We start from the raw sequence: 70,949 nt of genomic DNA, 5'->3' as shown, positions 1-70,949 counted from the left end.
ACTGCTCTCAAATGGTGAACTACAAACGTCCAGTACATACAAGAACATCTGTTCAACGTCCCATCAGAGAGATGTTAGGCAAAACTACACTGAGATCCATCTCCCCCCACCCCCCCGCCCCCGCCCCGCCCCGCCAAACCAGCAGCCATCAAGAAGACAAATGAAAACAAATGCTTGGGCCAATGAGATGGCTCACTGTGTGAAGGCCTTTGCCACGGTTAATCCGTGAAGCCCCCACAAAAGCCAACAAGGAGACCGAGTCCCGTATGTAAAAGCAAAGAGCCTTTATTTTATGCAAGTTTGCAAACTCGGTCTCTCCACATGTCCAACGTATTGGAATAAACGGAGAGCCCCAAGCTCAGTTAGAATTGGTTTTTTTATAGTAGTAAATGTGGGAGTGAGGGGTTTCTGAAGTTCAGGACCTCTAAATGGCTGACATTTGTCTAGGGGTGTCCTGGTGAGTGTGTGCTGGCAGGTGACCCTATCTACAGCAGTTGGAATGTTAGGCATTTCCTTTGGTCGGTCTGTTTTGGGGTGGGGCTCGGGTAATCTCAGTTTGTGGTTCTTCCTGCAGCCAGGTAGCCTTTCCGCCTCAGGCCTCTATTTAAATTTATTGGTGGCTGAGTCCTACTCTGGCAGGTGATAATGGTTGGAAGTAAAGAACTTCCCCTGGGTGACCTGCCCATACTTAGTTTATCATGGCTGGCTCCCACAGCCACCAAGTCTGATCACCTGAGCTCAGTCCCCAGAGTCCTCATGGTACAAGGAGAGAATCTACTCTCAGTTATCCTCTGACCACCACAGACATGTCATGGCACACACACACACACACACACACACACACACACACACACACACACACACACCCCACGCAAAATAAAATTTAAACACGTTTAAAAAGTAAACAAAAAAGCAAGCCCTGGCTTCCATTTGTCTGACTTCACCACCATATTTAGAAATTACATTTATTTCGTCGTTTATTGCTGTTCACTTATTTACTTACTTATTTGTGTGGGACAGCAGTGCCAAGGTCAGAGGCCAGCTTTTCTGGGGGACTGAACTAAAGTTATCAGACTCGGGGACTGGAGGGATGGCTTAATGGTTACTGCACATGGCTGTTCTCCCAGAAGAACCGGGTTCAATTCCCAGCACCCACACACAGCTCACAGCTGCCTGTAACTCCCGTTCCAGGGATCTGACACCCGCATACAGACATACAGGCAGGCAAAACACCAGTGCACATAAAATTAAATTATAAAGCCATCAGGCTTGGAGCCATCTCTCCAGCCCCAAGCAAGGCTTTTCTTAAATGGAAAGATCAGCCTCCCACCCGAGTCCCCTGATCTCAGGCATGGCTACTTGAAGTTCTTCTACTAGAAGAACGGACTCGTGGTGAACTGAGACCCTGGTTGCACTCCACGCCACGAGTATTGAGTTCCGTGAGAAGCCGTGGCAAAAAAGGTGGGTTCCAGATTTGTATGGTAGGGGGAGGCGGACACAGTCTTTCTAGAGAAGGTAGATGTGGGCTTTTGAACTGGGTGTTCATGGCAGCATGGGAAACTGAGGAAGATGGCTTCCCCAGGGAAACACCTGTGGAAGTGAAATGCCTGATCATTTAGGGGAAAACAATTTGCCTTGTAAATAAGGCTGCCATATTGTGATCCATCTGGCAGGAAATGAAGCCAAATGCCTCCTCCCACCATCTGACACCACCTACAAATCCAAGGGGACTGGAAGACCTAAGCAAAAAACTAAACGTATTAGAAGAAACTAAAAACATTAGAAGAAAAGCTAGGAGTAAGTTTTATAAAGATTTATTTGTTTATTTATCTCTTTATTTAATTTTTGTTTTGGTTTTTCGAGAAGTAGCTTTAGAGCCTGTCCTATAACTCATGCTGTAGCCCAGGCTGGCCTTGAACTCACAGAGTTTCGCCTGCCTCTGCCTTCCCAGTACTGGGATTAAAGGCATGCACCACCACTGCCTGGCAAGATTTATTTATTTATATTGTATGTATGTGTTTTGCCTGTGTGTATGTAAGGGAGGCCAGAAGTGGGAGCCAGGTTCCCTCTAACTGGAGTTATGGAGGGTTATAAACTGCCATGTGGGTGCTGGTACCCAAACCTTGGTCCTCTGGAAGAGTAGCCAGTGCTCTTAACCACTGAGCCATCCCTCCAGCACCTAGAACACTAATTCTTTAACTTGGAGGATGAAATAACTCTTTTTAAAAATTGTGTGTGTATGGGGGCTGGAGAGATGGCTCAGAGGTTAAGAGCATTGCCTGCTCTTCCAAAGGTCCAGAGTTCAATTCCCATGGTGGCTCACAACCATCTGTAATGGGGTCTGGTGCCCTCTTCTGGCCTGCAGGCATACACACAGACAGAATATTGTATACATAATAAATATTAAAAAATTGTGTGTATGAGTTGGGGTGTGGGTTCAGTGGTGAGGGGCATGTTGTGGTATAGGTTCAGAGGTGTGTATGTTGGAGTTTGGGTTCAGGAAGGAAAGGCATGTTGAGTTGTGGGTTCAGGGTATGTGTGTGTATGTTGTGGTGTGGGCTCAGAAGTGGGGAAGTCATGCTGTGGTTCAGGAGTGGGGGGGTCATGTTGGGGTGTGGGTTCAGGTGTGTGTGTTCAAAAGTGTGGGGGGGGTTCATGAGTATGTGTGTATGTGTTGGGGTGTGGGTTCAGTAGTGGGGGCATGTTGAGGTGTGGACTCAGGGATGTGTGTATGTTGGGGTGTGGGTTCAGAAGTGGGGGGTCATGCTGGGGTATAGGTTTAGGGGTGTGTATGTTTGGGTGTGGGTTCTGAAGTGGGGGGTCATTTGGGGTGCGGGTTTAGGGGTGTGTGTGAGGGGCCAGAGGTCAACCTGGTGTCATTCCTCAGAGGCCTTGTTTTTTGAGACCAGGTCTCTCACTGGGACCTAGGCTTGCTGGCTGCACCCAACTGCCTGGCCAGTGAGTCCCAGCGACCCTCCTGTCTGTGCCTCCCCAGCTCTGGAATTACAAATGCAGGCCACCATGCCCAGCTTTTCACCTGGGTGCCTCGTGATTCTGAGGCAAGCTCTATACCAACTGAGTCATCCATTGCCCCAGGCCTTCCCTTGTTTCTGGGGACAGGCTCTTATGTAGCCCAGGCTGGCCTGGGAATTCATGATATACTTGGGAGTGGCCTTGAACACATAACTATCCTCTTCCACCTCTAGGTGCTGGATTGCAGCTGAGCTCCATCATGCAAGGTTCCAGAAGATCTTAATTTTTTTTTTTATGTGTATGGGGTTTTGGCCTGTAGTCTGTGTACTACGTGTGGGCTTAGTGCTGTAGAGGTCAGAGGGGCATCAGATCCCCTGGAAGTGGAGTTGTAGATGGTTGTGAGCCACCATGTATGTAGATGCTGGGATTGAACCTAGGTCCTCTGGAAGAAAGCCAGTATCTGAATGGCTGAGCCAATTCTCCAGCCCTTGAGACTCTCTTCTTAAGTAAGACAGGTAATTGAGAAGCTGAGATATACAGAGAGAGGGAAGGAGGGAGGGAAGGGGAGGAGAGGAAAAGAGATAGAGAGAGAGAATTTGTTTATGAAAGAATATTTGACATAAGGTTTCATGGATAAAATACAATGCATAAAAACAATAGATTAAAATATATGTTAGGAATTAATATCATGGGCTGGAGAGATGGCTCAGAGGTTAAGAGCTATTGCCTGCTCTTCCAAAGGTCCTGAGTTCAATTCCCAGCAATTACATGGTGGGTCACAACCATCTGCAATGGGGTCTGGTGCCCTCTTCTGGCCTGCAGGCATACACACAGACAGAGTTATTATATACATAATAAATAAATAAATATTTTTTAAAAGAATTAATATCATTTCTATAAAATAAACTATATACCAATAAGAGGCAAAAATAAAAAATCAGGCAGAAGGGAAAGTGGATACAGATCTACAAGAAGAGGTTCCACCCCTCAGGAGTCAGAAACAAGCATCTCAAAAAGGGACGGGCAGCCACGTGTGGCAGCAGGCACCTGTAATTCTAGTACTCAGGATGCAGACACAGGAGGTTTGCAAGTTCCAGGATAGCCTGGGCTACATAACAAGTCTCTTTCTTGGAAGACCAAAAATGAATTAATTTTAAAAATTAATGGACTTAATTAAAAAGGTCGCTCCACCCTTCATAAGAAAAAAGTAAACAAACAAACGAACAGCAAACTAAAGAATAACAAAACCCCTGATTTACTAGTGCAGCGTGTTCCCAGGTGCGTCCTGTCTCCCCAGGAACCATTTACATCAGCATGGTTCATTTGCTATGAGCAGTGAGCCAGTGTTGGTCTAGGACAATTTAAGTCCACGGTTTACTCAAATTTTCTTAGTGTGCCTAGAGTCCTTTTTCTGTCCCAGGACCCATTGTGACATGTGGTACTCTTCCTAGCACTCCTCTTGGTGGCCTGGGCTTGTTTTTCAGATCTTCCTTGGTTTTGATGGCCTAATAGTTTGAGGAGTGTTGCTCAGGCTGTGTGTGTGTTGGAATTTGTCTGATATTGGCCCTTCCTCTCCCTCCCCTTTCCTCCTTCTTGATCTAATAAGTATTCATGTTACTGTAGATCTGATATTTTTGCTTTCTATTTTGATATAAGGTCTTACTAAGTTGCTCAGGCTAGCCTTGAACTCACTCTGTAGCCCAGGGTCAAGACATAATCAGGAATAGGCTCTGTCCCATATACATAACACACATCTGATCCCATACAGGTCTACCAGGTTCTCTAGCACAAGGTAATGCAGAAATTGATTGATTATTGATTGGAGATGTGTTGAAGGCCTCAGAATTTTATAAGAAACATCATGTCAATAGCAAAGGTTTAAAGAAAGAGTTTTCCCTTACATGGTAGTAAGCTAAGGAGATTATAAAAGAGATGTCCTACTTGTTCTTTCTATAACCAAATACTGCTACCTGCAGGGAGTAACCCAAAAGGTACTCAAAGGAATGAAATCTGGCAGATGGATGTGTTCCACTTTGCAAAATTTGGAAGATAAAATGTGTACCCCACACCATTGACACTTACGCAGGTTTTCAATGGGCAACTGCTTTGAGCTCAGAAAAGGCTGATTCAGTAATCACACATTTATTAGAAGTTATGGTCATCATGGGTATACCTGCACAAATAAAGACAGACAATGATCCAGCATATGTCTCTAAGAAAATAAAACAGTTTTTTGCTTATTATAATATAAAGCATATTACAGGCATACCAAATAATCCTACAGGTCAGGCAGTTATAGAAAGATCAAATCAAACTATAAAGGATATGTTAAACAAACAGAAAGGGATGGAAAATACCCCTAGAAATAGATTACATAATGCTTTATTGACCTTGAATTTTCTTAATGCTAATGAGAAAGGGACAACAGCAGCAGAGAGACATTGGAGAATAGAAAAGTCTTCTGAATTAAATCAGCTGGTGTATTTCAAGGATGAGTTGACCTCACAATGGAAGCCAGGAGATGCACTACATTGGGGAAAGGGTTTTGCTCGTTTCCACAGTAGAAGAAAAGTTATGGATACAATCAAAATTAATAAAGATTCTGTTTGAAAAAGAGAAATCTCTTGAGAAAGAGAAAAGACAAACAAATTATATTGAATATGTTCCTATTTTTATCTATAATACTTGTATATCTAGGCAAAGTTATTTTGTCATATTGTATGCATGAAAGCTTAAGACATTTTGTATATTGATACAATTTTAAGATTGCAATATACATTTCTACCTCTGATCAAGATACTTATACATTGTTTACATTTTGAGGTCATTGTCCTCATTTGGTGCACAGTTGTTTAAAGATAGTTTAATATGCTAATATGAAGTCTTAGTCTTTAAGTTATATAGGTATTAAAATTATATGTCAATAATCATTTATGATTGTCATACTTATAGTTAGACTAATCAGATTCTTTAGATACATAGAGATTGTATTCTGCATAGACAGGTAATCTTCAACCACTTCAAAGAGCTGTAGAATATGACATTTAAATAACTTAGGGTTCTGGGGCTGGAGAGATGGCTCAGCGGTTAAGAGCACTGCCTGCTCTTCCAAAGGTCCTGAGTTCAATTCCCAGCAACCACATTGTGGCTCGCAACCATCTGTAATGAGATCTGGTGCCCTCTTCTGGCCTGCAGGCATACATGCAGACAGAATACTGAGAATACTGTACACATAATAAAAAATTAAAAAAATAATAACTTAGGGTTAGGATTCTGTTGACGTGAGACATGATTGCTCCTGGCAGCACCTATCTATTCCTGAGAGAATGTTGAGCACCAAAGACACTCCACTTGGAGTTTGTTTTCTTCTTGGCAAAACTGGCCTTTGGGCAAAGAACTGCCCACGTATCGATCACCGACAAAGTGCACGATGTCTGGACAGGACAAGCAGGATATAAGAGAAAAGACTGTCAAATCTGCCAAGACAGGGTAAGACAGTTTTGAAAAATTTCCTGCCTCTGAAAATGGTCTGTCAGTTACCCTAGGCCTTAGCCAAAGTTGGTTGCTCCAATGTTGCAAAAGCGACTTTAGGTGATTGCCCAGGTAGCCAGTTGTCTCTGTCATTTGTTGCATATTTTGAAAGTTGCTTGATTGTACTTCCTGCTTACTCAAGTAATATTATTCCCCTTCCCGTTCTTTGATGGGGTTGAAGACTAGATAGTTGTAGTTACTTTCCTCTCATGACTTGGCCAAGTAATTTATAACACAAGACTTAAACTCCTTAGGACAGGATAGTTATTGAGACTTGATATTTGTTCTTAGTGTATATAATTTTGTATTAGGCTTAAAACTCTCTTATTTAAACAAAAGGAGGTGCTGTAGGAATTCCTACAGCCAGTAGCCTTTAAGTTACCCGCCCACTTGGGCGTGGCCTCTCATACTATATATGCCAATGTAGAACGTGGGTCCTCCGGTCTCCGCAGCCCAGGCCTACTTGAACTTGCCATCCTTCTGCCTCAGCTGCCATCACAGGTCTGCACCACTAGGCCTGGCTTGAGATGGGTGTTTTTATCACTGTATCCAGGGACCACACTCTCCTCACAGTTCAACATGCTGATGTGGCCATGGTCACCTGGCTGAGGTAGTTTGCTGAGTTTCTTCACCATGAAGTCCGTCTTCCCTCCAAATGATTCTCAGCCTTCCTTATGTTGCAACCCTTTAACACAGTTCGCATGTTTTGATAACCCCCAGCCATAAAATTATTTAGTTGCTACTTCATAACTGTAATTTTGCTACTGTTATGAATCATAATGTAAATAGCTAGTATGCAGACCCACGGGGGTTGCGGCCCATGGGTTGAGAACCTCTGGTTTAGAAAAAAGGTGGATTTGTGGTTCACAGCTAAGGGGTGGGTGGGCATAGCAAACCCCTCCCCCCATAAGACACCTGTGTAATTTGTTTCGCATTCTGCTCACTTAGGGATGTAGCCAGGCACTTCTGGTATCAGAATGAACGTGTGGATATTTATGGTTACTTTGGGTTCTGATCCAGTCTTCCCCTGCTTGAATTTCACTGCTCACTGTAAAGTGCTGTTTGCGTTCAGGTGGGGAGACTCGAGACCAATCAATAGGCAGGGATGGAGGTCCAGAGAGGGAGTAGCTGCCACTCCAGGGATTGTCTTGTTTCTTTTCCTGATGCTATGCACCCTAATGGGGCGGGAGAGGTGGCACAGCGGTCAAGAGCTCTGCCCCTCCAGTTTCAGGGACTCCATCTCCCTCTCCCTGCTCCTCAGGCATCAGACACGCTGTGCAGACACACACATGCATGCAGGCAGAACACGCATATACAGAAAGTAAGGAAATCTTAATTAAAAAAACATACCACCCTGACCAAAGCAACTTAATAGAGAAAGGGGTCATTGTAGCTCACAGTTCAAGCTACAGTCCCTCTCTGTAGAAGTCAGGGGCTTGAGGGACCCTGTCACGTGGTCCACAGCCAGGAGGGGGAATGAATGGTCGCTGCGGCAGGCTCCTTTCTCTCTTTCTGCAGTCTGAATTCCAGGAAATGGTCACACTCGCAGTGGGCATGCCTCCTCACCTCAGTTCCCTAAATCAAGATGATCACCTCCCTCCCTCAGGAACCCCCAGAGCCCCCGCCCCCGGGTGATTTTAGATCCTGTCAGGTTAGCAGTTAACACTAAGTATTTCAGAGAGGTGGAACTAGAGACAGGAGCCTGGGAGTTCTGGAAAATCAAAGGCCAAAAGGAGAGCAGCTTAAGTCCCAGCTCGTGCCTTTTGGCAAGGAAGGGACCTAGAGCATTCATCTCATTTACCAACAGGCAACCATACAACCCCGACCTCTAGCTAGTCTCTGCCCAGTGGACCCTAGTGTCCAAGGCCACAGGTCCAGAGAAGTCCCTGCCCTGCCTTCAGTGGCTTTCCTGTGCCCGTAAAAGGACATTCAAACTCAGTGTGGTGACCCTCCATGCCTTCTCTGGGAGCCTCCAGTCAAATGCTCTTTCTCAGAGAACCCCCACTGAAGGCAGTAGTTCCTGTTCCAGATTATTCCCCTCCCGCCCCCCATCTGCCCACAGAGTCCTCAGAGAATTTGCTGTGGACCCGGAAAGTGGTGGGTGACTCTGTTTGGGGGGCTGGCCGTGGAGCCCCGTCAGGTGGAACAGCCCCCAGAGGTCCCTGTTCTTCGCAGCTTCGAACTGGAAAGAGGCGAGCTAGCAGCTCTGTCCTTAGACTCCTCCGGTTTGTTTAACTCATTACAAAGGACATGTAGTACGTTGACTTATAATTAAAAAGAAAATCCAATAAAGTTAATAAAAAAAAGAAATTAAAGTTTTCATTTCCTGGGGAACTAAACAAGAAGGCAGCAGAAGGGAGCACAGGTGTCTCCCGAGGCGGCGATGGGGGCGGGAGTGGGTGGGGATTGGAGGAGTGAAGAGCGCTGGAGGGAATGAGGGAGTGGAGGGGTGAGCGAGATAGTGGGGTGTTGGGATCGAGACTGTGGAACTGAAGTATAATAGGAGAGCTAGAGGCGAAGCTGCGTTCGCACAGTAGACTTCATGTGTTTTTTTGTGGGGTGAGACTGGTGGGCAGTGTGGCTTATGGAGGTGGCAAGGGCCCGCCATCCCGGGACACCACTACTGAAACGTAGACGGCCCGTGGTGCCCATACATACATGTCCGTGTCCCCAGAGCCTTTTAAAGTTAGTCATATCTCATTTCCCTAATAAAACAAATAATAGTTTAAGGGTCTTCCAAGGGTCTTCCTCTGTTGTCAAGATTCCCCGGGAGGAGGCTCCGCCTCCGGCCAGCAGAGGGCGCTGCGATACCGCGGCATCGCTCTCTGCTCGGGGCTGGGCCGGGGAGCTCCACAACCTCCTGCTCCGCGGGATCTTTGCACGAAGCTCAGGTCGAACCGGAGTGCCCAGGCGCACGCCAGTGTCTGCTTCTTTGGGTCAAAGAGATGAAGCTGAGTCGGGAGCCTGTTCAGAAGTCATACCTTCCATGCCCCAGCCTCCTCTCGGAGTTTCACAACCAGGTCTCTCCGCTCTCCCTGCTCTGCTTATGGCGCGGTTTCTAGGTGTTCATCCAATAATCTTTCTTGAAGCAGCTCAAAAGTCTCGTGAGCTGTTTTCTGAAATGTTGAAGCACCCAGAGAACAGCCACAGTCCCTTCTGTCCTAGAGACTCCCCTACACATGACATAGTATTTTAAATTGTTTGTGACCTCCTCTCCTGTGGCAGGACCCCTGGTGTGAGGGACCTTCCCCCACAGTAGGCAGAGGGACAGGGCCTGGTGGACACTCAAAACTAGCCCTTCCTGGGTGACTGCAGCCCCTTAAATATTCCCCAGGAGCTCCCCCTCCTGGCTTCCCTAATCCCAAAACTTCTGATGCCCAGAATTGGTCTGGGAGAGGTAACCGGCTGGATCATTTGGAAACTGCGGGCTCCAGTGTCATGTTTGACTCCGGTCCTTACTGCAGACCTCCTGAGTTCTGTTGTCCCAGGCCTGGCAGAATCACCGGGCTCTGTCTCTGTCTCAATCTCTATCTGCCCCAGGTCTCTCCTCTCAGATAGTGCCTCAGGTACCCCAGGCCTTGGACTCTTGTGACTGAGGATGACTTTCACACTTCTGATACTCCTGCTGCCATATTCTGTCCCAAGTGCTGGAATGACACACCTGCACTACAGTATCCGATTTTAAGCTGTGGGGGTGGGGGGTGGGGATGAGATGGGGGCGGACTCCTGCGTGCTAGACAAGCACTCTGCCAATGGTGCTGCACCCCTGCCCGTTGGTGTCTCTATGGTCCCACTGTCAATGGAAGTTCTGCCACCTCTCAGTTGCCCAGTTTGTACCTCCTGGTATTCTGACTATCTGGGTGACCTTTCCTGGAGTCCACTGGGCACACTGGTGGGACCAGGACAACAGCAGTGCTTCCTGGGACTCCACTCCCTCATGGCTAAGATCGCAGCCTTGCTGTGTGGCTGGAAGGAGAGACTTCCGGCTGATGCCCAGACATGAAGGGAACACACATGACCCCGACTGCCCGGCCTTCTTCTGCCTCACACCTCTTTCTACCAAGGTTTGAGGGCTCCATTAGACTGTTGCCCAAAGTCAGAGTGTAGGGGAAATCCATAAGAGTAAGGCCAGACGGAGCACTAGGGAAGCTGGGAAGGGTGTTCCAGGGCCAGCTTCCCAGGAAGAGTGCCCAGCATCCGCAGCTGTGGGGCATGTATCTGTAGCCAAGTGGATGTGAGGTGGGCCTGGAGGGATGGCTCAGTGGTTAAGAGCAGGCACTGCTCTTCTAGAGGACCTGGGTTCACTTCCCAGAACTCACAATGTCTGTAACTCCAGCTAGAGGAAATCTGACGTCTTCTGCTCTTCATGGGCACCAGGCACACATACATACATGCAAGCAAAACTCATCCACATAACAAGTTGAAGGGGCTAAGCCATCAGCACCCTGGATCAGCACCCTGGACTAGTACAAAGACCTCCCCTTGCCTGTGCCTCTCCATGTGCATTCTCTTTCAGCTGTGGGGATCAGGCCAATGGGCAACGTCTCAGGATGCCCCATGTTGTCACCAGCTGCTGAAACTTGAGATGTAGGGAGTGGCACGGGCTTGTGCAGACGGATCCTACCAGGAAGGCCGGGGTTAGGCCTCTGATTGTGCCCACGGTCATCCTGACCCAGACCTGGGTGACAGGAGGGTATGGTGGTTATGACCCTGACAAAAACTTGCTTACTGTGCGGCTGTGGCAAGGAAGTCCCTATATCTTCCAAGCTTTACTCTCCCTACCTGCAGAATGGGCCAGCAACTATGGGATTAAATGATGGGGCAGCTGTGAAGCTAAGTCTGTGTGGTGTCAGGTAAGCTCTGATTGTGTCCCATGGTTGATTCACATCCTGGCTACAAGCTCGGGGTCTGCTGTCTCCAGTTTCATTGTGTAGATTTAGATTGCCCCTCGGCTGGCCAGGCAAAGCACAAAGCAATCATCCTCAGAAGCAGACCAGTCTTTATTACTCAGTGACACTAGAATTCAGGTCGCAAATTCAAACGCTCTTTGAATCCTCTTAATCTGCTTGGTGAGCCCATGGGCAGGGAACCAAGGCCTAGAGAGGCTGTGACACCCAAAGGCTCTCAGCAGAGAGGGGTGGAAGCAGCATTGTCTGGCTCAGGTGCCCATGCCCTTCTCCAGAAATAAACACAGTGTAATGCAAACCAAGTGCTTGCCAGGTAAGTACAGGCTCCAGGAATGTGTGCTCATCTTTATTAATGGAGGACTACAGCCCGTAAACCCTGGGAGAGGGCGGGGCTCCCACCGTGCTCTTCGGACTCTCAGAGGGCGGGGCTCCCGCTGCGCTCCTCTGACTCTGACTCTGATGGGGCGGGGATCCCACCGTGCTCTTCTGACGCTGATGCACCGATGCACCGAGTGAGCAACAGTGAGTTTTGTGGGTAAGCTGGGAGAGGGTCGACATACTAAAGCAGGACTTGAAGTTTTTCAGGGATCCATAAAAGGAAACCCATCTAGGAAGAGGGAAGTCCATGAGGTTCAAGGGTGCGAGAGTTGGCGGTGGATGAAGCGGGGAGCTCTCAGCAGATTCCTGCTGTAGTTTGGATGCGGGTTGCTCCCCAGTTTGATGTGTTGGTTCTGTTCTCCACATGGCGATGGGAGAGGCTGGGGAATCCTTGATAGGTGGAATCTGGTGGGAGGTCTTTAGGTAACTCTCTACATGTTTGCATATAAAGAAAATAAAAATAAATTACTAAACGAATAAGAATTCCAAGGGGCCAGCAAGATGATTCAGTGGGCTAAAGTTCTTGTTGCAAAGGCTTGATGATCTGAGTTCAGGTCCCAGAACCCACAAAAAGGTGGAAGGAGAGGACCAACTCCAAAAGTTGTCCTCTGACCCTCACAGCTCTTCCCATCGTGAGCACACACACACACACACACACACACACACACACGCTCACACACGCACATACGCTCACACACACATGCTCACACACACATACGCTCACACACACACATACGCTCACACACACACACACATACGCTCACACACACACATATGCTCACACACACATACGCTCACACACACATACGCTCACACACACACATATGCTCACACACACACATACGCTCACACACACACAATTTTTTTAATTAACAGAAAAAATTCATTTAATTCCTACACTGGGGGGGGGGGGGGCGGGGACAGGCAAATCTCTGTGAGTTCAAGGACAGCCTGATCTTCATTGCAAGTTCCAGGCTATCCAGGGCTAAAGAGGGAGACCCGGCCCCTCCTCCAAAAAGAAAAAAATGTCTCGAGTCTCATCCTGGCTTCCAGCTCTGTTTCTTCCTCTCTGGCAAGATTATCTTTTCTGCCATTGTCATTTTCCATGTGACCCAGCCAAGAGGACCCTTCACAAAACAAACTTCTCTTCTTTATAAGTTTGCCTATCTCTTGCATTTTGTTATAATATAAGAAAAGGCGAACAGGCCACCTGGGGAAATTGTGCTAGGGTGTTTAAAAGAAAGGATGACAATGGAGTTACAACCGGAAGTGCGGGCTGGAGGCAAGCAAACCTCCGTCTGACTTAAGGACAAGGACGGCCACTCTGACTGGAGTTCCAGGGATCGCTGGACGGTTGTCACACAGGATGGCCACTTCCTGGATGACTCAGTTGGAGTGGGAAGGGGCTTGCAGCTTAGGCCACCTCAATAAGCCTGTGGGGTCCTGAGATGTGTGAGCTCATGCACTGCTCACTGCGTGTGTAAAATGCACTAGAACTCTGGGTTCATATTTAGGTTTGGGCGTAGACAAAAGCGTATGTGAAGACATATGACCGCAGGTGTTGGCATAAGTGAGAAATTCACGGGGCATAATGAGTACAAGGGTGCGTGCCAGGGATTCTGTTTTCACATGTGCACAAATCTGGGCACACTCTGCACGTGTGCATGCATACTGTGTAATGGTGCAAATGGAGGTGTGAGACTCTATGAGTGTGTGTGTGTGTGTGTGCGTGTGTGTGTGCGTGCGTGCGTGTGTGTGTGTGTGTGTGTGTGTGTGTGTGAGGCCAGTATCTTAGGAGTATCTTAGGAGGCATTCTGGTCAAGGTGGGTTGTAGAGAAGCAAGCCCTAAGAAAAGGTCCCACATCCTGTGAATTTGCAATTTCTAAGGTTGCCTAGAAATGGCCAACTATGAAACACATGCAAATCAGATGTAAGGGATATGTAAATAAGTAGGGCCCTTCGGGACCCTCCTGGAGCCCTGGGGGCAAGAGCGGTGGAAAGTCTGTGGGCTCAGGCTCAAAACCTCACAAGACCCAGAGTCTTCCATGAGATCCCACGGGAGGGTTCCAGCTGCTGCTAAGCCTGGTTCCCAGCTGTGAGGTGGCCTTGGGGGAGGGTAGAAAGAGGGGGAAAGGAGCTCCCAGACTCTACCGGGGAGAATGGATGTCACAGTGACAGCTGGCCAAGCTTGCTTTCACTAGTCTCCCAGTTGTTGGGGCGCCAGGGTGAGGGATCAAGGGTAGACGGGGCCCCGAGATGGGCTTGCAGGGCTCCTCGGGGCTTTCCTTGGCTTTCAGAGCTCAGACCACGGAGGTGGAGGAACCTTCTGGCCCTCCCTGACTCCCTGTTTACAGAGGACCTGAGATGGTTCAGCACAGAGCCATCAGGCCAAGGCTGTGCCCTGGAGTGTTTGTGCCTGTGCCAAGGAGGGCGCTGCCTGACTCCAACACACGCGCTGCTCAGCCAGCGCACGCGCCAGCCCTCACCTGCCGTCTACACCATCCTTAAAGCGCATTCAATAGCTCCGGATCCCTGGCCTCGATGCCCAGCCTCCAGGCCCCGGGTGCAGCTTCTGAAGGGCTGCCCCATATTGGGCTCCAGTTCCAGCAGGGCCCTCCCTCCACGTTCCCACATTGGTACCTCGCCGGGGGTGCATGGTTTCCAGGCCCCACATGGTCTGCTCCCCATTGTCGATCCACATACAACCGGGGAGTCCAGCTGCCTCTGAAGTTGGAGATCCAGTCTTCATGTGGCATTTCTCTTCCCTGAGGCAGAGGCTTCGATTTTCTTCACTTGAGGCCCCTGGAAGCAGGCAGGAGCTGTGTACGCCCTCAGCCTCGAGTTCCCAAGAGCAATGACTGTCTCCGCGGTCACACGGGAACCTCTTAAAGGCAGGGTTCGGTACTGTTCCTAGGTCTGGGACAGTGGACAGACATCCTGATTTGCCTCAGGCTTAATCAAAGGCCCTGTTGAAATTCAAGAAGAATGTAAAAGGCAGAAGAGGTTGTAATGACTGCCCCGTGGCCATCACAGCGTGGGGGAACCGAATCTGACAGAATGGACCTGGCTTGTCAGCGGCCCGCAGGAGCTGAGAGCACCTTAGACCCACCCCCACCCCAGCCATCCCCGTCTGGGGCTCTTTCCTATGTTTTCCGGTCCCTAGACTGTTCTGCTCACAGGTCCCCTCTCCCTGAGCGTGAACTTCTAGCTTCAGCGCAGTGCCCTTGCTGGTCCCACGCAGCAGTCACTGTGGCGTTTGCCGAGGGACCTGGGCCAATAGACAGTTACAGCTGGAATTTTGAGAAGATAGCAGAAGCTTCAAGGACCCTCAGTTGGGTAGTCCCTTCCGGAGAGACACTTCTGAGGTGAAGCCCCTGGCCACTCCCTAGAGCCACAGGCTCGTGGTGGGATACACAAGAGGCTTGTGTTTGGGAACCACAGGGCTGCTTGCTTCTGTCCTGGCCCCTTGGGAGCTAGTGAGAAGGAGGGCCTAGGGAAGACTTCAGCCCCAACAGCGGCAGAGAATTGTCCCTTCTTCTCTGGGCTCAGCTTCACAGGGGTATGCCCAGCTCTGGCCTCAGGCAACACCAATGCACAAGGGAAGTGTGGCCCCTGCTCTCAGGGACTCCAAGGGGGACAGTCCCACCCACTCTTCCATAATCATCACTTCGATTGCCTTTGGTCAGTGTTGGTATGTCTCCAGTAGGCAAAATCCCTGAGACTCGTCTGGCAAGGTCTAGGCTGCCTCTTGCCCTCAGAATGTGTGGAACCTGGTCTGCCACAGATGTTCATGAAACATGTGGAATTGAATAGCGTGGTTTGAGAATCACAGTCCAGCCCCAGCGAGAAAACAGATCCACTGTCTTCAGCAGCACTGACTGTCACCAGGAGCTCCTTGCCCTTCCAGGGCTCCTGACCTCTTCTCCAGCCAGCCCTTCAATTCCTTCTCTCCAGGCTCACATCTAAACATGTCCTCCTGGGCCTCACACCTTCCATAGCTCCCTATTCTCTCGAGGGCACCCCAGTTCTGCACTTGGCAGAACTCTTTCCTCTCATTCCTAGGCACAGTCTTACCTCCCTGCCCCTCCCCCAGTCTCAGACTCCTACCTTTCCAGTAACCCTGTGCTTCTTCTCCCTTGCCTGCCTGGGATGTGCAAGGCCCCTGCTCTGTGCTCCTGTAACCCCGTGAATCTCTCAGTATTTGTCAAGACGGCGTTGTCTTGGAACAGGGCCTTGCATTCAGCACTGGGACAGACCCCACAGCCCAACCCTCCCTGCCCTGACTCCTCCTCAGCCCAGTCCCTTTTTGATGTCTTCCTGTCACTTGTCACATCAGAACAGACTTGTCTGTGATTTGCTTGTGTGTTCAGTATGAGCTCCAGATGGCTGAGCCGGTTACAAAGCAGAGTGGGCCTGTTGTCACACCCACAGCTGGCCGTGCTCAAGAGCACTTCGTGTGTCTGCAGGTGTCAGTCACCTCCCTTGATGCTCCCAGGACCCCTTGTTGGTCGCTGTATGCTCATTGTCATTTACAAGAAAGCAGACACCTCACACCTTATCCAGGGACAGAGACATTGATTGGGGAGCTGTGACCAGAGCTGGGCTGCCCCTGGAATGTCCTCCACACCCTGCCATGGCTATTCATCCTGTTCTGGTTCCAGCCATATTCATTTCCTGTTTCTCTGGTTCAGAGTTGAAGGATATTGGAAATCAGAGGGGGAACCATTGACTGGACAGCAACCTCCAAATGCTGGCTCTCTGGGGGTGAATTCTGTCTCTCAGGATTCTGTAGGAATGAATGAATGAACCTGGGGTGAAGTCTGTGTCTTAGGATTCTGCAGGAATGAATGAATGACCTGCAGCAAAGATGGCAGTCCCCGATTAGACAGTCTGCTGGGGCGGTTCACAACGGAGGGAAGGGAATGACAGTTATTACAAGGGACTCCTTGGGTCCATCCTGGGCGAGCGAGGGTTAAGCCACCCCCTACCAAGTCTGCTTGTTTCTCTGAGATGTCCCCTTCTTGCCCTCCTCGCTCAGCTATCCATAGCTAGCCAGTCCAGCTGTGAGGCTGTCTGGGGCTGTCTGGCGCTGTGGGGGTCTGAGAGCATCTGGGCATTGAGACAGTGAGACAGGGCCCCTGGGCTTCTGAATTCCCCACTGCGAGGTGAACCACCCAGGAACTCCATAGTCTGGAGATGTGCAGCTGTCCCGCTAGCTCCTGGGCAGGAGGACCAGTGATTCCTCTTCTTTTAAAATGATGGATTGTGGGAAGGTGCTGGGATCCTTGTTGGAGAAAGAAAAGAACAAAGGACAAAGAGGTGGCTTCCAGGCTGACAATATGTGTGGCAGAGCTGGGAAAGATCTTGGGGGGTACCACACATGGGGCACCACCTCATCCAGACTGACTCCTTTGTAGGCCTCTGGCCTTTGCTAGCTGAGCTCAATCCCCAGTAGATATTCCAAGACCCCATCTTCCCTTTAGTGTCCAGCCTGCGGTAGCTGATAATCTGTCCATGGTCTCTAAGATCCCCGGATTCCCCTCTCTCCTGACAGTGTCTAGGTTGTTGTAGAGGGACATTTGGGTAGGATTCTTGGGAAGTGTCAGAGATGAGTGGTATCATGTCCTTCCTAGCCACAAATGTCCATATCTTCCCGATTCCCCTGCAGGCTCCCCAGTATTGTTGCAGACACTATGTCCCATTAAGTATGATACTTAAGTGGTAAGTTGCTTTTGCTAGAATAGCTCTCTCCCCTCCCAACCCCCACAAAACTCAGAGCTTTGTCTGTGTATATTGCTGGGGATTGAACCTATGGCCTCCTGTACACTCTCCCACAGAACTACTCCCTGAGCCCGAATCTGACTTAGGTGTGTGGAGTTGGCCTCTCCCATAAGAAGGGAGGTCCCAGACCTCAGTTGCCTATACCTAGTGCACTTCAATACCCTTCACTGAGTCAGAGCTGAGGAAGATGGTCCAGACCCAGCAGGTCATAACATCAGTCTCTCAGTCCAAGAGAGCAGAAGTCCAAGTCCGGAAGGAGCTGCCCAGAGGTGTCAATGGCCTTGGTGAAATGGCTAGCATAGGTACATGTGGTAACTCTTCCCTGGGTTACACCTTCATGCAATCTCCCTCTTGATGTGGTGGGACCTGTGGCTTGCTTCCAGCAATGAAATGTGTCCGAGGTGATGGTTGTAATGGTGAGTTGATGGAGATTTAAGTCATTAGAGGAGGTAACTGGGTGGACCTGACTTCATCAAGTGAAGAAGAGAACAGAGGTCCTCCCTGAAGACAGAGATGCTCTTGTTGGGCCTGAGGGAGCCTGGAGATGCCTCAAGGTAAGGGGCAGGAATGGCCTCGGACTCTAGGAGCTAATGGCAGCTTCAGGCTGATGGTCACTGTGCAAACCACAAAAGCCAAAGTGTACCAATGACCACATGACCTTGAAAGGAGACCCTGAACTCCACACCTGTGCACTGAACAGAGACCTCAAACTGCCTGTCCACGGGAACTGTGGGATTGTCATGTCATATGGGTGTCGCTTTGAGTTGTGGGGTTGTGGGATTGCATACTCAGCCGTGGACACATGGAATCCTAAAAACAAAAAACAAAAAACAAAAAAAAAACAGCAGTCCCAGAGAACCGACCAGGGGATGGCAGAGTCACAGACCGACCAAAGAGAAGAGGAAGCTGAACTCTGGTCTGCCCATACCTCCTCCTCCCAGTTTTACCCATTCCTTTCCCACTATCTCCAACCCAAGGCACAGTCTGGTATCTGAAGTACTTAACCCAGTCAACACATACAGAGACCAGCGGTGGCTTGGGGAGCACAGGGTTTGGGATTCCCAGATTCAGGGGCAACATGGGGACAATGCTAAACTTGTCCCAAGCACACACCCCAATCCCAGAGCCAACTGCAGGCCCCCAAATGACAAATACACCCCTGTCCTCACAACCACCCCCCTTACAGGGCCGGCGCCACCTGAAGCCTAGACAGCCCAGACAGCAGCTGCCCCCCTTAGCTCTTCTCTGATTCTTGCCCCCAGGCCAGTTGTGGAGGAAGGGTTCACAGCCACCAGGGTAGGTCAGCAGCTGGGGGAGCCCAGATGTGGGGGAGCCCAGAGTAAGGGATAGGGTTACACCCAAATGGCCTGCCAGCTTCTCCAAGGGGGACAGGGATGGTCACAGTGTCTGGGAATGGAGCTGGTTGGGGTGATGTGTGTGTGTGTGTGTGTGTGTGCGCGCGTGTGCGTGTGCGTGTGTGTGTGTGTATTTTATGCTCCACTCTTATCCCCAGTCCCCCAAGTGTAAGTAACTGAGAATCAGCTAAAAGGCAGACTTGGTGAGTGGCCCTGGGTTTTCAATGAATAAAGGTGTAAACCAGCCCTTCCTCTGGATCTTGCCTTCCCCAGGTGTCCCACGACCAGACCGGATGCCTCCAGCTAGAGCAGCTGGCAAGGAGACACTGACCCCTCTCCAACACCTTTCTTTGTCTACAGTGAAAGCACAGGATTTGGTTTCTTTGTGGACCCCTCCCCTCCCAGCCCCTGGCCCAGGACTCCATCCATCCTGTCTAGGCCAGGGATCTCCTGGATGCAGACAAAGAAAGTATCTCAGGTTCCCCGGGGCGCCTGCCCTTTGATCTGCCCCTCTTCTTTCCCCAGGGTACTGGGTGCTACAGGGCTAGGCTCCATCCAGGGACAGGCACCAGAGATAAGATCTGGGATGGGAAGGAGACTCAGAGGACTGAGAGACTTTAAAGTGCTGGCAGAACCCCACCCCCTCCCAAGCTCACTTCTGACTGCCTACCTGAGCTCTCTTCCCCACCACCAGCCCTGGCCTTCCTCTGAGGTCTCCATTGGGAAATCTCGGAGCAGGAACCCCCGTGTATCTGCTCTCTACTTTCCTGGTGACCCCATGGGAAAGGTGCACTGTAAACCTGGACTGTTATGTTGATTATTGCAACATAATCACCTGGGGGCTCAGAGGATGCCCCCTTCTGACCCCTCAACTCAGCAGCTTGCCAATGGATCCCCCAAGTCTGCATTCTCCTCACCCCCAGAATCTTTTTGTCTTTTGGTTTTGTTTTGTTTCTTTTGGGATTTTTTTTTTTTTTTTGAGACACGGTTTCTCTATGTACAATTGGCTGTCCTGGAGCTCACTCTGTAGACCAGGCTGGCCTCAGAGATCTGCCTGCCTCTGCCTCCCGAGTGCTGGTATTAAAGGTGTATCCAACCACACCCAGTACCCTCCAGAATCTCAAGGAGCCCAACAATGCATCCAGCAGGACTTAGACACCTGACAGGCCCAGTGACTGAGACCCCACATTACAGAGTCTCCCTTAGTCCACTGAGGGGCTCTGCCCAAGGGAAACTCATTCATGCTCCTTTTCTGATCCTCCTGGGGTGGGGAGGCCTCACACACAGTCCTTTGGACCAAGCACCATGCAGGTCTCCTGCCCCATCTCCTTTGAGTCTTTTCCTTCATCTTTGTTGGTTCTTGGCTTCCTTGTTGGGGTTTTGCTGTTGTTCGTTTTGAGACCAAGTTTTGCCTTGTAGCTCAGGCTAGGCTGGAATTCTCAAACCTCCTGCTTCAGCCTCCCAAGCCTGGGTTATAAGCATGGGCCGTAACCATGCCTAGCTTGGGCTATAACCATGCCTAGCTCTCCTTTATCCTTTGTGCCAGGCTTGCAAGCAGTTCAGAGTTGGAGTACCAGCTCAGTCCCCACTTACTGTGTACCAGCGTATGTTCTGGGACGGCTCCTTGGGCCTCCTTGGTTTCCACTCAACTTTTTCTGATCGGCTAGCTCCTCTTCTCGTCTTGTAGCCGTGGGATGGCCCCTCCCTTGAGGTAACTTCTTTTCCATTCCCTAGTCACATGTCCCTAACCCCATCTCTACATCTTGCACAGACCTCCCCTCTTCAGAATATCTGCTCCTCCCCTCCCCTGGCTTCCTTTTCCTGTAGTCTAAAGGGAGACTCATGTTGAGCCAAGAGATCGGCCAAAGGTCTTATTCAACCATGAGACCTGCATCCTGGGTTTGAGCTTTAGCCCAGGGCTGTATACCCACCCCCTCCGTACACAAACACGCATGCATATACATGCACAAAGACAGAAAAAAAATAAGCAAAAGATCTGAATAGGACACGCTAGAGAAGGCCAGAGGTGGTACGTAACTTTAAGAAGCACCCTGTCGTGGAATCATTTTTTTTTTTTTCTGTACACCGAAGATGTGTCTTTACTAAGGCACCTTCGGATTGGTTTAATAAAGAGCTCAATGGTCAATAGCTAGGCAGGAAGAGGTTAGGCGGGACTTCCGGGCAGAGAGAGAGAAGAGATGAATCTACGCTCGGCAGAGACGCCAAAGGACATGGAAACAGGAGGTACAAGATGGAAGAGAAGTAAAATGCCACAAGGCAAAAATGTAGATTAATATGAATGGATTAATTTAAGTTATAAGAGCTAGCAGCACAAGCCTAAGCTATAGGCCAAGCTTTCATAATTAGTAAGAAGTCTCTGTGTCACTATTATTTGGGAGCTGGCCGGTGGAACAGAGAAAGACCCGATATAGCCCTCAGCAGGGTGTGTCGGGTATGGAGATTTAAATGGCTGGAAGAGAAAACAGTGGCCAAGTCAAGTGCCAATGACACAGAGCAGGAGAATGCTGGTTCATTGCTGATGGGAATGTAAAGTTTAAAAAAAAAGAAAGGCTTTGGAAGGCAGTGATAGCCATATACAAATCTAACCCGTGGAACTGTTGAGGGCTGTTGCCCTCTGAACTCAATAGCCAGTCCTACTATCTTTTTGTTTTTGAAGATGTATTTTATTCCCTGTGTGTTGATGTTTTGCCTGCCTGCATGTCTGAGGGTGCCAGATCCCCTGGAACTGAAATTACAGACAACTGTGAGCTGTCTCATAGGTGCTGGAAATTGAACGTGGGTCCTTAGTCAGTGCTTTTAACTAGCAAGCTATCTCTCCAGCCCCGCCACCCCCATGATTACCATCTTAATTGGAGCAGCTGTGATTACTGGAAGAGCATTTGAGCATGGTCAGGCTGTTGAGGGTCCCTTGCAGAAAGGGGCTTTGGAGGTCCTGAGACCCTCACCCGAGCCCCCAGCCACTCCCTTCCACCTGAGCACCCCTCCCCGCAGCCGTGTGTGGCTCTGCCCTAGTGATAAAGTATAGAGATAGGAAGTTGGCTGAAGAGGGGACTCCATCTCTGCAGCTGTGGAGCATTTGGTGACACAGCTGCTGTCATCACCTATATTCCCATAAGGAGCTCTTTAACCATGCTTCTGAAACTAAGGCCAGTAAGCTGCTTGGCCCACCAACCCAGCCCTGGGTGGAACTGTTGTAATGTATTAAGTAAAAATGCTACTGATCTCCAAGTAACTGCAGTGGCAGAAACGCTGCAGGTCTCCAAGCAATGGCAGTAGGCAGCGGGGCCCAAGAGCAGCCAGTCCCAGGCAGGGTGGCGCAGTTCACCGAGTAGCTGGAGTGGGCCATGAGGGGCAGCGAGTCCCACGAGGAGAGACAGACAGATGGGCATGTCACGAGACCACGCCGCAGGTCTCTGAAGGCGGCTGCTCCTGGGCAGGGAGCAACTCATAGCGGGCAGGTGAGAGACAGAGATGTGGATAGGCACACCGGCAGTGTGAGGTTGAATATTTATTTAGTGGATTATGGAAGGGAAGGGTAGGGAGGTAAGGGGAGAAGGGGAAGAGCGGAGAGAAACAGAGAGGGAGAGACAGAGGAGGGGGAAGGGGAGAAGTGGGAAGAATGGAGTGAGACAGGAGCTGCCTCTTGGGAGAAAAACAGAAAAGCGAAAGGACTCAGGCTGGAAACTGAAGATCAGCTTGCTTCAGCAGACAGGGGCAGGGAGTAGACGTGGCTTGTCTCTTATAGAGACAGAGCAGACCATTACAACTCTTTCTAATGTGTGTTGTTGGTGCCCAGTATGAAATGGGTAGATGTTCATTCGTGTATCCCCAAAAGTAGTTAACACAAGGACCCTAAAATTATACTAAGCATTTACTCATCTGATTTGAAAACTTATGTCCTCGATGCACATGTTTTTAGCAACTTTATTTTTTTTTATTTTTTTTTTTATTTTTTGGTTTTTTTTCGAGACAGGGTTTCTCTGTGGCTTTGGAGCCTGTCCTGGAACTAGCTCTTGTAGACCAGGCTGGTCTCGAACTCACAGAGATCCGCCTGCCTCTGCCTCCCGAGTGCTGGGATTAAAGGCGTGCGCCACCACCGCCCGGCTTTTAGCAACTTTATAACTACTGTCAAGAACTAGAAGCGAACAAGATGTTTCTATAGGTGAGCAAATAAGCAAATATGCAAATCAGGTACATCCTTTCAGCAAATCTTATAATATTATTCAGTGAAAAAAAACACTGGGGAATCAAAAAGCTATGTCTTTCTTTTCTTTTTTTTTTCTTTCTTTTTTTTTTTTGTTTTTTTGAGACAGGGTTTCTCTGTAGCTTTGGATCCTGTCCTGAAACTCACTCAGTAGACCAGACTGGTGTCAAATTCACAGAGATCTTCCTGCCTCTGCCTCCCGAGTGCTGGGATTAAAGGTGTGGGCCACCACCGCCTGGCTAGAATGGGTATTTCTAAATATAGAGGCTCAGAGACATGAGGGAGAAGCAGCATGGGATGATGCAGCCCACTGCGGACTGAGAGCAAAGATGCTGTCATGTGACTTGGGAAATGAGCAGTGTCTACGAGATAAAGACTTGTCCGTAAGAGCTGCACTATGCCTGATAAAGTCGTTTGCCATGGGGCGTGGCCTAACATTCGGATGCTGCCCCCCACACACATGGAGCTAACTAGTTAATAGATAGATTGGCAAGAGGCAAGAGCCAGGTTTCTTACTGTGCAGTGTGGAAGGAAGGAGGTAATGGAGTGACCTGTGGATTACATGCAGATTACACACAGGCATATTAACAACATATGTTGCATGCACTAGCACACACATAAGCATTTTCTTACTCTGTTGGCTAAGGCCTAGGGGCTATCGTATCCTGTGGGATATGAACAGACTTCATGCCTACGTCTTGTTTTCTATTAATAAATTCAGCCAAAGGAACCTGGAGCCCTTAGAAAAATGGCTGACTTAAGGACTTGAGCAGGAAACACGAGATGCCCCTGGAGTTTCTGTAGTGCCAGAGGGAAGCATGTGCAGACAGACCAAAGCCCCACAGCCCTGCTGAGAGGACACGGGAGCTAACCGAGAGAGCTTCTAAAGACTCTTCTCTTGGGTAATCATGGCTGTTGTTGTTTTCCTCTCTTGACATTTGAGACACAGTGTCACTCTGCAGCCCAGGTCGGCTTCACATTTGCCATCTTCCTATCTTGCTCTCAAGGACTGGTATGACAGGCACGCACCGCCACACCCGAGTCTGTTAGCGGAGAATCTGAGCAGCAAAATTAAATAGTGTTGGGGTGGGGATGCTGTTCCTCTGGTAGACTGCTCACCAATCATGCATGAAGCCCCTGGCTTTGATTTCCAGCACTATATCAATTGTACGTGAAGACACTTTCCAGCACTTAGGAGGTGGAGGTGGGAGGGCCAGAAGTTCAAGGTCATCCTTGGCTATGTAAAGTGTTCAAAGAATGACCTGAGATGTATGAGAGCCTCTTGAAAAAAATTTAGCTGTATTTTGATAAATCATACCCCATAATATAAAATAAAGCATCTCTGAATTCACAGTGATGTAACTCAATGATCATCTAGGTGTGGTGGTGTGTGCCTGTAATCCCAGCTCTCAAGGCATAGATACCAGAAGATCACAATGTGAAGGCTAGCCTAGACTACAAAGTGAGTTTCAAGTTAGCCTGTGTTACCCAGAAAGACTGAAAAACATGAAAATGAAATAAAACAAAAAATAGTGAATAAATGGAGAGCAGACATATCTCTCTAGCGTAAAATTCCAAATGCATTATGTATATGGTCTGCCATCTGAATCTATGATTCTACATCTGTAGATTCAAACAAACATCTGGGACTGCGGGTTGTATGGGGTTGGAGAGATAACTCAGCAGTTAAGAACACCAAGGGCCCAGGTTCAATTCCCAGAATCCATTTGGTGACTCCCTGTAACTCCAGTCCTAGGAGATCTGACACCTTCTTCTGACCTCTGAGAGCATCACATGCAAGGGTTGCACACGAATACAGACGTGCAGGCAAAACACTCATAAAAATACACATAAAGCTGGGTGGTGGTGGCACATCTCTTTAATCCCAGCACTTGGGAGGCAGAGGCAGGCATATTTCTGTGAGTTTAGAGGCCACCCTGGTCTACAAGAGCTAGTTCCAGGACAGTCAGGACAATTGTGCAAAGAAACCATATCTCAAAACACCAAACCAAACAAAACAAAACACATTAAAAAAAATAAATGTTTGAAAAATTAAAAAAAAACTTTAAAGAGACCCCATTTCAAAAACCAAGAAATTGCAGTGTGGTGGTGGCATACATCCTTAATCCCAGCATTCGAGAGGTAGAGGCTGATGGATCTCTGTGAGTTTGAGGCCAGCCTGGACTGATGTGAGAGTTGATGTATGCTGTGAATATGTTTTATTGCCATTGGTTAATAAAGAAGCTGCTTTCAGCCAATGGCTTAACAGAGTAAAGCCAGACTGAAAGAGATATAGAGAGAGTAGGCAGAGTCAGAAAGAAGCCATGTATCCGCCTCTGGAGCCTGCCAAAACTTTGCTGGTAGGTCATGACCTTGTAGTGATGCACAGATTAATGGAGATAGGTTAGTTTAGGATATAAGAGCTAGCTAGCAATACACTTAAGCTATTGGCCAAACAGTATTGCAATTAATATAGTCTCTGGGTGATTATTTTGGTTCTGGGCAGCTGGAAGCGAATGAGCAGCCTGCCCCAGCACTGGACTACCAAGTGAGTTCCAGGAGAAATTTTTAAAATTAAATTAAAAAATAACAAAGCAGCTATAAACAGCAATACTACATACATGCAGGACTTATATCCATAAATATATGAAGAACTCTGAAAATTCAACAAACTAAAAAGAACTGTGCTATGTGTTAGTTGACTTAGTAATTTTATAGTTTTTATATCATTGCTATACACTGTAAATACAGACAATTTTTGCCAATCATATTCTAACAAAGATAGAGAGAAAAATAAAAATTCAGACAGAAAAAATAAGGCTCCTTTCGTTTTGTTTTGAGATAGGGTCTCCTAGCTCAGACTGGCTTCAAACTCCTCTCCTTAAGCAGCTAAGAATAACTTTGAACACCTCCCTCAGCCTTTCAAGTGCTGACGAAGACAGGCACCACTGTGCCTGGCTCAGAAAAAAACAGCATTTTTAAAAGAAGGAAAAAAAAAAAACAATTAAATAAGACGGGCAAAATTCTGCTGGAGTTGTAACCCAGGCTCGGAGGAGTTGACTAACATGCTTGAGGCCCAGGGTTTAATTCTTTGTACTGAAAACATAAATGAGCCAAAGATCTGAGTCAATGTTTTGCTAAGGAAGATATGCAGGTGGCAGACTGGGACAGGTAAAGATGCCCTACCAGCATTAGTCACAAGGAAATGCACCTTAAATCTGCGCTGAGATACCACAGTTTATGCACTGGTACCAGTGGCTGAAATAGAGACGCATTGCTCGAAGTGTTGGCAAGGGTGTGGAGGAGCTGGGACTCCCATGCACTGTGGGGGAAGGACCTAAATGGGTAGCATTCTGGAGGACAGTTTCTTACAAGTTAAAGATGGAGCTAACCCATGACACGACCATTCCATTCCTAAGTGTTTTTCCAGAAGAAAAGAAAACATGCGTGTCCACACAGAGACAGAGCGCAAATGCTCGGCTCTGCTTGTAATATCAAGTCTCACGTAAGAGCCTCCACTTCCTGTTCAGCCCATCATGGATGCTCTCTTTTTGTGGTTTGTTTTATGCAGGCAAGGCAAGCCCTCTAAAGCTGAGCTGTAGCTCAGGCTCTCTTTTTACTTTGTATTTTGAAGCAAGGTCTCACAAAGCTGCCTAGGCCATCCTTGAATTGTCTATGTACCCCAGACAGGCCCTGAGCTTTGATTCTCCAGCTTCAGCTTTCTTACTAGCTGGGATCACAGACCTGTGTCCCCAGGCTCAGCTCTGATGGTGGCTCCTGATTCTTCACTGTAGAACTTTAATCATAAGAGCGGCATTCAGTCATGTGAATATTGTTTGCTACATTAAGGAGGCTGGCCTTGAGTTCTCTCTGTAGCCACAGCAGGCCTTAAATGTCCATCCTATGCGTCAGCCCTGGGATTATAGTCCTCTATCATCCAGCCTGGCTGTTATCAACCATTTTATCTCTCAAGCAACAGGTATTATTAGATTTCCAGGCCACAGCTGCCCTAACCTTGGGCCCAGGGACATCTCCCACTTCCTTTGACCCTCACATACCTGGGCTGTTGGGTCACCCTTCCTTTCTGTTCTTCTTTTCCTGGTCTGAATTAGCACTAGTCAGTCAGACCCGCGGGCTACAGCTTCATTTGCTCACAGGGACCTGCGCACTGGGAGATATTTGGCGTTCTACCTTCTGACCCAGCAGACCGCCCTGGGAGACGAGGCCCTGGTATGTCCCCTTGGGCCCTTGGGAGTCTGGAACACCGTGTGGTTGAGTGTATGGGTTGGGCCATGTGGAGCTGCCTGCAGGTTGAGGAGGGAGTGGGGTGCAGCTGGAGTGGACTTTTTGGTGATGGAGCAACTTTTGTGTCACTCCTGCTCCTGCAAGTACTTTCAACAAGCCCATCAGCCTGGCTAGGCTTGGGTGGAATCGTTTCTCTGGTTTGTTGTGTGCCTCAGCTGGCAAACAACATGGTGTTCTGGATGCGTCCCACCAAGTTTGCGGCCTGTGAGAAAGGTGCCCTGTGAGGCACCATGCTGGATCCTGAAGGAAGCATATCTTCAAGGGATGGATAAGTACATGGAGACTCTCCATACTTCCTGCCCAGGTTCCCTGAGGCCTTTAAACTAGTGTAAAAATAAAATAAAGATTATTAAAAACAAAAAGCTAGGGGCTGGAGAGATGGCTCAGTGGGGAAGCGCACTGGCTACTCTTCCAGAGGGTTCAATTCCCAGCACGCACACGGCAGCTCACACCTGTCTGTAACTCCAGTTCCAGGGCTTTGGACACCTTCATACATACATGCAGGTAAATGCCAATGAACATAAACAAATAAAACGCCAACCACGGAGCTCAGAGGGAGGGACTTCTGTCATAGGTTTGGGTTTGAGAATGGTGATGGATGGACTTAGCGCCGTGGTTCTCCTGGGCATGCATACAAAAGGCAGAGGCAGAGTCTCCAGGCCAAAAGGGCATCAGATCTAGGAGAGAGGTGATGGCTTTGGGAGGGTTGGTGTGGGGATGAGGGTTAACCGTAGTGGAACAGCGGCGGGTGGGGGGGGCATGGAGGAGTCCCCCAAGCTCCCGACTTCTGCTTGTGAGCTGACAGAGGTGTGACTTCATGTCCTGTTTGCTCAAGACGGTCCCTCACGGCCCCCACCTCGTCCCCCAAGCATCTAGCCCACTAGGGTCACCAGGAACTGAGAAGGTGGGATCTAGAAGCCGCAACTGGATCCTAGGAGGGGGAAGGCCAGCTGGTGTAGCAGAGGAGAACTGGATGGAGGGCGGGGTAGCACCGTGGTCTGTGGGCTCCAGGGACAGGTTTGTCAAGGCAGAAGGACAGGGGACATGCTTGAGAGGGGCAGGCTCAGAGGTGTTTATAGGGGGAAGGAAGAAGAGGGCGTTTATAGACGGGATGGGGGTGGGGTGGGTCCAGTTCTCAGAGTGGAACTCCGCACAGGTGGGAAGGGGCAAGGGCTTTTCCACCGGCTGCTTCGATTTAGCGTAGAAAATGCATTGCGCTGTGAAAGAAACGAGGAAAGGATTTGAAAACACCTTATTTCCATCTTTTGACTTGGGCAACGGTTTGATTTCCTTCTGAGAAGTTTTTCTTGGCAGAGAGAGGAGGGGAATCCAGAGTTCAGGTTCCAAGATCTCAACTTGCCTGGAGCCAGAAGCCAGGAGCCAGGGACAGCCACTAAGGGTGTTCATCAAAAAAATCCCAACCAAACAAACAAACAAAAGAATAAAGAGACCCAGTCCCCCACTAGCTCCACATCTTGTACCCCATTCTCCCATTTTTCCCTGGGGCCACCATTCTCGGGACCCACCCCTGACCTCCAGGCGTGGAGGGGGCAGGGAGGGCCACAATGCAGCACCATTGATGGAGACCATGCAATAATTGAATCCAGGGACCTCGAGACAGGCGGAGGCCGATGGTTTTTCCCGGCCTAATTAGATGTGTATATATATATATATATATATATATATATATATATATATATATATACCCAACACACACATACACACAAAACCTAGGAAACAAATCCATATGGTGCGCGATCCTTTTCTCAGGCTCTTTACCCTCCTGAAGTCATAAATGTCGTGGGCTTTTTAGCACCGGGGGATTGGGAAGGGGGAGGGCCCACGGGATAAGGTTTCTCTACCGTAGCCTGGTCCAGAATCTGGGGTTTTTAGCGCCAGGGTCCGCACCCCCACCCTAGTCCCTGGCTCGCTCTGCTATGCCTGGCACACAGCCTCCATCCACCACCCACGCAAACCTCCCTTCTCCCTCAGGCCTCTCCGCCCATGCGAACTCTTCCATAACTCCACAATCTCCCCCAACCCCAGTCCAGGCCTTCTCCTCTCCACCCGCAGAAAGGCCTATACACATCACCTTCCTCCAGTCCCTCAGCCTCTTCCTTTGTCAATCTCTCCTCCTTATGTGACCTTTATCTACCACCAGGCTGGAAGTAGATCAGAGACAAAATATAGGTCTTTCCCATCAACCTGGAGAGGGGTAGTCTTTTTTTTTTCTTTTTAAAGAATTTGATATTTTTTTTTCCTGAACAATAAGAACATCTGTGCCAAGGTAGAGGATCAGAATCATCTTTGCTGGAGTCTCTCTCTTTTTTAAAAATTATTTATTATGTATACAATATTCTATCTGCGTGCATGCTTGAAGAGGGCACCAGGCCTCATTACAGATGGTTGTGAGCTACCATGTGGTTGCTGGGAATTGAACTCAGGACCTTTGGAAGAGCAGGCAGTGCTCTGACCACTGAGCCATCTCTCCAGCCCTGAGAAGGGTAGTCTTAAAGCTGCCCCAGTTTTCTTCTGCTGTATATAAGGACCTGCGGGGCTTTATGTCTCTGCGAACACCTCAGTGTGGGGAGGGGTAGAACTTGGCATGGGAGCTGTGGACCTCTCCAGGCTGTGTCTGCCGCTTGCTGGCATCTCCTGGCTTGGATGTTTTTGAGGTTCTGCATTAAAGCCAGAAGGAGGTTTCTGGGATGACTACCTAACAGGAGGGCACACATTGAGAGGAAGGAGCCTGCTCGCTTCTCCTGAGAGCAGCCCAGCTTTAGAAATCTAGGTCATAGTATCTTGCCCCTGAGAATCCCAACCCCAAACACACACCACAGTGATTGAGAAAGATCCAGAGTCCTGTGGTCCTTTGGTGTGTCCAGGGGTTTGGTTCCAGGACTCCTTCAGATACAGAACCCACGGGCGTTGACAGTCTTTCAGTGAAAAGAGTGTTTGCATGTTTGGGAGGGACATGGAAAATGACATAAAATTATGTACTTGTTTAATACAGCTGCAATTGTTTTAAAAAGTTTTTTTATTTTTTGGTTTTTCTTTTTTTTTTTCTTTTTTTGGTTTTTCGAGACAGGGTTTCTCTGCAGCTTTTTTGGAGCCTGTCCTGGAACTAGCTCTTGTAGACCAGGCTGGCCTCGAACTCACAGAGATCCGCCTGCCTCTGCCTCCCGAGTGCTGGGATTAAAGGCGTGCACCACCACCGCCCGGCTATTTTTTGGTTTTTCAAGACAAGGTTCCTTTGTGTAGCCCTGGCTGTCCTAGAACTTGTTCTGTAGACCAGGCTGGCCTCCAACTCAGATTGGCCTCCCTCTGCCTCCTGCTGCTGAGTGTGGGTATGCCACCACAGCCCGGATTTAAATGAGTTTGTGTGTGTGTGTGTGTGTGTGTGTGTGTGTGTGTGTGTGTACTCATGACACTTTGCAAGTGTGGAAATCATATTTCCAGAAGTTGGTTCTTTCCCTTCATTTTGTTTTTGAGGCAGGGTCTCTCTTGTTGCTGCTGCTACACTGCCCTCTCATGAGTTTCCAGAGGGTTCTCTTCTCCTTTTCTCCCACATTGCTGAAGGGCTGCTAGAATTATAGATTCAAACCACATAGACTCCAGTTGTTTTGTTTGTCTGTAAATAAATGTAGCTTCCAGGGACTGGACCTGACATACACACTTTTACCCACTGAACTGTTTAGCTGGCTCACAATTTTTTTGTTGTTGTTTTAAGGCTTTCAACCCATTATTAGTTGCATCTGTGACTGCAGAAACCACAGATATGGAAAGCTGACTGTATTTGGAAGCCCAAGGTCTCAAAGGTGGCCCCACCTCTGTTGTGCAGCACGCTGTGGCCTTGGGAGAGGCTTCTTGGAGCCTGTTTCCTTGTGTACCAGTGGTTCTCAACCTTCCTATGCTGCGACCCTTTAATACAGTTCCTCATTTTCATTACTACTTTAGAACTGTAAATTTGCTGCTGTTATGAATCATAATGTAAGTGTCTGATATTCAGGGTGATCTTAGGGGACTCCTGTAAAAGGGTCATGTGAACCCCCAATGGGGTCGTGACCCGTGGGTTGAGAACCAACATTGTATACATTTGGCATGACTGTACAAATTGTTTGTCCCCACGGGCCAGTTGGTAAGAGTTCATCCAACCACAAGGAGCTTGTGTCCCAGGCCAGACAGAGAGGGGTATCACTGAAACCCTAAAGGAGTTTGGGGGTGCTTGTGGGGAGAGCCACAGCTGCAGCCCAGCTCAGCAGTCAGGAAATCTTTCTCTCACTTTGTCCACTTCATGCTCTTCTCCAGCTCCTGCCTCGGAGACCCAGGCTGTGTCTGCCTAACATATCGGTGCCTGTGGGTGGCTTCTCTGTCTCCATGTCAGCCAAGAAAGGGGGAGGGAGCAAACCGCTGGCCTTGCTGGAGTCTGAGGGACAATCAGTAGCTTCTGCCAAATGTGTCAGGCTTGATTAAGTCAAGGGGCTGGCCCCGTCCCCGTGTTTCTCTCTGCTCCCTCACTTTATCTGTCTTGGTGCACAGTTAGGGGTCTGGGTCCTCCTTGAAAGGCCATGTTGGTCCTTTCGGATGTGAGACTGGAGCGGAAGTTGACCAAGTAGGTGAGGGAGGCACAGGCTGGGCTCACTTTTGGTGGAAGAGAGCCTCACAGCATCCCCAAGGGCCTGGGGGTAGGGTGTGTAGGGACTGTGAAGAGGGTCTCAGAAATGAGTTGGCTTATAATCTTTTAAATATTTATTTGTTTGTTTTCTTTGAGACAGGGTCTCACTGTGTAGTCCTGGCTGTCCTGGAACTCACTCTGTAGACTAGGCTGGCCTCAAACGCCACAGCGATCTGCCTGCCTCTACCTCCTGAGTGCAGCGATTAAAGGCTTGCACCACCACGCCTGGCTTTTGGTTGTTTGTGTTTTTAAACATGTTCAGTTATGAGTAAATATATGCACACAAATGTACAGTGCTCACAGGCGCTCTGGCCTGGAGCTAGAGCTACAGGCCGTTGTAAGCCACCTGCCATGGGTGCTGGGAATCGACTTAAGCCTAGATCCTCTAGAAGAGCAAGGCATGCTCTAACATGAGCAATCTCTCCAGGTTCCGTGTCTGAATCCCTCCTATGAAAAGTACTGAGGTATTCAGAGGCAATGTGACATCAGACCCAGGCAGATAGGCAGAAGGATGCAGCTGATGCCAGGTAACAGAGAGCAGCTCTTGTGGGCACCAGGTTGCAGTTAAGGCCCCATGCGGGGGAGTGCAGGGCGTGCTGGGAGTGGGTAGGCTGATGAAGTAGGAAGGATCAAGCCACCCAGTCTGACTGCAGAGACAGGCATAGGGAGGGGGGAATGGGAGACAGGCTAGAAGGACGGGGTGAGGTTCCTATGGGGGAATCTCTAATACCAGGAAGGGAGAGACAGTGACTCAAGGATAATTTGAGATAATTATATTCATAAATATAATTTATAGGGTTGTGCTGGATTCAGCCTCGTGCATGCAGTATTAACTTTAAGGAGCACAGCAAATTGCCGAGTTAGTAACTAATTATCCCCATTTACAGCTTAGGGAATAAGAGCTCAGGTAGGATTTGGGACCAGTGTCCTCGAGACCTCAGAACTGGGGACAGGGCCTGGCTTGGAGTCCAGGGATGTGTGGCTCTAAAGCCTGTTTTCCTCTTAGAACCCAAGAGATAGAATCAGAAACAACCAGCACAGACTGGGTCAGGGGGGATGTTTCAAAAGGCAAGCTGGAGACTTCTCTTTGGAACATTGTGAGCTACCTGGTGGGATCTAGCAGAGACCAGGGAAGGGAGGGAGGGAAAAAGGGAAGGAGGGAGGAAGGAAGGGACAGTCTTTAAAAGGCTAGATTTCAAGCTGAAAAGATGGATCATGCCTGTAATCCCAGAACCTGGGAGGTAGGGGTGAAGGGAGAAAGATCTTTAGGAGTTAGAGGCCAACCTGGGCTACAAAATGAGTTCTAGGCCAGCCTAGGCTACAGAATGAGACTCTGTCAAAAAAACATAAAGACAAAATAAATCTGGAGAAATGGCTCGGTGGTTAATAGCACGTGCATTAGTCTGGCCGAGGACCCAGGTTCAGTGTCTAATGCCCTCATGGTGGCTCACAACTGTCTGTAATTCCAGTTCCAGGAGACCTGACACCTCTTTTTGGCCTCTGAGGGCATGAGGCAAGCACATGGTATATGTGCAGGCAGAACATTTGTACACATAAAAACAAAAATAAATAAAATCTTTTTTGAAAAAAAAAATGTTAACGTCTCAGAAAAATCTCAGACCTTTGGGACTGGCTGTGGATAGACAGGGTGGTGAAGCAGCTGGAATGGGTGGAGTGGCCCAGGCAGGGTGCACAGGGCAGGAACAGGCCTGCAGCTGATCCTCCTATCTTGGGGCCCGGCCCCCCAGGGCTGGCCTGGATGGCTCTGTGCCAGGTGCCCAGGGGCTGGGAGCAGAGGGGAGGAGGCCCTGGTGGCGGCATTAGGGTTCAGACTGCAGGCCCTGAACTGGGATCTCCTTTCTCTTCTTCCCCTGGGGGACTCCAGCTGTTCCTGCCACTCTTCGAAAGGGGATCCTTTAGGAACTTGGACGTCAGGTCAGTTATCAGGTTCTATCCACCTCTTGAGCTGCAGTTCCCACTGCAGTCTCTCTGTATCTTTGGGCACACCCTTTGCCCCTAGCCTTTCTCTCCATCCCCATCACTTCAGCTCTGTGGGGTGGGTGGGGTCCATGGGTTGGGTCTACCACACTTACTCTCATGTGGTCTTGGACAAATTCCTGGTTTTCCATAGTCTTATCTGTAAATTAGATCCAGTCACGCTTCTCATGCAGGCAAACAAGATATTACACAGGACAGTTGTGACCATGTTTTATGAGCTTTTATGTACTGGACAAATGGCATCTGATATCATTAAGTAGTTTCCAGGGGTCCGTGACAGGCAGTTTTACTAGCTTCTAGTTCCCTGGGTCCCCTGGAGTTTCCAGACCTAACTTGGGACCAGACTCTGAATTGATCTAGAGTACAGAAAACAGGCCCCAGTGATACCGTTCATCCTGTCAGGTTAAAGAGCAGATCACCTACCAAGACTGGAGTGGGACTGTCCCTATGTCTCCATGAAATGGTTTTGCTGATGGAAGACTGCCTGGATCAGGGTGGGGGGCTGACTCCTTGTTGGGGCCACCTGAGATAGCCTTAGTGCCAGTATGCCAAACAGATTCACCACTACCCCCTCCCCTGTTCTTGGCCAACCAGGTACCCGGACAGGAGGGGTACTGCAATCTGGCCTGACTGGGAGTCTCCCTCCAGCTCCCAACCTCACCTGAGTCATTGTTCTGGGTTTACCCAGCTGTGGGGCTTCTGGCAGCCTCTCTGGAGAGGCATGTGACAGGCCCCAGCCTGACAGGCATGTGGCACTCTCTGGGCATGTGCCCAGTCCATGTGTTGCCCTATGGAGGAGGAGCAAGGTGCCCAGGGCTGCTGAGGTGGCATCGATGTGAACCTTCAGTGATTTTGGCCTTGTGCACTGGCTTCTAGCCAATCACACACACCACCCTCACGCCCATTCTTACCACACACAGAGACACAGACGGGCGAACAGATAGACACACACACACACAAACACACGCACACATAACACACACACCAGAAGGGACTGAAGGGGCGTGGTCGTTGATGGGACATCTAGGTTTATGCATGCTAAGCAGCTACTCTGCCAGTGAGTTATATCCCTAGCCACATTCCTTTCTTTCCTTAATTTTTTTGTTGTTTGTTTTTGAGATAGGGTCTCACTACATAGTTCTAGCTGTCCCGAAGCTTACTATGTAGACCAGGCTGGTCTCAAACTCACAGACATCTGCCTGCCTATGCCTCCCAAGCACTGAGATTAAAGGTGTACGCCACCATGCCTGGATAAACTTGTATTACATTATTTTATCTATGCGTTTATATGTGTGTACACCTACATGCATGCATGTGCCATGATGTATGGGGTGGAGATCAGAACACAAATTACAGGAATCAGTTCTTTCCTTCTGCTAGGTAGGTACATCATTGACCCTGGTGGCAGGCACCTTACTCACGGAATCATCTCACCGGCCCTATATTCCCTCTTCCTAATGCTGCCAGAATTGTTTTTCTACTGTCTGTCCCACTTTGGTCTTCGGCAGAGATCCAGAACATTTTCTCAGATGACCTCAGTAGCTCCCTATTCCGAACAGATTCCTCAGATTGCCACCAGATCACCCCTAGACTTGGCTCTGTCCTCCCCTGTCCCCATGAGTTAGTTATGGGAGTTAGAGTCAGCCTCCCACTCCTCCTTTGCTGCAGTTGTTTCTGGTCTTCATATTCTCTCCCCTGCTCTTCTACCCCACAATCTACACTCTGTTCAGACTTTGGGGTTCAATTCAAGTGCTACCCTGATAGGACCCTCTTGGGGTTTCTCAGAGCCCTAATGCCTGTTGGATGCTCCTGCACCACAATACCCACATTTATTTCCTCAGTGATTTTTTTAACTATTTATTTATTTATTTATTTATTTATTTATTGTTTTTCGAGACAGGGTTTCCCTGTAGTTTCTAGAGCCTGTCCTGGAGCTAGCTCTTGTAGACCAGGCTGGCCTCGAACTCAGAGATCCGCCTGCCTCTGCCTCTTTAACTATTTTTTTATTTACTTTTTATTTCTCTCCCTTTTCTCCCTCTTTTTCTCCCCTCTCCCTCCCTCCCACGTGCATGCACGTGTGTGTGTGTGTGTGTGTGTGTGTGTGTGTGTGTGTCTGTGTGTGTCTGTGTGTGTGTGTGTACAGGTACCCCAGAAGGCCAGCAGAGGATGTCACATTCCCTGCAGCTGAAGGTTATGGGTAGTTGCAAGCTGCCAGATGTGGATGGAGCTTAGGAAGTGAACTTGGGCCCCCTGTAATAGTAGCAAGTGTTCTTAGTTCTCGAACCATCTCTCCAGCCCTTCCTGGTGATTCCTCTTAGAAATTAACATGGGGGGGGGGGCTGGAGAGATGGCTCAGAGGTTAAGAGCACTGAGAGGTTAAGAGCACTGACTGCTCTTCCAGAGGTCCTGAGTTCAATTCCCAGCAACCACATGGTGGCTCACAACCATCTATAATGAGATCTGGTGCCCTCTGGCATGCAAGCATACAGGGAAGGAATGTTATATACATAATAAATAAATAAATAAATAAATAAATAAATTCACATTGGGGCTCCCTGGTGAGGAAGTGGGGGGGCAAGTGTTGAGCCAGGAGGAGGCTGCATTTGTTGTTTTGGGAGACCCTCTAAGCAGTCTTAACAACCCCCAACTCCCAACCCCCACCACACTTGTTGGCCCCTTGCTTCAGGCTGAGAAGACCTTCTTGACCTAGGGATGGAGCACTCAACCTTCACCTTAGCCCATTTGCGATTCCCTTCATGGGTCACAGGGATGGGCCAATCAGAACCAAAGACCCCTGGGGAACTTGGATGGGATTATTAGGACCAAAGTACTCTCTACCCCTAGGACTCTGAGCCTGAGGCCTTTTGGCTGTCTTGCCAGCATAAAGGAGAAGGCTGTCCAAGGAAGGGGAGCAGGAGGTGGAGAGGGAGAAGCTGGTCCTGGCCTTTTCATTTCTAATGACAGACTGTAAATTGCCTCATGGAGTTGGTTGGATTTGCCTCCTATTGCAACACAGACTCCTGGCTATTGTGTCCAGCGTTGAGGAGAAGAAAGCTCCTTAAGGCTGGCTTCTGGGCTCTGTTTGGGGACCCCAAGAAGTCATGGCACAGCCCTCTGCTCCAGCACTGATGAATGGCACCTGAGTTGCCCTGTGCCCCTGGCCTGCATATCCTGTGAACAGTGCTGGCATCTAAGGTCTGGGGGAGTAGAATGAGAACCATCTGGACTGCTGATGGAAGCCTTAGCCCTGGGGCAGGGATAGGTCTCTGGGAGTGGACACTGAGCCCCAGGCCAAGGGTTTGTGAGGTGGGGCTTCAGGCTCCTGCTAGATGACTCCGAGGGACCCTTATATTCTGAGTCACTAAGTTATGGGGTAAGTGAGGGCATGACTAGATTTTTTTTTTCCTGAGGGAGTAATCCCAGTTTGGGGAAGAGACCCAAACTCACCTCTTGAACCCTTTGGGAATGTTGCTGGAAACATTCGAATCAGTGAGGAGGGAGTGGCAGGTGGGCAGGGATTGCTGGGAAGGAATACCCCCCAGGTCTGGGAAATGCCGGGATGTGATCTGAAGGGGGCACCACTGAGCACCCTGGGAAGGATGAGGAATGAGAACTAGAATGTTCCAGCATGTTCTGTGATGGTACGTTAGGGAAATGTCCCTAGCTCATCTCCTAGATGGTAGTAGGGTTGGAAGAGGTAAAAGCTGGGTGGAGCATGACGGGAAATGGGGATTACTTCCTGGGCCTGGGAGTTCTCACCCTGCACCTGGAGCTGATGATAAGGGCCTGAAATGGAGGCAGTGTACGGGAGTTCTCCAGGGCATGTGCTGGGAAGGCCTGACCACTTTGAAGGAGCTGGGCTGAGAGGCACAGGCCAGGCAGGATAGCAGACAACGTGTCTGGTGGGGCTGAGAAGGGTCAGAGGGAGGACAAGAAGGCTGCAGCAGGGACCTAAAAGGAATAGGAGGTTGAAGAAGTAGTCCTCCTTGTCTGTCTCCCGAGGCCCAGGGGCCCAGGCTTCTGCTCACCAGCTGCCGCAGGCTGACATGGGTCTGCTTCGCATTATCAGAAGAGTTGCTTCTTCCAGCCATATGGTCAGCAGACCCTCGGCTGGGGCACCACAGAAAATGCTGCTGTGACCCCAGCCCTGGTCCAGCCCTTTCTTCCCCTGGCGCTCCAGCCCAGGCCCAGGGTCTCCCATGGCTCTCTCTGCTGGATGCAGAGGACTTATGTTTCAAGTCTTGTCTCTCTTTGCCCATTGACTGACAGAGGGAGGGAGGCCTGAGGGAAGGGGGTGAGACAACAGGGCCTCAAAGATGAAGGCATGAGACAGGCTGAGACAGACCCTGGGCTCTGGATTTAGAGGAGAGGTGCCCTGGGAATGTCGGGAGGCGTGTCGGAAGTGAAGACCATAGTCTAGGTCCAAGGACACTGAGGACACAGACAGAAGCTAAGGGGTTCCCCTTTGTCCTCTGAAACCCCTGAGGACTTGGGGTGAGTTCCTGCTCTGGAGATCCAAATCCCTACAGCCGAGCCCTGTGCTGCCGCGGCCCAGTGCATAGCCACTAGACATTTGTAGTCATTGGCATTTGGCATGCGGCTGGTCTAACATTAGATGTGGAGAAAGAATAAAGATACACAGGAGCTGGGTGTGGTGGCGTTCACCTTTAATCCCAGCACTTGACAGGTCGAGCCAGGAAGATCTACTAGCCTAGTCTACATAGCAAGTTTCAGGACAGCCTGGACTGTAGAGAGAAGCCCTGTCAAAAAAAAAAAAAAAAAAAAAAAGGAAAAACAACAACAAAAGCCACGTAGGATTGAGACAACTTAGTGGGACAAAAAAAGATATCTAAAATATTTCATGAACAATTTTAAATATTGATCACTTGTTGAAATAATATTTATATATCTATTGGGCTAATCCATTGGTAGAGTCTGCCGTTTCTTTTATTTGTGAAAGGTGCCCACTAAAAAGCTTCCAAGTCCACATGGGTCCCTTGTGTTCTGTGGGTACTGGATGGAGTGAGCCTATCACTTACTGGGTGTAATCAAACAGTGTTCCAGGCAAGGTGCTGAGCACGCACCAGTGAGCAAGACCAGAGCCTGGCTCTGGTTTCCTGGGATTTATAGTAATCGAACAATCACTCAGACGAGTGCCTGGGTACAAAGAAATCTTTAGTGGTGTAAAGAAGACAGACCGTAGGGTTTTCTGAAGCTGGAACCAAGAAACCTGATTTGGAACTGGGTGTGGTGACACACGCCTGTAATCCCAGTCTTGGGGTGTGGAGGCAGGAGGATCAGGAGTTGAAGGCTAGTCTTGGTTATTTATGGAGGTTCAGACCAGTCTGAGTTATAGGAAACCCTGTCAAAAACAAAGCATATTAAAGAAACAAGCAACACACACCACGAGAGACAGACGGACAGACAGACAGACAGACAGACAGACAGACAGACAGACAGAAAAACTAATTTGGACCCAGGGAACCAGTCAGCCTTCCCTAAAGATTCTCTAGACTGAGGTACCTTGGTAAAGAATGTTCTAGATAGGACAGCGCACACAGCGGCCCTGAGGCTAAAGGAAATCACAGTTTTCAGAATTCTGAGGAGTCTGTCTGAGAGGCACACAGACAGTAAGATCAAAGCAGTGAGTCTGGGGTGGTGCTCACACAGCCCCACAGGACCTCAGGAAGCATGGGGAAGCTGACTGTAAGGATTTAACTCTTAGGGTGGAGGCAGGATGGGTGGAAAGGGCAGAGGTCACACCAATGCTTTCCCCCCAAATGCTGGGAAGGGATGGGTAGGGTTTTAAATCCTCCACAGCTTCCAGAGTCCTAGGAATATAGTCCAGACCCCTTCAACGGACTCCACAGGAGACCTGGCCCCTGGCTGGCCCTCCTTCTTTCCCTCCCCTCCTCGCTTTCCTCCCCTCCTTTTCTGGGCTCGAGGCTCCAGTGTTTCTCCAAGCTGGCCTCTATTCTCTCTCCTTCCAGGCCTGCTACCTCGTGCATCCGTAAGGGCCAGCTTCCACGTCCCTTCCCTGACCTCCCTGCGGCTGGCCTGACGAGTTCCCCACTTATACTTTCTGTACCCCCAGGGCTGCCTGCTGCAGTTTTCTGAATAGAGTGGTTACCGAGGAGGGGACCTGTGCCCCTCTTTATTCCCACAAGATAGAACCTGCATTTTTCTACCAGAGGCACCTTTAGGAGGAAGATGGTATTTCTTTCATCAGAATGGAGAGTCCTCTAAGAGCAGATATGCTTCTCTCCTACTAGGAATTCATTCCTACTGTGGATAGTCGGCCCATAGTTGGAAGATGACCCCCAAGCCTGAGCTCTTCTTCTCCATCAGACAGAGTGTTTCCCCCATTACTCCGAGGCTTTGCTAGTGCCAAAATCATTTCTCCCATCTCCTCTCCACCACCATGTTGTTCTCTTTGTGTATCCTGTCAATGGGGGTGAGATACAAGGATGCTCCTGTCTCCCTGAATCTGACTCTTGGCTGGGCTCTGCTCCCTGGGCCTGGAAATCTGGAAGGTTTGCTGGTCCCGCTGGCCCTGCTTCCTGGACCTGGAAATCTGGAAGGTTTGCTTGCTGTTCTTCCTAGAAGAGCAAATCCTTCTCCTGCCTTCCAGGGTGGCCGTAAGCCACTCCTACTAGAGGACCTGGATGATGGGCCAGTAAGGGATGGGCAGTTCTGACCACCTGCCTCACCAGCCTCAGAAGGGGCACAGCCAGGAGCCAGGAGTCCTAGAGGCCCCCAAGCCAAGCAGGCAAGAGCTCTGGTTAGGATCTGTCCACAGAGTCTCCAGGGAGGGGCTTGCCTGACTCCTGGCCAGGCCAGCCAGTCTCCTGCTGGGCCATCTGGACAGAGGTTCTGTGTGATCTTGTGTATGAGTACGCTTGTGTGTCTTACAGGCCATGTGGGTGGCTGAGAGCTGCCGGGTCATGACCTGGCCCTCCTAGCGAGCCTCTGGCTCCCCTGTGGTCAGTTTCACTTCTGACATCTGGTCAAGTTCACAGCTGCCCAGCTTCCTGCATGGCGGTTTCTTTTCTTTCTTTCTTTCTTTCTTTCTTTCTTTCTTTCTTTCTTTCTTTCTTTCTTTCTTTCTTTTTTTAACTTTCCCTCTCTGAGATCTGGAAGCAAAGGACCCCCACTATTCTCCCCCACCCACTTCATGACCACACATATGAAGTTGCTGGATTCTTGTCAAAACTTACAGAAGACTGGACAGGAACTTATAACATTGGGAATTATAGGGCTGGGAGTTTGGAGGGGAGGGACCCTGATCTACACATTCAATCTCAACTAACAAAAAATGGGTGTTTCCAGAAAATCTCTTGGCACCATTTTTTTCTTTCTTTTTGTTTTTTTTTTTTTTTTTTTGCTATTTAATGTCCATCACTTATATTTTATGTGTAGGTTTCGGGGGGGGGGCAAGAAATGCTTACACAGGATGCAAGGGGGAGGTGATGGGGGATGAACTGAGGGGGTCTGGAGCTGGAAGCTGCCAGCTGGAGGGTCAAAGGTTCCATCCTGACCCAAAGTAAGGCAGGAGAGACTCTAGAACGAAACACATGCTAAATTGCACTTGCAGCTCCCCACTGCTCCCCAACTTCTGGGGAGGAAAATAAATACATGAAGAATGTACCACTCCCCAGGGTGCCTGGGGCATGCCAGCAGGTGAGGTTCCTCCGCTCATTGCAGAGGTCCATAAAAATGCCACCCGTGTACAATGTTCCTAGTGTCTTCTCAGGGTTTGGAGGACCCTGGGTGGGGAGGGGTGGTAGTCAGTCTGTGCATACCCTGCCTAGGGCTCCTTCATGCTAAATAGAGGGGCAGCCTACTCATTCCAACAGCAAGCAAAACAGAACAGGCCAGGGAGGGGGTGAAAACGCCACTGAGACCTCATGCCCCTTCCTGGCGGTGCTCAGGAAATCAGTCCTTTGCAGAGGCCTTGAAACCTAGGAGAAACCTGCCATAGACCACGGGCCAGCATCTGTTTTTCTGTTGTTGTTTCTTGCCGCATTCTCCCATCAGCCTGCTTTTCTTCACCGTAGCCTTCTGGGTGCAGCCAAACTCGGACAGACTTTGAGAAGGGGAGGGGGGAGAGCATTCCTCCACGCACGCATGCACGGGGCCCTTGGAAGGCAGACGCCAGCTCAGACACAGCAGTCCTTGGCCTGCCAAACCCGGGGGCGAGGAAGACAGCCCCCATAGAGCTCTCAGCTCAGTTCCCTTCCATGCTTTTCTGGCAGTGACCCCCAGCAGGATCTAGTCTCAGCCCAAAAAGAGCCATGGAAAAAGTAAGCTATCTATCTTAATGTGTGTGTGTGTGTGTGTGTGTGTGTGTGTGTATGTGTGTGTGTGGTGTTGGGACTGTGGAGTGGGAGTCCTTGGTCCCTGACCCCTAGGGCTGATTCTAGGGGCCAATGTTGGCTCCAGGCCTATGCCAAGAATGAGGACACTAACAGATGTACCTTTCGGCAAATGCCATTTGGGTAAGCCTGACAGAGACAGAGGAAAGCAACACCCCACTCCCCAAGCCCTTAGCCTGACTCCAGCAGGATGGGCCAATGGACCAGGTCTTGGGCAAACAGTTCCTCCGCATAATTGGGTAGGGGCCCGGAAGTGGTAGAGGGTGGGGCAGACTTGGCTTCCAGTCACTCCGTCCCTGACATCAGGACATCAGGCACTCCAGATGCCCTCATTCAGAGAGGAAGATGTCAGCCTACATTTGACCTCCCTACTGCTGGGTGGCCTGGGCCAGTCCCTGCCTCTCCTGTGAGTAAGAGGGCCATGTGGACTGGCTTTCAGCTCAGATGGGCCTGTATTCCTCTTCATCTTTGGCCAGAGTGGAGGAGGGAGGGACTAAGGAAGGTCTAGCCAACCACAGTGCTCCCTGTTCTCCAGTTCACAGTGTGGAGTCCATGACTCTGGTTCTTCAGTGCTGCCCGAGTCTCTGAGGTGCCCCTATTACCATCCGTGTTGTCAAAACCCCGGCTCTGACACAGCTAAGGTGTGGGAAAGGGAGGAAAGGCCTGAGATGGTAATTGGGGCAGCACAGGCTTGGTGTGGTCCTATCTCTCACTGGAGAGGAAGTGTGGTCAGATGCAAGGGCTCCCTCAGGGACAGCAACAGGGCTACGGTTTGGGGAGCAGGGCTCAGAGGCCCTGCACAGACTGTTGGGCTACCCCAGGGGAGGGGGACGTCTCTGGGGGGGCTGGCTAGAGCATCAGTTGTTGGAATGTGGGGCAGGACAGGGGCTCCCGGTCTCTGAGCTCACACTGGGGATGTGGCAGTGGATTCGCTGCACAGGCTCTCCACGATATCAGCTCTCTGGATGCGGCGCAGGGCGGCTAAAAGGGCGTCGAGTGTTGCGCTGTCTTGGGCACCCCAACTGGCCATCAGGGCTCGGACCGGGCAGGTCTCATGGGTGAAGGAGTCTATGTGCTCAGGTTGGTAGCCCAGCTCGCCTGCCAGATGTCGCCAGGTGTCCCCCGAGGAGCCTTTGAGCAGCTTCTCTACCTCCTCACGCTTGGTCAGGGGCAGGCTACTGTAGAGGTTGCCGTCACCCTTGAGGGCTGCAGAGGACAGACAAGAACACCCTTCAGTTCCTGACCTTGGACCCTCTTTCTTGCAGTGCGCGCAGAGAGTTGGGCCAAGGCACGCTCCCCGAGATGAGGTCCCAGATAAGGCCTGGGTGGGAGGGGCCTGGACCTTGCTGACTCACGGTCTCTTCCTCACCCTCAGCTTCCGCATCATCTTTTCCACTAGCATCCCTCCCCCCAGCAATCATCCAAACAGAGGAGGGGACCCGGCTCTTCAGCCCCAGACAACTGCAGCAAGTGTCCTAAAGCCTGGCTATGGGCCGCCAATTAGGGTGCACACTTAACCACTTGTTTCCTAGAAGTGCGGGCAGGAGGCTAATTGCAGCTACTTTGGGCAGTAATTAACCCCCAGGGGGGACAATTAGCCTGATGAGTCTGGTTGTTCCAACTTGTAAAAGCCTCGGTTCCCCCAAGTCACCCCAGGGGAAAACATTCCCCTCCCCCACATCTCCTACCCCGCCCAGCCTCTCCGACCCTGCTACCCAGCTAGTCCCCTCGGTACTCTAGCTAACCCCCCCAGGCTTTCGCCTTCCCGCTCACCCTGGCCTGAGGCAGTCTGTGTATGGGTCTGCTGGTCGTGCAGGCTCTGGCTGTCCACAGAGATGCCACTGTCGCTGTGGAGTTTTTCTCCCTCAGGTGGGGGCGTCTGGTTCACTGGTCGGCTGTTGGCTCCTTGTTTGTTTTGCTTGCAGCTGTTCCACCTGGAACCCAGGGGCAAGCCAGGTCTTGGGATGAGGGTTTGTGTCAGCCAATGCAACCAACATATCTGTGCCCATGGTCCAGGCCAGGGCCATGGTAGGTGCCCTCCGAAGTATCTAAGGAGCTTTTTTTTTTTATATATCAGTGGTTCTCAATCTTCCTAAGGCTGCGACCCTTTAATATAGTTCTTCATGTTGTGGTGACCCCCCCAACCATAAAATTATTTCCATTGCTACTTCATAACTAATTTTGGTGTTGTTATGAATCATAATTGTAAATTTCTGAGATACAGATGGTCTTAGGTGACCCCTATGAAAGGGTTGGTCAACCTCAAGGGTTTTTAGACCCATAGGTTGAGAACCTCTTCTTTACAAAAGGCTGGGAAGTGATAAGGCGCCTATTTCTATACACACACACACACACACACACACACACGCACACATGCACACATACATACACATACACTGAGAGCTCTATGGGGTAGAAGAACTTGGTAAGCATTCAGTAAAAGTTGGCAGATCAAACAGTGCATAAATAAATGACTTCCTAGAAATTCCACTTTTCCCAGTTGACCCTTCTAAAATAATCCCACATGTGAACAGTAATCACACATACACATTTCCTTGGCAATTATAAGCAATAACAAAAAAAACTGAAAATAAACCAAACGTCCATCAAGAGAGGACTGGCTAACTACATTACGGTCCAGACATGTTGAATGAGAAGCTACCAAAGATCAGATAATCTGTGTTCTGAGAAAACCTCTCCTGACGGGGATTAAGAGGGGAACGTGCACAGTAGAAGGCATCCGGTGTGTTCCCACTGAGTCTTAGAAAAGTTCTCCTTGCCTACATAAGATTATAAAAGCTAACGTGAGTGCTTCTATAACAACAGCAACAACAATGACACTCTAAACAGCTGGGAAAATTTATCCCAAAGATTTCCCACAAGATGGGCAGGATCTGAGGAGCTAAAGCGAGGCTTTTACTTCTCGCTTTAGAAGATATTGGTCTTGGGACTGCGGCTACTGCTCTAAGCTTGCTTTGCATGCTTGCAGATCTGGATTCCATCCCCCTCCCCCACCCCTGCACAAAACAAATTTGGTCTTGTTTGCATTTTCTTTTAAAAAGCGTGTATGACTTTGATGATTTAAAAACAAAACACAAGAAAAGAACGGGACGAGCATTTAAAGTTGAAAATGCCTTCTGGAGGCTTTTCTGTCTTGAAATCCTTGATGTGGGTACCACAGGAGCCCAAGGGTGACATGGAAGTTGGAGGATGACATGAAAGGAAGGGAAGAGACTCACGAATACCCAGGAGACTGTGGGGTGAGAGGGATGGAAGCAGCCAGAGGTGGCAGGAGTTAGCCTGGGAGTGGGGAGGGGCTGGAACCAGGACAAGAAAGGGAACCCTCTTCTCTTCTGTCACTCCCCTCAACCCGCCACACTCAAGAGTCAGGCGTGAGATGGTGAGCGAGGATGGGTTTAGGGTTGAATTTAAAAAGTGTGTGTGTTTTCAGGCCAAATCTCTCCTCCTCCCTCACTGTGTCCCCTCTTACCTCTTGAAAGCAATGTAGGCCACAAGGCCCACAACCACAGCAGCCAAGATGGAGCAATAGACAGGAATGAGGTTGTCAGTGGTGCCTCGGGTCACTACAGGCTGGGAGCTGCTCATTACAGTGGTCACCGTATCTGCCACTGTGCTGGCTATGAGGTCTTGATCTGGAGGTGCCTCGGGCTCCTGGGTGCTGGGGGCCGTGCTGTCGGAGCCTTCTGGGGGTGTAGACCTTGTGATCCATCGGTCAGGGATTTCTGGGGAACAGGACCACAGGAGTTAGGACCCATCCAGGCCTTCCCCTTCTCTCTGACACCCCACTGTTTCATCATGAGCCTCCAACCCCTGACAACCATGCACACCGGACCAGGCATGGAATTGGGGACTGGGACTGTGCATGAGTCAGGTTAGTGGAGAAGAGCAAGGGCTACATGACAGGAGACTTTTGTCAGTATGGGACCTTGATTTCTCCACCTAGAAAATGGGCTCTCTAAAAAGAAATGGTCTCTAAGCAAAATTTTGGCTTGGAAGATGGAACCAGAATTCTAGTCTCTGCCCAGCATCCAGGCATGAGGCAAACACACCAAGAAGTCTGAGCTGTAGAGACACTTCAAGCTGGAGCACTACCTCAATTGCTTAGAGGGATGTGACTTCTCTGGGTGGTGACCACAGCCCTCTGGAAGGATGTGGCACTTAGGTACCTGACCAGAGACGCTGCCTTGTAGGTGGCACTCAGCCCTCTTTCCTTTCTCAGACAGATGCTCCAGGTTCTAGGCTGGCACTAGAGGTAGAGAATATAGCTGACTTGCTTCATCCCAGCCAGTCCTTCCTGTGGCCAGCATGTTTCTTGTGCTGTCTAACCCCCAAACAGTCTAGCCCTGGCACCTAGAGAAGTCTGGGTCAGATAGCTGGCACCCTTGTTGGCAGGAAGCAGACATCTAGTAGAGGGAGGATCTACAAAGTAGGCACTGCCTACTGCCTCAGAAGGAACAATTCTGTGCCTGGCCACCCATCTAGGCTTGCTCATGCCATTCGGGCATTGCCAGCCTTCCTGGCAGAGGCCCCAACTTCTCCTGGCACTAGTGGGTGGGATTTTCCATTCTGCCACCCAGCCAGAGGCAGAGCTAGGGGTTGTAGGCTCTGGATGATGGCCGGGGGATACTTGTCTGGGCAAAGCAGCTTGTCCCATCCCTTCTCACTTCCCACGCTTGGGGCAGGGAGGGAAAGCAGACAGGGCATGCTAGTGGGGTTAAGGGAAGGGCACCTTGCTACCCAGCTCTGCCCTGCCCAGACTACACTGTGCCCACCCAAGCTGGAGTTGAAGCTACCCACTAGTCCTCTGAGCCTCCCTAGCTCGAGACAGAGATGCTTCAAAGGCCCCATTTTCAGCACCTTCTGAGGGGGAAGGCCTCCAGATGTGAGTCTGGAATCCATCTGGCTGGCAGTAAGGAGAAGGTTGCCATCTGCTGCCCAGTCCCACCCTTCCCCCATCCCAGGACTGGACAGAGCTGGAAGCTCTGGAAGCTGGAGCGGGGTAGGAAGTGTAAGATGCTGTCCTGTCTGGGTGTTGGACCTGAGAGGGCCTTTTTGTGCTTTGCTAGGGTAAGAGGGCAGGCTGAGGGTACAGCCTGAGCCCCAAGGCTGCAGCTATGTCTCCGTTCAGATTGACAGCCCTGACCCTGAGGCTGATGTGGGTGAGTGAGGGATGTAGAAATGAAGGCGCCTCAGGGAAGGACTGAAAACAGTGTCAAGTGTCCAGGACACCTTCCCTCACCCCCTCCAGCCTCTCTAATGGGGGTGGAGACAAGATCCAGATGTGGCCCTGTCCCCTAGCATTCCAGCCCACTAAGCCCTTGGCAGGTCCTGACAGCCATTTCCGGAATGAGCGCTATCAGGAGGAAGAGGGAGCAGGTGACCCCTCCTAAACTTCAATGTGGTGAGGGGGCCGGGCGTCTGCCCCAAGGCTGCGTGAGTCACCATGTTGACACCTGAAATGTATATGCAGAAAAGTATGCTACATTGGACAAGGGGGTGGGGGGACTGCCAACTCAAGAATCAAATTCCATTTCCTGAAAGGGTTGCTTGGCCTCAAGGCTAACATTTAACCCTTCAGAGGTCGGAGCAGAAAGAAGAACCACATAGGGATAAGCGGTCCTCTGGGGTGCCTTCTTCCAAGATTGCTGGGAAAGCAGGGTGGCGTCTGGGAGGAAATAATTCTCTAAACAGTGAGGCCCGCTTCTCTTCCAACCAGGCCGCCCTCTGGCTCTAAGCACAGCCCTGACCCTGAACCCCACTGTCCACGGAACTGCGTTACCCACTTGTCTGCTGCCTGGCTGCTGAAGCTCTCTCTCCTGGCTCAGCCTAGCTTCTGAGGCCTGTCTTGGCCCATGAAAATCTCTACCAGAGCCACCAGGGGCCCATGCCCCCTCCCTCTCCGTCTATTCAGTAAAAACACTGGAAACATATTTAGGGCCTCGATGTGGCTTACCAGCCTTCTCCACTTTGCTACTTGAGCAAGCCTAAGTCTGGGGATAGGGGAGGCTCTGTCTGGCTGTCAGGAGCCCTCTCTGCCCCAAGGACAGGTGATCTCTCTGTGTATCTTCTGCTCAATTGGAGGCTGACAGAAAGCAGAAACTGCTGCCTCCATCAGAGTGGATAATCTCTAAAGCTATCTTCTCCCTCCAGGAACTAGGGGCTGGGTTGTGGTGCCCCCTCATTGAACCAGTGCCAAGGGCTATCCCTATCCAGCAAAGTTAGGGACTCCCTGAAGACGGCACTTTTGCCTGCTCAGTGTGAGCACACCCGAGGTTAGGGTCCATGGGCACAGCCACAAGCTGGTGGACAGAATGGGAAAGTACCACCAGCTCACCTCCAAGTGCCATCTGAGAAGAACACTACCAACCAGTGACCATGGTGGCTGTGCCCTGGCTCCCAGGTGCCTCCTCTCCCAGGATCCCCCATCTCCTAGAGGCAAGCTATCAGGATAAGGCAGGCCCACCTAGCTCCTACAGCCCCCAGTAGACAATAGCCTTCCAAGCATACCCCACCTTATCCTACCCTCTCCCCGAACCCATAATTACCACTCCTCTTTTGTTCCACAGTACTACTTCTTTCATTACCAGACCATTTACTGCAGCCAACTCTATCTATCTCACTAAACTGCCGCGATGCCTGCACCTCATCACACACACACACACATACCATGAGAAGAATGTGCCTGAGGTCACTCGGAGCTGAATTGATGTGGGATTGCTACCGCCATCATCACCACCTGCATCTGGCCTCATAGCTGAAGGGTCCTCACTCCTGTAGGTCACCAGGCCCACTCCAGCTCAGAAAACCTGCCTCAGGCCCGAAGGAGGCCTGCTTCAGACTCTGGCATCTATGGCTCCTTTCAGGTGCCGTTTGCCACCCACGTAATCTCTGGAAGAGGAGTTAGGAAGACTTCTTCCAGTGAACACTAAGTCGGCCTTTCCCAACGTCAGTCCAAAGAAGGAATTAGTGAAAAGGGTTTTGCACTGAAGTCGAATCTGGAATCACCACTTCTGTTCCCTGGTCAAGGCCCGCCGGGGCCCTTATGACCCCTAGAGGGCGCCCTTCCTCACAAATCCAGCCCTGCGCCCCCCACATCACCTAGCCTGGGACTATACTCACCCTCGCACTCGGCGTCAGCCCAGGGCTTGCACTCCCGTAACTCACGCTCAGTGTCCTCGCACACTGTGCAGGGCAGGCACGGATCCACGTGGTTAGCTTCGTCTGAGTATGTGCCCTCTGGGCACTCTTCACACACTGTGTTCTGTTTGTCCTGGCAGGAGAACACGAGTCCTGAGCCCACCTCGCACACGCTGCACGCCTCGCAGCGGCCAGTCTCCTCGTCCTGGTAGTAGCCATAGGCACAGCGGCACACTGCATCATCTGCCTCGACACAGGGAGCCGACATGCTCTGCAGGCCCAGGCATTCGGTGCACGGCTTGCACGGCTCAGTGGCGCTCACCACATCAGAGAATGTCACACCTGAGGACACAGGCACAGGTGGGGAAGCATCAGCCTCAGAACTTAGTCACTTGGGATGAAGAGCCTCTGCCTGAGCTGTCCTTCAGTCCTCTGACCCAGTACACAGGGGCCGTTTCCAAGCTCACTTTGGCCTCACTCTGAAATAGGGGATGTGAACTCTGCAAACTCAGAATAGCTTTGGGGGAGGAGGGGGGCGGTATTTGCCTGCTGAGAAGAGATCAGGGAAGGAGGGAAGAGGCAGGGCCAGCTCTCAGTCCCTTCCATCCCAGGGAGAGAATGTCCTATCAACAGCATTACAGGAGGACCTGTATTTATTGGCTGGGGTGTTGAAGAAGCTGAGAACCAGGGAAGGAGGGGAAGCTTTGCATGTGGAGGTGAAGACAGAGTATAGGGGTGGAGAATGGGGAGCTACAGTGAGCTTCCACGTTGACACTGTCTAAAGGCGCCAAGGGTCATATCCTGGGAAGTGTGGGTGCCGTGGTGAGGCAAAGGGTGGAGAAAATTGGAACGGCAGAAGTGGAGACAGGAGAGAGAAAACAAACAGGCAGGAAGCCTGGGCAACACATCTATTTCTAGTCGGTTCCTACAGAGCTACCTGCTTTCTTTTCCTAGAGATGAGGCATATCTGCTTCAAAACTCACACCTATAACTTATTAGATCTGTGAGCTAAACCTTTCTGAGCATTTTCCTTTCTCTGTGAAACAGAAAATAATAAAAACCAGGTATGGCAGGGTACAGGAGGATGGTGAATTCAAGGCCAACCTGCTCTACAGAGTGATTTTTTGAGGTTAGCCTGGTCAACACAGTGAGAACCTGTCTCAAAACTAAATAAATCAGTAACATTCCCCAACCCATAGGGTTCTGATGGAGAATACGTGACAGGCTCCATGGATGAGCAGTAATAAGGACTTCCGTGATTGAGCTACAGCCAGATAGCAGAAAGCACCTGTCTGGCGAGAAATCTGATCTCTTCAAATGAGAGGGTGCGGATATGGGGGTGGGGTGGGGGCTAGGCACACTGGATGGAAAGAGCAAGCCGGCTCCTGGGAAAAATACAGAAATTAGCTGGAAGACCCCTGGGAGTAGGTTTTGGATGGTGTGAAAACTGTGGTCTTTTTTGGCAGAGCATGAAGGCAGGGGCTTAATGGGCTTCCTAGTGGAAACGTTTTGTGAGGATGGAGGGAAAGCCTGCTGGGGTCTCCAGCCCATAAAGTAGGCTCGTAAAGGCAGCCTGTTAACACAGCTGGAGGGGAGTGTGGTGGGGGAACCCAAAGGGGAGGGCAGAGAAAGGGAATGAGGCAGGGAGGCTGCTGCAGCCCCCTCTGAGCTGCCCTTGGTTCCTGTTGACCTTCCTCTCCCCTAATACCTGACACGGTCCTCCCCTGAGCTCTGAAGCCACCAGCTGCTAAAGAAGGATGCATTGGGGTGGAGGGGCATGGCCTAGGGCAGCTACATACTCTGCCTTGGGAGAGAGACTCTGAAGCCAAGGAAGGTCAGGTACCACCTTCCAAGGGTGCAGAGCCTTCCCATCTAGCCCAGGGGTCCGACTGCTGGGGAGAAGGTTACAAAAGACACAAGTACAGTGGTAGAAATACATGGGTTTGAGAACACTAAGGAGTGGGGGTGCCTGAAGGTGGGACAGGCTCAGGAGGGAGCATGCAGAGGTAAGACTAGGTTCACAGATGTCTCAGAGTCCCCAGCTCTGTATTCCGTTACCAGCAGCTCTCCTAGTGGGGACGGGGTGCCAGGCAGATGCAGGACCCTACTGGCGGCTAACAGAAAAGCAACTCTGCCTTGGGGTTGGGGCAGCAGCAGAGCAATGAGGTATCAAGCAGCAGAGACCATGACTCCTGGTTCCACAGGACACAGAACTCACAAGAGGATGAGAACAGAGCTGTCATCCTCCTGTCCCTGTTCTCCACCACTCCTGGAAGATGAGATTGTTTCCTTCTGAAGGAAATGCCAGGCAGCTCCCCTCTGCTGCTCCCACCTGGTGCCATTCCATAGTAAAAGGGTATCCTTGTGCTCCAGCCCCTATCCTTCCTGGCATCAGAAAGCCACAGAGCAGGAGGGGCAGCTATACCCTCCCAGGATCCCCCAAGGTCAATTTCCAGGGCAGCCAGGATTTGATCCTCCTTCCCTTCCCCCAAACCCATAGAGGGTAGGCTGCAACCATTGATCTTGCAGTGCAGAAGGTATTTTTAGCTGGGCTGAGCAGCAGCTTCTTCTTCTTGCCTGGCCACACTCTTCTACTGGCCTCTCTGCTTGGGGGCTGGGAAGGGGGACCCCTCTGGGGATTCCCCCATCAGGTCCCCCTCCTCCACCTGCACACTCCATTTCCTCAGCATCCCTCTGCCTTTTATATCATCTCCTGCTCACTTCTGGTGACCATACAGAGGTTGGCAGGGGACTTGCCAGGAGGCGGGACACTGGCAAGTGCTGTTCCGCACATGCTACACCTTCCCCCTTTGCCAGCCTGTACTCACTGTCCAGGCAGGGTTCACACACGGTCTGGTTGGCTCCACAAAGCTGGGCCACGCCTTCACCCAAGTTGCAGGCTTTGCAGCATTCTCCGCTATGAGTGTACAAGCCTGTGGAACATGTCCCCTCGGCACCTCCAAGGGACACCTAGGTGGAAGAAGATCACAAGGTCAGTCTGACAGGAGAAGGGGGGGTGGTATCTTTCAGGGGATCAAACGCCTCCCTCCTAATACCTTCTATTGGAACCACCTGGGCTGGGATGAGCTCACCCGGGAGGCATTAGGAGGATCAAAGCTGGCAGGAAGGAAGGCTGAGGGGGGACAGTGCACCCTTGACTGCTGCTGGGGTGTGAGGTCACAGCCTCGGTGGCTAACCTTCTGCAAAGTTCACCTTGGGGTTACTGCCCCTCATGGAGCCTTGAGGATATACCACATGGGGAGGGCAGCCTGAGACCGACTTCCAGAATGACTGGACAGGTTGCAGCTTGCTCAGGGCTCCTGGCCAAGGGGGCCAGTGGAGCTAAAATCTGGCCCATACTCCGTTTGCTAAGCCTCACATCTGCAGGGCTACGATTACCCAGAGGCAGGGCCTTTTCCTAACAAAGGGGAACAGGGCCCTTCTCCGGGTCTCATTTCACATATTAAATGTCTAAAGGGAGTTGTCTATGTCCAAGAAGTCTGGGTCTTGGGTTCAAATCGTGACTCTGTACTGGAGGTTTCTGGCCTGCCTGGTTTCCTTTTGGAGTTTTTCACCTCCCTGCAGATGAAGACAGTGACATCTTGGTGCCAGGACAAAGGAAAGGCTGATGGGCAAGTCTGGCGCCAAGACAGGGAGAAAGGGACGCCTGTGCCTGTTATCAGTAGCTGCTCTCACGATCCAGCAACCCTGTTCCACCAGAGTTGACTTCCAGTCTCTAGCCTGACTCCATCCCCTCCCCTCCCCTCCCATGTGGCCCCTGGGAACAGAGCTGGAACAGGGGAAAAGGGGAATCAAATTCCTACCACTAAAGCATCTTTGCTCATGATGGAACAACTTAGCACCAGATTTCCCCAGAGGGAGGGGCTGCGAGAGGTTTGCTTTGTTTCTGTTCCTTAAAGAACAACCTTAATGTCTAATAAAACTCCAAAGCCTTCTCTGCGGGCTCCAGACCTTGCACACACACACCCCCCTCTGATGCCGAGCAATTTGGGCTCTTGTCGTGAGACCAGGGAGCTTTACAAGCTTGCTCGGCATTCCCCTCCAGCTTCCATGCTGGACAGATCTTTGCCAAGACACCAAAAACCCACGGTGTTCTCACCAGAGATTGATGGGGAAGAAAATACAGATGTAGGGGGACACTGGGTGATACCCTAGGGTCAAGGCGGCCTCCATGAGCCCAGCAGGGACAATGCAGGCAGTACAGGAATCTGCCACCATCTCCTCCCAGGTGCCAGCAGTAAGAGTGCTGGCTGGTCACATCTGCAGACCAGGAGCCTGAGGTGGGCTTTTCTCAGGAGCTGAGATTCCAGAAGGGTCTTTTCTCATTTCCTTTCATCACTTAGGGCTCTTCTTAAATAGCACATCCTTGAGGAAGTGCTCCTGTCATCCCACCGCTCCCAGATTAGACAGGCAGAGTTATGGACATGAGGTTGACCTTCTGTCTCCTGCCGTACCTGGCACAGAGTCGGGAGCCAATGGACACAATTGTGTAACTTAAGGATAGGAAGCTACCAGATGCCTTCAGTTACCTAGAAATCTGGAGGACTGACTTTGGATGGTGATGTGTCCTCAGGAGCAAAAAAGAAAGAAAGAAAAAAGGAAAGAGGGAAGGAAGAAAGAAGAAATGTGCTGTGCTCCAGTGTCTTTTTCCATGACCTGGGGGCCGCGCCCGCCTCTGGCTCTGCAGTTTATCCATCTCTAGGGTACTGGCTGGTAGCAACAGCGATTACTCAGGGCTGCAGTGCAGCAGGTGCTCTCGTGTTCTTGCTCTTAGATGACCACATTTTTTGTCATCTTGTCAGCTTTTTGATACTTTTCCTGTCCCTTCTCTTCCTGTCAAAGTATCAGTTGTCACTTCTCGGTCCGATCATAGTGTGACCGGAAGATTTCCTGTCCCAGAATCATAATGTGACAGTTCTAATAGAGTCTTTCAAATGATGTCACTGGACTTGAAAAAAAAAAACAAAGAAAGAAACTGTCTGGGAGCCAGGTGCACGCATGCCTGTCATCCCTGCATCGGGGGTGGGGGTGGGGCAAGAAAAGAGGATCTCTAGTACAAGGCAGCCAGGACTACACAGAGAGAAATGGAGATGAGGGGTGGGGGAGTGTATGTGTGAAGTAGGAGCTGGCATCCAGGAATGGTACCCTGCGTCAAACATTTGTCCATAATTACTGCCCATTCCCCTTCTTCCCTTGATAGGAGTTCCTCATCACTTGGGACCAGAGTGACAGACAGGGTTATTAATTTCTCTGTGCCTGTTTCCTACCAGTAGGTAGCCATGACAACACCCGCCTCAAACTGCTGTATTAAATGAGTGGGTGATGTGGCATCAAGGTTCTTCAGAATTCTTCTTTTAGCAGGTGACACACACCTTTCATCCGAGAGACAGAAGCTGGGGGAATCCCTGTGAGTTCCAGGACAGCTGGCGCTGTTACACAGAGAAACCTTGTCTTAAAAAAACCAACCAACAAACCAACCAACCAACAAACAAACAAAAACCTCTTCTCTTCCCCCAGTGTATGTTCCCTTTGTGGACCTGTGGTGCCTACCACTGCTCCACTTAACCAAGGTCAGCAGAGAGTTGGAGAGTGTATGCTGGGGAGTGGGGCTGTATGGTTCTTATGGGAGACACAGTAGGTTAGGGCAAGCATCCCTGCCAAGAACCTGCTCTCACCACTCCTCCCCACTCCTTTCAGGATTTGTATTTAAAGTCAAGGCCCCATAATCTGCATTCACATCTGTACTTGGTTTATGTTGCCTCTGTCATAAAATCCTAGATTTGCTGCAAAAAGTCTGTGATTTTGAGCATCTTATTCTTCCTAGATCTCAGTTTTCCTTTCTCAAACTCTAGACTGAGCATGACTCCTGCACAGGGTGACTGGGAGAACTGAATGGGATAATGCATGCAGAGCTGTCTGGCGTAGAGTTGGGGTTCAGTCGATGGTAGTTATTGAGGAAGTCACATGTCTTGGGGAGCATGAGCTGCTGACTCCTGGGAAAACAAGACAGTAAGGGAGCCACCTGCCAAGCAGGAAAGTGTGACTAGAGTTCCGACTAATTGCTCCAAAATCCCATCCAAATTGGTCAATTTATCAAAATGACAGGCCCATTTGCCTGATAGTTCTATCTATTACATTTATTCATTTCAAAGCTGATAGCATGACTTCTCCATTTTTCAGAATGTTTTCCATCTATTTTTGTCATGGCAGGGCTTTCCGTGCTCGGATGAATTGACTTTTTTTTCTTTTTAAATTGGACAAAACAGAAAACGCACCAGTGTTTGCAACTAGATGGATGTTTCCAAGAGCTCAATCCTGACCCTTCACAGCAGCTTCAGAGAGGGTTCCTCAGAGAATAGACGCCTGGCCACAGGCCACATGGGGAAGGAGAGGTTTTCCAATATCTGGAGAGCCTAAGCTAGATTCAAACCCAGGGGTGGGCATTGGCTTCCGGCCTCTCTCCCCACCGCTCTGGACCGCTGTTGATTCCCTAAGAAACTGCCTTGTGGAGACTTGAAGAGGGGCTAGGGCTCTGATCACGTGGATCAGGGGAGTGGCTCAGTTCAGAGGCACAGGGCAGGGTCTAAGGCACGCAGCCAGTTGGCAGCTCAGGGCCACACCCCCTTTCATGATCTGCAAGTGAAGCTGAAAAGGTGAGGAGGAAAGCCCAAAGTCTTGACTCCCAGCTTCCCACAGACCACCTCTGCTTTCCAACTGGGAGAGCCTGGTGTCCAGCCTAAGTTTCCCAGGGTTCAGCTTCCTCACCTGTAAAGTGGGAATTCAAGCTAAATTTACCTTTCTGGGACCTAAGGAGTATATAATGTAAAAGTACCTACGACAGTGCGGGTCACAGCGTAGGCACTTCACAAACGTTCTTACGTCCTCTCTTCCAACTCATCCCCTAGGGAGGAAGCCAGGTGCTGGAACCAACCTGGGCTGGCCAGGTAAGGTGGAGGCTTTTCCTTCCGGGTACCGCCACACCATCCGCCCTCCACGCCAGCCCCGACGCTCACGCTGCCCATTTGCTGCCTACGCCGCTGCATCCCTATTAGGAGCATTAGCCAGCCCGGAGGCTCCGGTTACAGACGTCTGAATGACAAAGTGCCTCCATTACCGGCGCGGCCCGCCAGCAGACTGGCCGGGATGCGCTCTGGTTTCAGCACTCTGTCAGGAAGAGGCTCGGACCGCTGAATTGGCTCATACCGAACAATCTGCGGCGGAGGTGGAAAGTAGAGCCCTTGGAGCTCAGGTCGGAAGGTTCTGTGCCCGGTCCACCTTGCTGAGGCCTCAAGGCCCCCTCTCCTCCCTTGCGCGCCTTTTCTGAACTCAGGGATGTCCTCCTGCCCGGATCCAGAGGCCACGCCCTCACCTCTCGGAGATCAGAAACACACACAGCGCCTGAGGCATCCTTAACCGGGGAGACTAGTCAACAAACACCCTTGCAGCCACTCCCAAGTCCCCCGGAGGAAGCCACAGGTTCTAACTGACAGCTCCTGGGAACCAGGCTTGAGCTTTGAGGATGAAACCGGAGTTTGAAGAGGTTCTCCAGCCTCTCGCTTCCATATTCCACTTCCGTCTATCCTTTGGGATGGTGTCACCCCCATCTCTGCTGTGAAACGAAGCTGATACCCTCCACCCACCAGCTGCTCCCCTGAGTAGAGAGAGCACAGAGCTGGAATGAGGTGAGGGGTCATCTGGCCACAGGACCCTGACCCAACTTGCTTGCGAGATCTTGGCCAACTTGTTTAACTCAAAAGTCTCTGCCTCCCTTATCAGTAAGATAGAGATTTGGGGGCACAGTGCTAGATGAAGAAAAAGGTGGAGGGAAGAGTGAGGATGCCACTTTCATCGCCAACCTTTCCTAAGATCTGATAAGAAATACCCAGAGTACTCGGGTTCTTAGCAAGACCTGATGACCTAGCTGGAGTTGGTGCCTCTGAATAACAATCCGACAGAATCCGAGACATCCAAGAGCCCCCTGCCTCATTTCAGAAGGGTTCACTGACTTTTATCGAAAGCCTAGCCAGATGTGGGAGGAATAATGACCCTATTAAGTTCTGGACCGGAAGGAGCGCGAAGGGCACAGGACCTGAGGCTGCTTAACTTAGAAAGGGTGCAGTGCGAAGCCCCAGGCGCGCACGCAACTGCAAACAGCAATCCTGCACCTTGCAGTGCCCCCTGCGGGTCGCCTGGAGTTTGTGCATTCCCGGAGCTGTGCTTTGCGGGTACCGCCTTGGGCGTCCCAGCGCTACTCATCCTGAGACCCGGTGGGCGTCAGATAGGGTAGGGGAATGCGGGCTCAGTCTCTCTGGGTCCACTGCATTGCCTCAAACCGTGTGAAAAGGCTTGCCAAGGATCCACTCTGGGAGCGAATTTGCCCCAGTGAAGCGGATGCTCCCTTCCCAGCCTAGGATGCCCAGATGCAATTCCCGGACTGGGCGAGGCCGCAAGAAAAAAAACGCTAGAACCCACGCGGGAAACGTCTGTCTTTGCTGTCCTCATCCCACTGTCCTTGAGTAGGCAGGCGGGGCCCCGAGCACTTTAGGATACGCGCCGCTTTCCATCTCTCTACCTCTTTGGTGGCAGTCTCTTTTCTGCCCTCCTTTAAGCCTACTTCTCGCTCTTCAACCTCTCTGCCACTCCCGAATCGCTCTTTTCGACGCCCCTCCCCCCCATTGTCTGGCCGGTCCCCATTGTCCATGCCCGGTCCCCTCTGCCTTCAGTCCCTTCAGCCGCCTCCCCCATTGTTCCGTCGCTAGCCCCTCACATCTCTAGCGCCGATCTCATCCCCCTCCTTTCTCTCCTCGGTTCTGTCCTACAACTCCCCAAGGACTAAGATGCTAAAGGGAAAAGTCCTCTCCGGATCCCAGAATTCACACGCCGTCGTCAAAAGAACCCAGGCGCCAGTGACTCCCAAACCTCCTCCCGAGAGACCCCTTCCAGTCCCCTACACCGTCCCCACCGTAATACCCAAGGACCAGCAGCACTAAGGATCAGCATCGGTGCCACAGTCCTGTCCGCATCTCTATCCTGGGACTGGGTCGCCTCTGCGCTCTGAAAGTCCCAAAAGCTAGAAGCGCCCCTGTGGGTCACGACACTGCAGCTCCTCCGCCACCCGTTCCCAGCATCTGGGACCTTGACGCCCTATTCTGTTCCCTGGGTGGTGGCACTCGGATCCCCTTGGGGTTCGGCTCCTGAAAAAGGTTAACAGGCGTCTCTCCCGCTACCACTTACCCCTAGAAGCAGCAGCAGCAGCAGGCGCGACTGGTCCATGGCGCTGCAGTCAGCACCTGCCCTTATCATTCGCCTCCGGCGACAGCGCTTCGCTTCTAGCTCAGTCCGCTCTGCCGGCCGAAGGGTTGCGCTGAGCTGCGCTGCGCTCCAGCGCCCGCTGCCCGCTGAAGCAGACGGAGGCTCCACTCGCTCTGGCTGAGTGCGGGCGGGAGCGGCTGGGTAAAGGCAGTGCAGCAGCCCCGCCTCCTCCCCGCCCAGCCCGCCCAACTACCACCCCCCCATCCCTCCGGAACCGCGCCCGCCCGGCCGCTGGGCCGCATCGGGGTGGGGAGTCCGGAGCAGCCAAGGGAAGGCGTGCGGGGGGGTGGGGTGGGGGGGAGCCGCGCCCGTGTGCCCCGCTGCGGCTTCTCTGCGGGCTGTCTGTCCCACGTACTCAGGGCACTGCGGGTTATGCTGAGCATCCGTGTCGGATGCTGTGGATCCAGCAGGGGCCCTTGCTCTCCTACTGATGAGGCCTGCCTCAGGGTTCACTCTTTAAAACATCTTCCTCAGCCTCTTGGTTCCTAGTTCCCTACCCACCCCTCATTCCGGGAATGCTGCTGCCCTCCTTTTATGATTAAGTCTACACCGAATTCCGACCCGTCCCCTCTACTGCTTCCCACTTGTGGAGCACGGGGTTCCTTGAGACATTCAAGGTGGAATCCATCCCAATATCATAATTTGGGTGCTCTCTCTCTCTCTCTCTCTCTCTCTCACACACACACACACACACACACGCACGCACGCACGCACGCACGCACACGGGATTGAACCTAGGACTTCACACATGCCAAGCGAATATCCTATCACTGAACTATATCTCCAGCCTTTCAAAGCCATGAGTGCAAAGAAGTCACAACTGTGCACACAAAAGCCAGGAATACACAGATGCACTCTCGAGCTCACCTGTACATGTGCTCATGCACTCACAGCTGCCATACCATCCTCATGCATTTGCATGATCCCACTCATCCTACAAGGATCCCTAATGCAGATCAGACATATATCTACGCACACACGGTGTGGCTTTTGCATACACCCCCACACATTCACATGTGTATAGTGCACAACCATACTCAAACAAGCCCTCATCGGTACTGAGCACTCAAGTGCACACACCTTCATGAGTGTACGAACCATACACAAACACTGTTGTCTGAGATTCCTAGGGCAGGGACAGTAGTGTCTTCTCTGAACGCCTGCTGCAGTAGGTTTTCAGTAACGCTCAGTAGAGGGGATTCAGTGGGAAATGGTTGAATGGACTCAAGAGGCTCATTCCATCCACGTCCTGTGTAGGCGTTCTGAGGACCAAACTTGTCATGTTCTGGAAACCCAGCACATCAAATCGCTCGTACACCAGGGAGTGTGCAGTCAGTCTTTCAAGAGAAACATCACCCGGCCCTTTTCTGGTGCCATGCCTGGTTCAGAGCTGTGGAGGGAACAAGTCTGCAAAGCCTATTCCAGATGTTAGCTATGTCTGGACTCCAGTTTCCTCTTTGAAAATATGGTCCCCAATAATGGAAACAAGGGACAGACTAAGAGCACTTGTAAAGATTTCCTAGACCACTTAAACTTAATTCATCCACGCACTGCAGAGGAAAACAAAACAAAATAAAACTATCCTTTGTAACCAATGAAGTCCAGCAGACTTCCCCAGGAAGGATGGGTAGACATCATTGAGGCTTTGAGCATCCACATTCATGAACCAGGGCTGGATGTAATAGTCTAGGCAGCAAGCAGGACCTCAGAAGTCTCTGAGGACCTGCCCCTTCCTCCTGGACAGAGATGGCTTCTAAGATGTCCCCTCCCCCAAGGCTTTTACAGATCTGCCTTGCTCTCCACTGAATTCATGGGAGGCAGGAAGGAGAAGCATTAGTACTTCCAGAAGCATTGAGCTAGCTGCGTACTACCAGCCTATTGACAGTGTGGCATTAATTTAAATACTCCCGTTATTAATTTATGATCCCAGTTACTATTATTGCCAAGGTTATCCATCTCAACATGATTTAATATGACCCACACCACCATGGCTGAGCCTGGGTTATTAATAATTTCCATGGTCTTGATCATTTAAGCCTTACTCCAACAATTACAAACAGCAATCGTTACTATTATTAGCAGTATTTTCTATGATTAAGCTGAAGCGCAGGCCTGAGATGTATTGCTGAGTGCCGGCAGCGAGAGTGGCTGCAAAAGGGTGCAAGGGAGAAGTGTGGCTTTGGGAGTCAGGAGGCCTAAGTGAGCATGCCCGCCTCCTTCCTCCCGCATTACCTTAGGAAGGCTACAGCATCTCTCCTGGCCTCCGCGTTACGTTCTCATCTACAAGGTGGGGCATTTGAGGGAATATCGCAAGGATCAAATGGAGCAGTGCAGTGTCCACCAAAGGAGGGCCTCAGTCCTCTCTCATTCACTCAGTGTGTATTTATAGAGCACTTGCTTTGGAACACTTGCTGCTGGCTGCACAGGCTCCTAGGCACTGAATATTCAACAGTGGACAAAAGCCACTGTGGAACAGATGGTCTAGATCAGCAGCTCTCAACCTGTGAGCTGCGACCCTTTGGGGGTGGAATGACCCCTTCCCAGGGGTCGCCTAAGACTATCAGAAATAGCAGATATTTATGCTACAATGCGTAAAGGGTAGCAAAATTGCAGTTATGAAGTAGCAAAAATGCTTTTGTGGTTTGAGGTCACCACTACATAAGAAATGGTGTTAAAGGGTTGACGCATTAGGAAGGTTGAGAACCACGGGTCTAGATAGAGCGTAGTTATTTGATGTACGGGTTATTTTGTTACGCCAGCTTGACCACACTATCAGTGGCACAACTGTGAACAGAATGTTCCTTTGTTGAGGTACCCCATCACCAAGACCACAAACACCTACCCCCAAACCAGTGCATACCACTATGACCACTACTGTCATAACCACCACCATCTTCATCACCACCACAGTTCACGCCATAACAGCTGTCTCTGCGAATCCTAGCACCGCCATGGTCCTCTCACCCACACCCCCCAAGTCATCATGACCCGACCATGGTTCACCCCACACCCCCCAAGTCATCATGACCCTGACCGCGGTGAGAGTTAGCCTACATTGTCAACTCAACTAGATTTAGGAAGACTGAGGCACATCTCCGGCTATTTCTATGAGGGTTTTTTCCAGAAAGCTTTGGAAGGAAGCCACCATAAACACAGTGGCTTCTCACGGTAGAGGTCCCACACTGAGTTCGAAGGAAAGCCAGCGAAGCACCTGCATTCCTGGCTGCTGCTGTGATGTGAGCAACCCCCTCATGTTCCCGCTTCTGCGCTGTGGTGGCCTGAATGAGATGTCCCCCACAAGCCTCAGGTGTTTCAGTACTTAGGGACTTCCAGGTGTTTTAGGTCTTCGCTCGGTGGCTGTTTGGGGAGGATTAAGAGGTGCAGCCTTGTTAGAGGAGGTGTGTCGCTGGGGATGGGCTAGGACTACAAAAACCTTCCATCATGGTCATCCGTGCGCCCGCCCTACTTCCTGTTTGTGTATCTGAAACGTGAGTTCTCAGCTACCGCCCCAGCATTGTGCCATGCCTGACTGCCTGCTGCCATGCTCCCCACTGAAATGGTGCTGGACTCCTCGCCCCCTGAAACTGTAAGGCCCCAGTAAACCCTTCCTTCTAGACGTTGCCTTGATCATGGTCCTTCTTAATTTGCTTTGTTAGAAAAGTAACTAATTAGCCATCATCACCATCATCCACCACAATCTTACCAAATCCAGTACTATATGACCACCGCCGCCCACACTCACGACCATTGCCCTGAGCGTCATAGAACCACCTCTACAGACGCTAGTGCCACCGTGACCGTTATCATCACCACTGCCTCTACTTATCCCTTAGAGCCATCGCCCGCCTGAACCAAACTCCCGTGTGACCGTGACTCCTGGCCCCAAACTAAGTAGTCTTCACTGTAAGTGGTCCTGTCCCAGACTCCACATGACGTACTTTCTTCTCAGCCCTCCTTTCCCTGGTCACTGAGAGCTGGGACGTGGGGGAGACGACTGAAGAGATGGCCAGCTTGGCAGCACCAAGGGGGCGATAGTTTTCCCTCAGGGTCTTCTAGAGCTGCCTCCTGCGATAAAGCTGCTGCATTGCTTTGCAGTGGCAAAGGACTCAGCACCTACAAGGCTGACGGCTCCACGTGCCCACATGCTGCAGCTGTGAGCCAACCTGAAGCCACAAACTCCTTCCTTGCAGCCACTGAGCAGGCCCAATTCCAGAGCCTTTCTGTAGGCCAGGAAATGCGCACAACTATTTCCCATGCTCCATTTGCTGTCTTGGGAAGGCACTGCTGGAATCCCTTTATAGGTGAAGTGTCTGAGACTTGAAGGGGTGAAGCCACTTGCCTCAGGAGGAAGCAGTGGCACCATTGCTCTGAGCTTCTGCTCTGCACAGAGCATCACACAGTCACACTCCCCCCCCCCCATTAACATCCTGATCCCAGGTTACTCCTCCCCTCTATCCCGGCTTCCCTGCCTTTACCCTCTAGACAGCTACTAGTGGGGCTGGGAGAAAGGACCTCCATCTCAGAGGGACTGAGTCCCATCCCCAGGTCCCTGGAAGCTCCCTCTTGGTGTGCACAGCACAATACAAGCTTAGAGGCTTAGTGTGACGGACATTAGAGGGGCACACCATGCCAGAGAGGAGGGGTGAACTCTGCCAACTCCCAACTTCCTTGACCCAAGAGAATGAATTTCTTCTGAGCCTTCAGTCCCATGTCTGACCAGAGATGGGGTGGTAGGAGGTGGACCAGGGAAAGGAAAGAAGAAGAAGCTAGGCCTTTCCAGCACAGAGCATCTACCCTGGGCAGGGCAGGCAGCCAGGCAAGGTAAGTGAAACTCCTGCCCGTTGAGGAGCTGGCCTGGTGGCTTTGAAGCCTGATGTCCTGATTGAGACACAAGGGTGGAGCCTATTTGATGAGGGGACGCTGGGGTCTGTAGATTGCTTTGGGATGATTGAGTTCTGATTCTAGCTGAATTTGGTAGTAATGGAAATGGGAAGAGACAGCAATTTTGGAGTCCAGTTAGATTAACTTGAGCATCACAATGAGCCTTTTCCACAGTGCCTTTCCTTCTCCACTGCCCGTTCAAACATGGAAGCTACTGCCGTCTCCCCGCCTGAGCTCTGCTCCATAGCAGCCACATCTAACCCACATTCACCAGCCTTTGCTGCCCGTGAGCCCGACACAAGGATGTCCCAAGAGCACTGCTGGCAGCTCTCTTCCTTTAACAGTATGGTTACATTGGGCAAAGGCTTCTGGATTGAGCACTTTTCCTGTGAAGATCTGGGCCATACCCAGGAGACTTGCTCGGCTCACTCAGACACAGGTAATGGGGACATGCTTTCTTCAAGAGGTCCTGTCTTGAGGTGAATGGAGAGTGCCAGGGTCTACAGTAAAGGCACATGGGACAAATTCTGGGGCTCAGAGACTCAGAGCAGCCTCTCCTCCATGACTTCAGGGGCCACCTGTCAGTGACCCAGTCTCTCTCCTCTCTGAGCACAACCTTCCTCTAGGAAGGGCCTCTTAGCTCCCCACTGTGGTCCTTTTAGCCCCCAGGGGCCTCTGAGCTGCCCCACAATTAAAGACTGGGCTTTGGTGTAGCTGTTTGTTTTTATATTATTTTTTATTTAAAACATTCTTACATGCATGAGTGTTTGTCTGCATTTATGTAAGTACACCACATGCATGTCTGGTGCCTAAAGAGGTCAGAAGACGGTAAGGACTCCCCGGAACCGGAGTTAATGACAGTTATGAGCTGCCATGTAGGCGCTGGAAAACGAACCTGAGTTCTCTGTAGAAAACAAAACAACTGCCTTTAACCAGTGAGCCATCTCTCCAGCCCTTGATTGAGATGGTGTCTCACGAATCTCAGGTTGGTCCTGAACTTGTTCTGTAGCTGAGATGACCTCCAACTTCTGATCCTCCTGCCCATCTTTCAAGAGCTAAGGCTATATAGGCTTGCGACATCATGTCCAGTTTATAAGGTTCTGGAAGGTTGAACCCTGAGCTTTAGGCATGTTAGGCAGGTACCTAACCAACTGAGCTTCATCACCAGCCTAGACTTGGTTCCTTGTTTTGGTTTGTTTATTTGAAACAGGGTCAAACTCAGCGTGTAGCCAGGACGCTGAACTCCTGATCTTCCCACCTTTAAGGCCCATGAGCTGGGACTACAGGTGTGTGCCATAAGAGCTAGTTAGATTCAGTCTTTTTTTCCTACCCTATGTCCAAGGCCAGGCAAGGCGGTCTAAAGAACAATGAAGTCAAGCTATTCCACAGCTAGAACATCATGAAGACAGTATGCAGGAAAAGAACATGAACCGTCAGAGGCCCAAGTGCCAGTCTGTGCACTTGATGTGTAGCGATGAGCCCATTCCTCCCCTGCTCTGAGCCTCAGTGTCCTCGTCCGCCATGGAGGCGTAAGAGCCTGACAGAATGAGCCGTCAGGGAAACAGTGTGGGTGAGTGTGCTTTGAAAGTCAGGGGGGCCGGAAAGATGCCAATTAGTCTCGTATTCGATGCAGCTATTGATGGTGGCTTCTAGCTAGAAACCGGATGAGGGGTAAGATGACATTTCAACACTGGGGACTGGGTTCAGGGTCCTTCCTGCTGTAGATAAGAGCCAGAGCTGTGACAGGCCTCTGGCTTCGGGGAATTTCCCACGGGAATTAGTGGAGGAGGAGGAGGAGGAGGAGGAGGAGGAGGAGGAGGAGGAGGAGGAGGAGGAGGAGACGTCCCAGGCCCAAGCTTATCTTCACTCTGCTTTGCTAGCCCCGATGTCTGGGAAGTGGGGTCAAGTGCAATTGTCTGGGTTGGTTTCCAGCAGGGGAGGGCAAAGGGCACTGATGCAGAGTCTGGACAAAGTCATGTCTGCTGTGCCAGTGCCTACAGAGAGAAGACTCCCTCTGATGGCCAGGAAGGGGGTTGCTGCTGAAGGATTGCTTCCCAGGCCCATTCATTAGGAGGTGGGCTCTGTTCAGAACCACAAATCCCAAGAAGGGGGATGAAGGGAAAGGACTTTTGGGGATAGAAAACCAGAGGCACCAGATCTTCCCAGAGAGTCTCTCTCTTCATGTAGCAACTGACCACCTTCCTGAGAGGAGGAAAAGAAGGCTGCAGGAAACACCAATCTCTTGTTCTGCGGTCCCTGGGAGCACCTGGTTGGTCCAGACAGTGGAGAGGAACTTCATGATGCTGCTGTCCCCTCTACTGGGCAGGGCCACAGCCTTGGCCTTGTTGATCTTCTCATTCTAGGGGTTTTCCCCAACCAGACATCAGTGTATAACTGGAATGGGAACACGGCCTTCAGTTACACATTTTAAGCTGGTAGACAGATTTCAGGGAAGCGAAAAGCCAGCCCAGAGGTAGCTACAACTGGGGAAGCTGGAGCCCAGTGGCACCCATGGCAGGTTCCAGATTCTTCAGTGGGAGGGCTACAGAGAAGGGAGTTTCAGCGGCCTGTGAGGAGGCCTGGCCCAGTTCCCTGGGACCTAGAGGTCATAGCCGCGCCCCTCCAGCCCTAATTTTTCTACCTGTGACAAGAGGAAAAAGTCCTTCCTACACTGTCCGTGCTCACGTGCCAGGAGTCAGGTTCTCGTCCAGTCTGCTGGGGGCCCAAGAAGTGGTGGGAGGGGCCCTGGAGGAACTAACAGATGAGGAAATGCTGAGTTGACACTCAGAGCCTCGCCACCTGGCTGCGGGCAAATGTATTCATCCCTAGCCCTCCCCTCCAGACCCAAGCTCAGCTCAGAAATGCCTTCACAGCCCATTCCTGGGCTCCCCCACTCAGCTGGAAACTCTTAAGCAAAAAGGTCGTCAAGATGATTAAATGCGAACAGATTTTCAGCTCTTTTTCCACTTTAATTAAAAATGTGTTCTCAGTTCAGAGGAAGCCAGAGACGAAGGAGCAGCTCCCCAAGGGCCACTGGGCTGAAAAGTGAAGGAAAAACACTCAGGTGTCTGAGGTTGGCCCTCAATGAGGTCAAGGGACTAGCCTAGCGCTGTCGTGAGTCCGCAAGGTCTGCACAGAAAGTATAGCCCGGACGCCAGTGGACGTGAGACGTTGAAATAACACAGGTGGTAGCTGGGCAAGTCGACATCCTGGAACTAGTCCAAGCTGGAGTGGGAAAGAGAAGAAATTTTATTTATATACCTGCACTGCTGGGGAGCTGCCAGTGCGGGGAAGGGGACTAGACACTGGAGTCTGATAGAGAATTCAGTAAAGAAAGCAGAGGATGAACTAACTCCCCACGCAGCACAGGGGTGGCCCCAGGATGCCAATGTAACTTACCTATGGTAGCTGAAGATCACAGGAGCCTGCAGAAGCAGTGGGAGCCAGCGACTGTCAGGAGATTTAGGATGCTAGTGTGGGAGCGGCAGGTGCCTAGGAGGGGGGCCCTGCTAGGCAGGTGGCTGAGGCTATAGCCAGGACTTGATGTTCAGTCACTGGGGCTTTGTTAACAGAGTGGAGGGTGGGAGCCAGCAGGGGGATAAAGCCCCCACCATTGTCTTCTCCTCCTTCCTTCTCTTGGGACCTGCAGCTACAGAAGAGGGAGAAGGAGAGGTGGGAAGGGATTTTGTAGGGACACCTGAGAACATCCGCAGGGGGAGGAGGGAAGGCGGGGGCAGGGAGCTGGCACCGGCTACTGGAACAGCTTAGCCTGCAGCCCTCGGTCACAGATCCTGTTTCCGGTCTGGCTTCAGCCCTTGGCAGGCCCTGCGGTGGAGCTTCCCTGGGAGAGAAGAAGACAGGACGATAGTGTTTGAAGTTGCTCTCCATGTTCTGATCGCCTCGTTGCTATGCAGGACAGAGGCCTCCCACCATTTCCTGGTCCTGCATGGGGTGGTCCCACCTGCACCCTCTTGGGATGGGGAGCCTGCCCTTGTTGCTGCTTTGGTGAACCACGATGGTGTTCCTGAGTTCCACTAGCTCCCAGGCAAGTTTCTATCCCCTCCGGGGAAGGGATCACACTTCACAGAGGGATGCTCAGACCCTTTAGAATCCAGTCTGGCATATTTCCACATCAGTCTTGGTCTGATACCATTCGACGGTTCCACCAGCCAAACTTAGGGGCCACCAAGAGAGCAAGGCCACCAACTCGGCAAAAGCTCAGAAGAGGCAACTGGACCCTGAGCAGGGAGGGAGCACAGATGTTCCTAGCAGAGGGAGACCATTTGAAACTTTAACATGGAACAGGGGTATAGGGACAGGAACCCTCTCTAAAAATGTAAGGGATCAGTTTGTAGACAGCCGGAGGATGAAGGAGCAATGGGCAGCGATGGAGACAGCCAGACAAACCAGGGACAGGCTCTTAGAGTCCTGGCCCCTTGCAGGTGATGAGATGCCCTCGCCCCCTGGGAAAGCCTTTCTGACCCAAGTCAAAACCTCCTGCTTCCCCAATAAGAGCAGCTGGTAGTCCTTCCCTGACTTTGACTGGTTCCTGTCACCTGCATTTTTCCATCTCTGTTTTGGAGGAAGGGACCTGTAGCCTCCCTTGCCCTGCACCTTCATTGCCTGGTACAAGGTGGACCAGTCGCCTGAGATCCGGACTCCTGACAGCCTTAGTCCCCAGTGGTTCCTGCCCTTGGCCTTCCCTCATTCGGTTGTTCCACTTTTAGAGAACCAGGGGCTCCTCAGCAGGCAGCAGCCTGTTTTGCCAGGATCCACATAGAGCAGTGCCTGGCACCGTCCTGGTGATGCGGGAAGTGGGTCTCTGTTGGCGGGCACCGTGGTGCCCGGAACTCGCTATTCCTCCCCAGTGTTAATTATCAAAATTAACAGAACACTATAAATAACTCAACTCGGAGACTCAAAGAGCCTCGCTTCTAATTAATTCATTTCCAATCAAGACACTTCTACGCCCCCCTACCCTAGAATCTGAGGGACGGAAACCTCATTGTGCAGCTTTTTAAAATATCGACCCCTGATAAGCTGTCCCCCTTACTGCTCCTGAGAGCCAAGAGCCCAGAGAAGGGGGGGGGGAGGAAAAAAATCAGCCTGCTTTCTTGGAAGGGGGGGGGGGAGCCTATAAATAACCACGTATTGGTGTATTTGATGGACGACATTCTCATGGAGATTGGCTTTTGCTGGGCTGAGGAGACGTGGGGGGTGGGGGTGGGGTGGCTGAGACTTCCATCTGCCGCCTCGTTTACTGGGCAATAAATTTTAAAGCAAGACTGTGAGTGCCGTCCAAGGCCTTCGTGCTGGCTAGAGCTGGGGAGACTGATCGATGGCGGGGGAGGGGGATAGAGAAAGCCAGTTCCAGGATAAATGTGGGGAGGGGGAGAGGCGCGGAGAGAGGGGCGTGGTCAGGGAAAGAAGAGTGATGGGGAAGGGGGAGGGCTTTTTCTAGTCTCACCTCTCCAACTGTCCTAGAACCCTCTACTCCTCACCCAAGACCTCCATAGGCTGTGGGCGTCTTTTGAGAGACTAGGCTATGGAGAGAGCTCAGGGCCAGTCTGAAACAGGGAGGAGGAGGGGGGAAGGAAAGGGAAGAGGAGGATGCCTGGAGAAATGGCTCAGTGGACAAAGTACTTCGTCCTACAAGCATAAGGACCAGGGTTCATGTCCCTCAAATGGACAGAAGCAGGGCAGATGTCAGCTGTCCTTAGGAGACAGAGCCCAGGGATCCCCAGGCCAACTGACTAGCTAGACTGATTGAGCTGATGAAAGCCCTGGGCTCTATAAAGTGGAAAAGGACTGAGGAAGACTTCTGGGATCTCAGGTCAACTTCAGGCCTCCACATGTACACGCCCACATGTGAACATGCATACACACCCGCACAGAGTGCACACACACACACATGCACGCACACAATCACACACGTACACACACACATGCGTGCACACGTACACACACGCGTGCATGCACACACATAATTGTCATTACTATCATCAGAAACAGGGCCGTGCCCATCCTGGCAGCAGCACTGACTCCTCTGTCTCTGCTCTCACTGTGCTCTGAGTAGGAGCCAGAAGAACCTTAGTTTGGTCACTTCAGTAGGTCACTAGCTGGGAGTCCCTCAAGATGAGGCTTTGTTCCTTAGGGCAGGGCAGGTGCCCATTCAGTGGAGAATCCCTCTGGGGTCAGTATCAGTGAGAAGCCATTCTAGCCCTTCTCAGACCACAGCGGTCCTGTTCACAGTGGACAGGTTTCTGAGGGACTAAGAGGCTGACCACCTGTGGCCCTGAGGGCCTTAGAGGCCAGCTCCAGCTCCAGCCTCCGGCCTACCTTGTCCCTCCCATCTCAGCTGCAGCTGACCCAGGTCAGGAGAGTGGTCATTTCTCGTGTGGGTCCTGTCTGAGGCTTAGTTGAGAGTAAGTAGTTCAGTAAGATGGGGCTGAAGCAGGGGCTGCCTGGAGCCAGCCCCTGGGCAATCTGATCTGCATTAGCCCTCTCTGCTTCTCATTACTGCAGCCAGGCGGCTTCGGAAACATGTCATTTCCCCTCAGCTTTCCTCTTCTTCCTCTGCCTTTTGAGGTCCCTGTTCCATCTCTGACTTCCTTGGAGACCCCCTGCCTCCTCTAGTAGGCCAGTAACAGTAGCAGGAAGCCACCCAAACACCGGGGCCAATGGTGTAGACCTCAGTCTCAGCCCGATTCAGCCTCAGCGAGAGGCACCCAATTTTGCTACTAAGCAAAACTAACTCTTCCTCCCTTCACCCCATCTTTCTTATTCATACTCTGAAAAGAAGGGCTGATGACTGCCCTCCTCCCCATCTTCTCCAGAGATCCCTGAGATCTCTGCAGCATCCAACTTCTCTCCACAGAGGGCAACAGTGAATGAGCTGTGCAGCCATCAAGTCATGAAGGTCTAGGTGTAACAGAATGCAGGTGGAGAAGGGACTGGAAGGCCAGGCTGTTCACAGGAGTCCGCTCTCCAGCCCCGCCACTTGCCATGTCCCTCTTCCAGACCACCTCCTCCCTCCTGTCATCTCCTAAAAACAATGTACAAGTGTCACACCCT

At 50.9% G+C, this 70,949-nt stretch overlaps 1 protein-coding gene across 1 annotated transcript; it reads right to left on the bottom strand.

Moving 5' to 3' along the window:
* Positions 1–42,602: 42,602 nt before the first annotated feature.
* On the bottom strand, positions 42,603–59,094 carry Ngfr (nerve growth factor receptor). The gene is made up of 6 exons (XM_038326952.1): positions 58,917–59,094; positions 52,490–52,631; positions 49,644–50,003; positions 45,994–46,246; positions 44,277–44,437; positions 42,603–43,709 (listed from the first exon to the last, which is right to left on the bottom strand). Exons 1-6 carry the CDS (start codon positions 58,983–58,985, stop codon positions 43,408–43,410), a joined length of 1,287 nt encoding a protein of 428 aa, XP_038182880.1. The 5' UTR covers positions 58,986–59,094; the 3' UTR covers positions 42,603–43,407.
* Positions 59,095–70,949: the final 11,855 nt, after the last annotated feature.

This window comes from Arvicola amphibius, chromosome 4, assembly GCF_903992535.2.
Source record: "Arvicola amphibius chromosome 4, mArvAmp1.2, whole genome shotgun sequence".
Lineage (NCBI taxonomy): Eukaryota > Metazoa > Chordata > Mammalia > Rodentia > Cricetidae > Arvicola > Arvicola amphibius.
This window is presented reverse-complemented; position numbering and strand designations above follow the sequence as displayed.

Bases quoted from the DNA above. Each gene is read 5' to 3' on its own strand.
- Ngfr (XM_038326952.1), bottom strand. From the start codon at position 58,985: ATGATAAGGGCAGGTGCTGACTGCAGCGCCATGGACCAGTCGCGCCTG. The intron at 44,438-45,993 runs GTAAGAGGGGAC...CCTGGGTTCCAG, and splicing joins GCCTACATTGCTTTCAAGAG to GTGGAACAGCTGCAAGCAAA. The intron at 43,710-44,276 runs GTGAGCGGGAAG...TGTCCTCTGCAG, and splicing joins ACAGACTGCCTCAGGCCAGG to CCCTCAAGGGTGACGGCAAC.